The sequence below is a fragment of the Oncorhynchus masou genome, chromosome 23 (assembly GCF_036934945.1).
Source record: "Oncorhynchus masou masou isolate Uvic2021 chromosome 23, UVic_Omas_1.1, whole genome shotgun sequence".
Lineage (NCBI taxonomy): Eukaryota > Metazoa > Chordata > Actinopteri > Salmoniformes > Salmonidae > Oncorhynchus > Oncorhynchus masou.
The window spans coordinates 13377066-13449154 of record NC_088234.1 but is presented as its reverse complement, the minus strand read 5'-3'; the positions used below and the strand labels follow the sequence as shown (position 1 = coordinate 13449154).

Sequence of the window (72089 nt, the reverse complement as noted above, 5' to 3'; positions counted from 1 at the left end):
TAAGGGGTGTTGCAAAGGTTTGGCTGCCTGAGGCGGTTCTCAATCAGAGTCAGGTGATTCTCGTTGTCTCTGATTAGGAACTGTATTTAGGTCGCCTGGGTTTCACTTTGTATTTCGTGGGTGATTGTTCCTGTCTCTGTGTAGTTTCACCAGATAGGCTGTATTTAGGTTTCACGTTCCGTTTTGTTGTTTTTGTATTTGTCTCAGTATTTCCATGTATTCGTCATTTGTTTCATTAAACAACATGAGTAACCAACACGCTGCATTTCGGTCCGACTCTCTTGGAACAAACGAAGAACGCCGTTACAGAATCACCCACCACACACGGACCGAGCAGCGTGTTAACAGGCAGGAGCCACAGGAGAGGCAACAGAAGCAGCTTCAGTGGGAGAGGCTACACCACTTGGAGAATTGGACATGGGAGGAAGAACTGGATGGAAAAGGACCCTGGGCTCAGCCTGGTGAATATCGCATCCCCAAGGAGGAACTAGAGGCGGCTAAAGCAGAGAGGCGCTGGTATGAGGAGGCAGCACGGCGACGTGGATGGAAGCCCGGGAATCAGCCCCAAAAATGTATTGGGGGGGGGGGGGCTTTCAGGGAGTATGGCTACGCCAGGTAGGAGACCTGCGCAATCTCCCTGTGCCTACCGGGGGGCTAGAGAAACCGGGCAGGCACCGTGTTATGCAGTGGTGCGCACGGTGTCCCCAGTGCGGGTGCATAGCCCGGTGCGGTATATTTCAGCTCTACGTATCGGCCGGGCTAGATTGAGCGTCGAGCCAAATGCCATGAAGCCGGCTCTACGCATCTGGTCCCCAGTGCGTCTCCTTGGGCCGGCTTACATGGCACCAGCCTTGCGCTCGGTGTCTCCGGTTCGCCTACATAGCCCAGTGCGGGCTATTTCACCTCGCCGCACTGGCAGGGCGACCGAGAGTATTCAACCGGGTAAGGTTGGGCAGGCTCGGTGCTCAAGAGCTCCAGTGCGCCTGCACGGTCCGGTCTATCCAGTACCACCTCCACACCCCAGCCCTCCGGTAGCAGCTCCCCGCACCAGGCTTCCTGTGCGTGTCTTTGGCCCAACACCACCAGTGCCAGCACCACGCATCAGGCCTACAGTGCGCCTCGCCTCTCCTGCGCTGTCGGAGCCTTTCTTCTCTCCTGCACTGTCGGAGTCTCCCGCCTGTTCAGCGCTATCAAAGCCTTTCTCCTCTCCAGCGCTGCCAGAGCCTCCTGCCTGTTCGGAGCAGCCTGAGCTGTCAGTCTGCATGGAGCAGCCAGAGCTGCCAGTCTGCATGGAGCAGCCAGAGCTGCCAGTCTGCATGGAGCAGCCAGAGCTGCCAGTCTGCATGGAGCAGCTAGAGCTGCCAGTCTGCATGGAGCAGCCAGAGCTGTCAGTCTGCTTGGAGCAGCCAGAGCTGCCAGTCTGCATGGAGCTGCCAGTCTGCAAGGAGCTGCCAGTCTGCAAGGAGTTGCCAGTCTGCAAGGAGCTGCCAGTCTGCAAGGAGCTGCCAGTCGGCAAGGAGCTGCCAAAGCTGTTAGTCTGCATGGAACAGTCAGAGCTGTCAGTCTGCAAGAAGCCGCCAGAGCTGTCAATCTGCATGGAGCAGCCAGAGCCGCCAGTCAGCATGGAGCAGCCAGAGCCGTCAGTCAGCATGAAGCAGCCAGAGCCGTCAGTCTGCTAGGATCTGCCAGTCAGCCAGACTATTCCAGATCTGCCAGTCAGCCAGACTCTTCCTGATCTGCCAGTCAGCCAGACTCTTCCAGATCTGCCAGTCAGCCAGACTCTTCCAGATCTGCCAGTCTGCCAGACTCTTCCAGATCTGCCAATCTGCCAGACTCTTCCAGATCTGCCAGTCAGCCAGACTCTTCCAGATCTGCCAGTCAGCCAGACTCTTCCAGATCTGCCAGTCAGCCAGACTCTTCCAGATCTGCCAGTCAGCCAGACTCTTCCAGATCTGCCAATCTGCCAGACCCTTCCAGATCTGCCAGTCAGCCAGACTCTTCCAGATCTGCCAGTCAGCCAGACTCTTCCAGATCTGCTAGTCAACCAGACTCTTCCAGATCTGCTAGTCAACCAGACTCTTCCAGATCCGCTAGTCAACCAGACTCTTCCAGATCCGCCAGTCAGCCAGGATCTGCCGGATTCAACTGCCTGGCTGGGCTTCATCTCAGTACTGGGCTTCCTCTCAGTACTGGGCTTCCTCTCAGTGTTGGGCTTTCTCTCAGTACTGGGCTGCTCCTCAGTCCCGAGCTGCCCCTCGGTCCCGAGCTGCCCCTCAGTCCCGAGCTTCCCCTCAGTCCCGAGCTGCCTCAGTTCCGAGCTGCCCCTCAGTCACGAGCTTCTCCTCAGTTCAGTGGGGTTCTGGGTGAGGACTATTAGGCCATGGTCGGCAGCGAGGGTGGATCATCCCAGGACGCAAAGGGGAGGAACTATGACATTTATGGAGTGGGGTCCACGTCCCGAGCCGGAACCGCCACCATGGACCGACGCCCACCCGGACCCTCCCTATGGTTTTGAGGTGCGTCCGGGAGTCCGCACCTTAGGGGGGGTTCTGTCACGCCTTGGTCTTAGTATTTTGTGTTTTCGTTAATTAGTTGGTCAGGCCAGGTTGTGACATGGGTTTATGTTGTTGTATTTCGTAGTGGGGTTTTTTAGTTATTGGGATTGCGGCTGAGTAAGGGGTGTTGCATAGGTTTGGCTGCCTGAGGCGGTTCTCAATCAGAGTCAGGTGATTCTCGTTGTCTCTGATTGGGAACCGTATTTAGGTAGCCTGGGTTTCACTTTGTATTTCGTGGGTGATTGTTCCTGTCTCTGTGTAGTTTCACCAGATAGGCTGTATTTAGGTTTCACGTTCCATTTTGTTGTTTTTGTATTTGTCTCAGTATTTTCATGTATTCGTCATTTGTTTCATTAAACAACATGAGTAACCAACACGCTGCATTTCGGTCCGACTCTCTTGCAACAAACGAAGAACGCCATTACACATCATCTATATTTTCCTTGCTCGTTAAATACAATCCTTTATTGAATGAAATATTTCAATATAATGTTTTTATAACTTCACATCCCAATATAATGTCGCGGGACGAGATAGCTGCCGCTTTGTTGTTTGTTTTACGGTCCCCTAACCATTTGTGCTATTGTGTGTTTTTTCGCGTTATTTGTAATTTATTTTGTACTTTGTATTTTGTCATTTTATTTTACTATGTACAGTATATTAGTAAACAACAGCTGGTGCACAAAATAATAAGGAAGTCTCAAGGTTTTGCTCGCCTGAGGTAAAAGATCTCATGATAAGCTGTAGACCACACTTTACAGAGAGAGTTTTCATCTATATTCTTTGTAGCTGTCTATTTACCACCACAAACCAATGATGGCACTAAGACCGCACTCAATCACCTGTATACGGCCATAAGAAAGCACAGCTTGGAATATGTTCCGGGATTCTTCCGATGGCATTGAGGAGTACACAACATCAGTCACTGGCTTCATAAATAACTGCATCGATGACGTTGTCCCCACAGTAGCTGTACATATAGTTGAAGTCGGAAGTTTACATACACTTAGGTTGGAGTCATTAAATCTAGTTTTTCAACCACTCCACAAATTTCTTGTTAACAAACTATAGTTTTGGCAAGTCGGTTAGGGCATCTACTTTGTTGATGACACAGGTCATTTTTCCAACAATTGTTCACAGACAGACTGTTGTATTCTGTGCATGTGACTAATAACATTTGATTTGATAATATAATTACATAAATTTTCCATCTCAGATAATGTCAAAAGATTCATGAGCACTGAGCAGTTAGCTGAACTCATTTGACATTTTTCCATTGGTACATTTTATTGCAGGTTCAAAGTATGGTGCAGTATACAAGGTTATATGGCTATGAAAGCTGCTGAAACGAAACTCTAGCAGTAAAGAGTTCCCTGTAAATGCCACTCCCTTCCTCTTACTATCAAAATCCTACCGAATTACTTTTATCGTCATTATAAAAATTGCTTATTCACATTTGCTCATAGCATTAGATGACTTGTAGCACAACTGTCTTAAGATTTTCTACAACGCATCACCGGTGGCAAACTAACTGCCCTCCAGGACACCTACACCACCCGATGTCACAGGAAGGCCAAAAAGATCATCAAGGACAAGGATAAACTTTTGTTATTGACCAAATACTTATTTTCCACCATAATTTGCAAATAAATTCATTAAAAATCCTACAATGTGATTTTCTGGATTTTTTCTCTCTCATTTTGTCTGTCATAGTTGAAGTGTACCTATGATGAAAATTACAGTCCTCTCTCATCATTTTAAGTGGGAGAACTTACACAATTGGTGGCTGACTAAATACTTTTTTGCCCCACTGTATATTTTTATGTACATATTCTTATTCATTCCTTTATACTAGTGTGTATAAGGTAGTTGTTGTGGAATTGTTAGAATCCTTGTTAGATATTACTGCATGGTCGGAACTAGAAGCACAAGCATTTCGCTACACTCAGATTAACATCTGCTAACCATGTGTGTGTGACAAATAAAATGTGATTTGATGTCCACTGTCCCTCTTCAGAAACAGAGGTTCTTGCCTTATAGGTTGTTCTGACGTGGACAAGGCTTAATTTAATGACTACTATATGTTTGCCTATAGTTTGACTATAAATTGGAATTTCTGTAATTTGACGATTCACATTGCAAGTTTTTTCACAAATACTCAGGTCACATAAAAATTCCCATAATTTGCCAGTTCACTCACTGATACTCTTCACATTTGCGACAAATACCGTGCATATATTTGAGAGTGTTTTCCAGAAGTTCAATACGTTTGCAGTGTTGCAATGTGTTGTAGCTTATATTTTACCTTACAAATGCACTGAAAATGGACGTATTTACACATCTTGTAGTGTCCATGAGTTACATTAAATAAAATACTGTATTAGAACTGTATTAGTATTATTTCAATGTAAAAACATTCTGAAATCTAAATGCCATGTAAAACACAGTCCAGGGCCTGTATTCACAAAGTGTCTCAGAGTACGGGTGCTGATTTAGGATCAGGTCCCCCATATCTTGTTCATTATGATCTGAAAGGCAAACCTGATCCTAGATCAGCACTAAACCAAACCTCAATTCCAGGTGAGATATTTCAAAGACTATTCAAGATTTTCTTTTCAGTTTTAAGAGTCAAATGTGCTACCCATACCAGCAAATTAGCTTTTATAAGTTCATATCATTCATCAATTATCATTACATAAAATGTTTAATAAAAATTATTCTATAACAATACCCTACTCATTTAACAGCTTTAATATTTCTCAAATTATCACCAAGTATAAAGGATAACCCCTTACCATTCCATATACTCCCTGCCTAGCATTTGTCAAAATGCACAAAGTTGGAAAACATTAAAAATGTGTTTTCACAAGATATTGATTACAAACATCAACTGATAAATACATTACTACATAATTACAAAACATCAATGCATCAATTACAAACACATACATATGTAATTGTATCAGAAATACCTATTACAATAATCAGAGGTACAGTATATATATTATCCTGTACATATATATAATAAGTATGGGGTCTGACAGCGATCAATAAGAGAGAACTTAGTTGTATATCCATTGCGTGTGCATTGCTGATGACTAATACTAACTTAAGTTACCAACTGTTAACTGCAGTTTAAAATCACATCTGCCATTCAAAAAATATAATACTAAACATTTGAATTGGGTCTTACCTATAAGAGCCATCAATATTAGAAAACTCTGTAGTATATCCATAGCATGGTCACCCAGGAAACCCATGATTGCTAAGGAGCAAACACTGTTTAAATGATGTTCAACAAGAGCCGAGAAACATATGATACTTTAAATGCAATGATAAAGTGACTACAGGGAGGTTATCCGGGTCAAACAGGCTGTTTCATGTTTCAATGTTCAGCCACTTAACTATCAGCTCTCTATGAGCTCTAGAATATTTATTATAGCCGTTGTGTAAGTTCACGAGGGCACTGGAATGTAGGCAAAGGCATCAAAGTCAGAGATAAGAGATCTGTAGCTGTGATGGAGCTCCCACTGTAAAAAGATGACAAAGGATTGTAAATATCAACGTAAAATAATATTTGTACAATAATAATTTCATGTACACATTTGAAGATAAATTCTGCGATTTAATAAAACATAAAAATGGCCAACACCCTGTCAGGATTTGGCCAGGGTTGTTCCGGGTTTTGGTCAGTAGATGCCCCCATTGTGCTTTTTGTCCCTATGTTTTTCCCTTGATCCCCATTATTATTTGCACCTGTGTCTCGTTTCCCCTGATTGTATTTAAACCCTTTGTTTCCCTCAGTTCTGTGCTCTGTGTTTGTATGTTAGCACCCTGCCCTAGTGTTCTGTGTGCTCTTGTCGATTCCGGGTGACGTTCTTGTGGTATTCTGTTTTTTGTTTTTGTTTATTTTTGGTGAGTTTCTTTTGAGGTCTTTTTGTGTTTTACCTACCACCTTTTGGATTTGCCATTTTTGTATTTTAGGATTTTTTCTTTATTAAATACACCGTCTTAAGTACTGCTGTGTCTGCCTCATCTTCTGGGTTCTGCTGTCTATTCGTGGCTCAGTTGGTTAAGTGACTGTTTCTCACTCCGGAGACCCAGGTTCGAAACCGGGTCCTGACGGAAACACAGAGCCAAAAATGAACCCAGAGGCAGCCAGTTCCCAGGACCTTTTTGCCACGCTGTCCCACCACCAGGAGACTGTCCAACGCCACGAAGCCGCCCTGGTTCAGCAAGAGGCCTTAATGGCTAGACATTCTCATCTTCTGTCGGAGATGCTGACTTCCATTAAGCAAATATCTGATCGACTTACCCCGGCAACAGTTCCCGTCCCAGTACCTCAAGTTCATGTACCCATGGCAGTTAACCCCCTGGCTGAACCTCGTCTTCCACCTCCCCAACGGTTCTCAGGTGATCCAAGTGCTTGTAAAGGGTTTCTCACTCAATGTTCTCTCTCCTTTGAGCTGCAACCCTCGTCGTTTCCCACCGACCGGTCTAAGATCGCATATATCATCACCCTGCTGTCGGAAAAAGCCCTGGCCTGGGCTACTGCTGTGTGGGATGCCCATAGTTCCTGCTGTGCCAGCTACTCTGCCTTTGCTGAGGAATTCAAACGAGTGTTTCAAGGCCCAAGCAGTGGTTCTGACTCAGCCAAACAGCTCCTGACTCTCCATCAAGGTTGGCGCAGCGTGACGGACTATGCCATCCAGTTCCGCACGGTGGCAGCAGCGAGTGGCTGGAACAACGAGGCGCTCACGGTGTGCTTTCTGAAAGGCCTTTCCGACACTATCCAAGATGAACTGGCCACTCGGGAACCACCGGACAATCTCGAGTCCCTGATCAAGTTGGCCTCACGCATTGACCAGCGTCTGAGAGAGAGAGAACTCAACCGTAGACCTCTAGCCCCTATCAGTCCCAGCTCCGAGTCCCCACCTTTATCATCGCTGGCTCCACCGGAACCCATGCAGATTGGACGCATCTCCCAGGCTGAGAGAGACTGCCGGATGAGGGAGCGACGCTGTCTATATTGCGGCAAACCGGGCCATTTCCGTTCCACGTGTCCCGGGCTCCAGGGAAACGCTCTGTCCCGTACAGACCGGGGGAACTGTAACGGGAAACATAACCTCCTCCCATCCGTCCAACTCCCGTCTGCTCATTCCAGTCACCCTCTCCTGGGACAACCACAAGCTTCACCTTCAAGCCTTGGTAGACTCTGGAGCCGCAGGTAACTTCATGGATGGTGTCTGGGCGAAGGAGAATGGCGTTCCTTCTGAACCTCTAAGTGACCCCATGAGGGTTACTACATTGGATGGAAGCCCTTTGGGATCTGGACTTGTCACTCATGTCACTACCTCCTTGAGACTTTCAGTTTCACAACACCAGGAATTGATGAACTTTCATTTGATCTCCTGTTCCGAGTTCCCTCTCGTCCTTGGATACCCCTGGCTTCACAGCCATAACCCTCACATCGACTGGTCTGTGGGCACTATCAAGCAGTGGGGTCCTACGTGCCAAGCTACTTGTATTTTCCAGAATTCCCCGAGTTCTACTCCCGAGTCTTTAGAATCCATCGACCTGACCCGAGTTCCCGAGTGTTACCATGACCTCAAACTGGTGTTTAGCAAACAGAGGGCCACCATGCTACCACCCCATAGACCTTACGATTGCCCCATCGAGCTGTTTCCGGGCACTTGCCCCCCCAGGGGTTGGATCTTTTCCCTATCTCCACCCGAACGAGCAGCTATGGATACCTACATCAAGGACGCTCTGGAAGCAGGCCTCATGCGTCCATCCACCTCCCCGGCGGGAGCAGGGTTTTTCTTTGTGGCCAAGAAAGACGGTGGATTACGTCCTTGCATCGACTACCGGGGACTCAATGACATAACCGTCCGTAACCGTTACCCGCTACCCCTTATGGCCACAGCCTTCGAGCTGCTCCAGGAAGCAGTTGTTTTCACTAAGCTTGACCTGCGGAACGCATACCATCTTGTGCGGATCAGACCTGGTGACGAGTGGAAGACCGCTTTCAACACGCCTACTGGTCACTATGAATACTTGGTGATGCCCTTCAGCCTGACCAACGCCCCAGCGGTGTTCCAAGCGCTCATAAACGATGTGCTTAGGGATATGCTTAACATATTTGTGTTCGTTTACTTGGATGACATCCTCATCTTTTCGAGCTCCCTTCAAGAACACACTAAGCATGTCAGACAAGTACTCAAACGCCTCCTGGACAGCCATCTGTACGTTAAGCCGGAAAAATGTGAATTCCATTCATCCCGAGTACAATTCCTGGGATTTGTAGTGGAACCCGGTCGAGTCCAAATGGACCCTAGGAAGGTAGGGGCGGTAGCGGATTGGCCCACCCCCAAATCCGTTAAGGATGTTCAGCGTTTCCTGGGCTTCACAAACTTTTACCGCAAGTTCATCAAGAACTTCAGTTTGGTGGCAGCTCCTCTCTCAGCTTTAACCAAAGGTGGCAATGCAAGGTTTTTTGGGGAAGAGAAGCTGAGACGGCCTTCCAAGGACTCAAGCAGCGCATCCTCTCTGCTCCCATCCTGATACTACTGACTACGGATGAACCATTTGTGGTGGAGGTAGACGCATCAGAGGTTGGTGTTGGAGCTGTCCTGTCTCAGAGGGGTGAAGACAAGAAGCTTCATCCGTGCGCTTTCTTCTCACACCGGCTTACCCCGACTGAGAGGAACTACGATGTGGGGGATCGTGAACTCCTAGCGGTTAAGATGGCATTGAAGGAATGGAGACACTGGCTCGAGGGGGCTTCTCACCCGTTTCAAGTGCTTACGGACCACAAAAATCTGGAGTATATCCAGCAGGCGAAGCGGTTGAACTCTAGACAAGCTAGATGGTCTCTTTTCTTCAATCGATTCCAGTTTATCCTCACCTATCGGCCCGGGTCGAAGAATCTCAAACCGGATGCCCTGTCCCGAGTCTACGCCCCTGCCATTCGAGATGACACGGACATGCCTGTCCTTCCTGCTGCTAAGATTGTGGCTCCGATCTCGTGGCAAGTTGAGGATACCGTGAGACGTGCTCAAGCTAGCGAACCGGACCCTAAAGGAGGCCCTGCCAATCGGTTGTTTGTCCCCAAGGCAGTGAGGACTCAGGTCCTTCTGTGGGGGCACTCCTCTCGCCTCACCTGTCATCCGGGCGTAGGTCGCACCTTGGAGTTCATCCAGCGTAAGTTCTGGTGGCCTACCATAAGAGAAGACGTTGCCACTTTCGTCAATGCCTGCCCCGTGTGCTGCCAGGGCAAATCTTCTCACCTCCGCCCTCAAGGACTCCTTCACCCTTTACCTGTTCCCCACAGACCCTGGTCCCATATCTCATTGGACTTTATTACTGGACTTCCTCCATCCCATGGCAATACTACTATCCTAGTCATAATCGACAGGTTTTCAAAGGCGGCCAGGTTCGTCCCTCTGACTAAGTTACCTTCTGCCAAGGAAACGGCTGAGTTGGTAATTAATCATGTGTTCCGAGTCTTCGGCATTCCTCAAGATGTGGTTTCTGACAGAGGTCCCCAGTTCGCCTCAAGGTTTTGGAAGGCCTTCTGCCAACTCATGGGGGCTTCTGCCAGTCTATCTTCAGGGTACCATCCGGAGTCCAACGGCCAAACAGAGAGGATGAATCAAGAGCTGGAAACCACCCTCCGATGTATGACTCGTGACAACCCGTCCACATGGTCATCCTTTATTGTTTGGTCCGAATACGTGCACAACACCTTGCGCTCCTCCTCCACTGGTATGTCCCCGCACGAGTGTCAGTTTGGCTATGCTCCTCCATTGTTCCCGGACCAGGAGGCAGAAGTCAGAGTGCCTTCAGCCTTGAGGTTCGTCAGACGCTGTCGGCTTATGTGGAGGAAGACCCGTCTTAATCTGATGCGTTCCTCACAGAGGTATCAACAACAAGCCAACAGACGTCACCGTCCCGGGCCTACCCTGCGCCCCCGCCAGAGAGTCTGGCTCTCCACAAGAGACTTACCTCTACGGGTGGAGTCTCGCAAGCTGTCCCAAAAATACATCGGTCCCTTCAAGGTTGCCAGGAGAGTTAACCCAGTTTCTTATCGCCTACACTTACCCAGATCCCTTAAGATTAATCCCACATTTCATGTGTCTTTGTTAAAACCTGTTGTTTTTTCTCCCCTTGTCCCGGCAGACAGACCTCCCCCTCCGCCTCGTGTCATTGGAGGCCAGCCGGCTTATACCGTCCACCGGATACTGGATTCCCGCCGGGTGCAGCGGTCCTGGCAGTATCTGGTGGACTGGGAAGGCTACGGTCCTGAGGAGCGCTCCTGGGTTCCTGCCAAAGACATCCTGGACCCTGACCTCATTCGTCAGTTCAGGGTCTTCCACCCTGAGAGAGCTGGTAGGAACGTCAGGAGCCGTTCCTAGGGGGGATTCTGTCAGGATTTGGCCAGGGTTGTTCCGGGTTTTGGTCAGTAGATGCCCCCATTGTGCTTTTTGTCCCTATGTTTTCCCTTGATCCCCATTATTATTTGCACCTGTGTCTCGTTTCCCCTGATTGTATTTAAACCCTTTGTTTCCCTCAGTTCTGTGCTCTGTGTTTGTATGTTAGCACCCTGCCCTAGTGTTCTGTGTGCTCTTGTCGATTCCGGGTGACGTTCTTGTGGTATTCTGTTTTTTGTTTTTGTTTATTTTTGGTGAGTTTCTTTTGAGGTCTTTTTGTGTTTTACCTACCACCTTTTGGATTTGCCATTTTTGTATTTTAGGATTTTTTCTTTATTAAATACACCGTCTTAAGTACTGCTGTGTCTGCCTCATCTTCTGGGTTCTGCTGTCTATTCGTGGCTCAGTTGGTTAAGTGACTGTTTCTCACTCCGGAGACCCAGGTTCGAAACCGGGTCCTGACACACCCCTTACAAAAACAAACACGATTCCACATGTGGTAAATCACCATATTTTTACATGTGAAATTCTCACATATTGCACATGTGAAACCATGTGGCTTTAGAACACTTCACATGTGATGATATTTCACATGAAGTTTCATATCTCACAAGGGGATTTTCATGTGATCACAGCCTTTCACATGTGAAATTATGTGGTTTTGGAACAACTTCGCAGGTGCGGATATTTCACATGCGGATTTTCACGTGATCACACAACCTTTCACATGTGTATTCACATTTTCACATGATGCCCTGCAAATATTCTGGATCCGTTCTGAGCATATCACGGCTAAGTTGTGACAATGACTTGTCAGTGGCCCAAGCACTGCTCAGATAATCCCTACCATTGTGTCACAGAGTTGTTGCAGTAGTGCTGCAAATGTACATTGTCCCAGGGGTGTTGGCAGTACGTAACCTAATGTATGTCCCTCTAACTCCCCTGAATGCCTCTGTCAGTCATACAGCTATTGTATTTTATTTGTATTTATTTGACCTTTATTTAACTAGGCAAGTCCGTTAAAACTTCTTAGAGCTGCAATCCTGTTAAGGGGATTGATATGACAACAGCCAGTGAAAGTGCCAAGCGCCAAATTCAAACAACAGAAATCTCATAATTAAAATTCCTAAAACATACATGTATCTTATACCATTTTAAAGGTAATCTTGTTGTTATTCCCACCAAAGTGTTCGGTTTCAAACAGACTTTACACCGCGAAGTCACAGAAAAATTCAGCCATTTTTCCAGCCAAAGAGAGGAGTCACAAAAAGCACATATAGAGATAAAATTAATTACTAACCTTTGATGATCTTCATCAGATGACACTCATAGGATTTCATGTTTCACAATACATATGTTTTGTTCGATAAAGTGCATATTTATATAAAAAAATCTCATTATATATTGGCGCGTTATGTTCACTAGTTCCAAAAACATCTGATATTGCAGAGAGCCACATAATTTTACAGCAATACTCATAACTGTCAATGAAAATACAATTAATAGACATGGAAATATAGAGACACTTCTCCTTAATGTAACCGCTGCACCTATTATCCTGAGTTATACTTAGCACTGAGGCGGTTTGCCCTAGTCGGAAGTCCACTGTGTGCAGCTTACCCTGCTATCGGCTCAAACATATCATGTCATGTCTACCTCTGATAAGCCTCCCAGTAAAGCAATAAAAAAATATAATAATCCCAGAAAAGTGCTAAAAATAGCCCACATTAATATACACTATGTAGCCTAAGAAAGAAGGTTCATGAAATCGATAACTTGCTAGTAACAGACAACACTCATATACTGACTATCTCTGAAACTCACTTAGATAATACCTTTGATGATACAGTGGTAGCAATACATATTTTCAATATCATCAGAAGATACAGGAATGACAATGGTGGAGGTGTTGCCATTGTTGTTCAGTCATATTCCTGTAAAACCTAGCGATTATCTCTTGTCAAATGCTGTTGAAGTAATATTGCTAGAGGTTCACCTGTCTCACCTGAAGCCTGCTATAAACCACCAAGTGCTAACAGAAAGTATCTAGATAATACGTGTGAATTGCTTGATAATCTACACTACATGTATGTGTACACCTTTTGGTTGAACATCTCATTTCAAAATCATGTGCATTAATATGGAGTTGGTCCCCCCTTTGCTGCTATAACAGCCTCCACTCTTCTGGGAAGGCTTTCCACTAGATGTTGGAACATTGCTGCGGGGACTGGCTTCCATTCAGCCACAAGAGCATTTGTGATGTCGGGGCACTGATGTTGGGCCATTAGGCCTGGCTCGCAGTCTGCATTCCAATTCATCCCAAATGTGTTTGATGAGGTTGAGGTCAGGGCTGTGTGCAGGCCAGTCAAGTTATTCCACACTGATCTCGACAAACCATTTCTGTATGGACCTCTCTTTGTGCACAGGGGCATTGTCACGCTGAATCAGGAAAGGGCCTTCTTCAAGCTCTTGCCACAAAGTTGGAAGCACAGTATCATCTAGAACAGGCCTTGGCAATTCCAGTCCTCGTGGCCTGATTGGAGTCACACTTTTCCCCCATTCCTAGCAAACACACCTGATTTAAACTAATGCATTTTTAACTGAAGATCCTGATTAGTTGAACATTGGAGTCAGGTGTGTTAGCTGGGGTTGGGACAAAAGTGTGTCACCAATTAGGCCCCCGAGGACTGGAGTTGCCCAGGCCTGGTCTTGAATGTCATTGTATGCTGCAGCTTTAAGATTTCCCTTCACTGGAATTAAGGGACCTAGGCCGAACCATGAAAAACAACCCCAGACCATTATTCCTCATCCACCAAACTTTACAGTTGGCACTATGCATTGGGGCAGGTAGCGTTTTCCTGGCATCTGCCAAACCCAGATTCATCCATCAGACTGCCAGATTGTGATGCGTGATTTATCCCTCCATAGAACACATTTCTACTGCTCCGGAGTCCAATAGCGGTGAGCTTTACAACACTCCAGCCAACGCTTGGCATTGTGCATGGTGATCGTAGGCTTGTGTGCGGCTGCTCGGCAATGGAAACACGTTTCATGAAGCTCCCGACGAACTAACAGTTCTTGTGCTGACCTTGCTTCCAGAAGCAGTGTCGACCTCAGTAGTGAGTGTTGCAACCAATGACAGACAATGTTTATACGCTTTAGCACTCAAAGGTCTCGTTCTGTGAGCTTGTGTGACCTACCACTTCGCGGCTGAGCCATTGTTGCTCCTAGATGTTTCAGTTGACCTGGGCAGCTCAAGAGGCTGCCTGAATCTTTAATTCAAAGACCCTTGCTTCCTTCGGTCTCAACGTAGACTTTGATCTGAAGCCATTCTTGTGATTTTTCTATTCATTTGTTAATATTTGTAGGCCTACGTAGCCAAATTGTATCTATTATCATATGCTATGCATTCATGTTTTTGGTATGTTATTTTTATATCTGAGAATTAACCGATGATACCAGGCCACACCCAGCCATGATTACAGACACCTGTGTGTGTCCTTTGACACTATATAAACTAGTCACCCCGCAGTGTTTGTCATTATACCCTGATGAAGACAGCTTGTCTGTCGAAACGTTGGTTATTAGGTTATTAAATTATTGCATCTGAACTCCTAGAGTGTGCGGCTCTCCTTTCATTTTTCAAGTGTTCTACTCCGCTAGCCAGCACCTCGCCTAAAAAGGTGTGTTTCTTTCGCCTCTAGATGAGTTACCCAGAAAAACAGCACCCTACCGACAAAAAGCTCTAAAACGATGCTGAATTATAATTATTTTCCTGACACTGGTCAAAGACCCAAAACAGATTTACTTTGAATATAACCAAAGGGAAAGTAATAAGATAATTGTCCCTGAGTCCCTTTTTGACATGCCGGAGGGTAATTCTGACCTCTCGAAAGAACTGTTAAACTTATCAAAGCGCCAGACGAGAATGTGTCTACATATAGTCACTCTTAGTGATTCTGTGCGTCAAGGCATTATTCCACGGGGACTCAAGTGGACAAAATAATCATCATTGTGACAGCGCACAGATGATTTCTGTGAGCGCTGGTGTGCCATCCTGAACAAATGCTTGATTGATTTAATAACATTTAATTGTTGACCAGTTGAAAAAGGATTTGATTTTCAATGGATAACACGATTGACGATAAACAAACAGCTCTGCAAGGAGCTGTTAATGAGGATGGCATAGTCAATGAACTGATGAAACTAACCAAGCGCTCTAGGACAAGTTGTCTACAGAAATAAAGGAACTTAAAATCAAGAAATTCAAACAAGACAAAAAAGACAAGGCCGAGCTCAGTCTACGCCTGGAGAAGCCCTGATAAAAGAGGTCCTGCTACTCCTCTCCATGACAGACGCAGGAGGGAGGCCGCTTACTTCTATCCACCAACGTCTGACCAACGCTCTCCAACCAGCGCCTCATCCGCTTCCAGTGGCAGTTTATCCAACGAGAAACTGAGCCGAACCAACGAGATGCCTTACCCAACGGGGTAAGAAGAAACGACTACTAGAGGCAGAGGGTCCCAGAACTCACTGGACTGTGTGTCTTCAATTTATCAAGCAAGATATTGACCCCTGCCCATGTCTCCTTGCTTAATAAAGGGTTATATGTTGTGCCTACAACTCAGTGCAATGATTTTGATGTTAAGGTAGACATGTTGAAGTTTTTTTTGAAACATTAGTTTAAGGAAATACTTTAGCTTCCCTAATCGTGATATTTCTAGTGAACGTGTAGGTTGCTTACCTGCACATACTCTGACTCCTTTTAGAAGTAAGAGTTATTTTGTACCTCCATCCAATCGCGATCACTCTATCGAGACATATTGCAGACTCGTTGAAAAATGTTGTTCATCTCCTTAAGAACAAACAGGAGTATATATTGTTATGTTTGTTCCTTGTATAATGACCAACCGGGGTGTAGGTTTAACTACTTTTAATGAACATATACTCCAGCTAGAAAACTCCTTGTTTAGCCATGCAAGGCATTCTTCAACCACCTGGACCACCCCTGGACCCCCCCCCCCCCTGCATAGCCTGCTGAGTAACGTAGTTTAAATGTTATTAACACATAACAACACACATACAGTGCCTTGCGAAAGTATTCGGCCCCCTTGAACTTTGCGAACTTTTGCCACATTTCAGGCTTCAAACATAAAGATATAAAACTGTATTTTTTGTGAAGAATCAACAACAAGTGGGACACAATCATGAAGTGGAACGACATTTATTGGATATTTCAAACTTTTTTAACAAATCAAAAACTGAAAAATTGGGCGTGCAAAATTATTCAGCCCCTTTACTTTCAGTGCAGCAAACTCTCTCCAGAAGTTCAGTGAGGATCTCTGAATGATCCAATGTTGACCTAAATGACTAATGATGATAAATACAATCCACCTGTGTGTAATCAAGTCTCTGTATAAATGCACCTGCACTGTGATAGTCTCAGAGGTCCGTTAAAAGCGCAGAGAACATCATGAAGAACAAGGAACACACCAGGCAGGTCCGAGATACTGTTGTGAAGAAGTTTAAAGCCGGATTTGAATACAAAAAGATTTCCCAAGCTTTAAACATCCCAAGGAGCACTGTGCAAGCGATAATATTGAAATGGAAGGAGTATCAGACCACTGCAAATCTACCAAGACCTGGCCGTCCCTCTAAACTTTCAGCTCATACAAGGAGAAGACTGATCAGAGATGCAGCCAAGAGGCCCATGATCACTCTGGATGAACTGCAGATATCTAAAGCTGAGGTGGGAGACTCTTTCCATAGGACAACAATCAGTCGTATATTGCACAAATCTGGCCTTTATGGAAGAGTGGCAAGAAGAAAGCCATTTCTTAAAGATATCCATAAAAAGTGTCATTTAAAGTTTGCCACAAGCCACCTGGGAGACACACCAAACATGTGGAAGAAGGTGCTCTGGTCAGATGAAACCAAAATTGAACTTTTTGGCAACAATGCAAAATGTTATGTTTGGTGTAAAAGCAACACAGCTCATCACCCATACCCACTGTCAAACATGGTGGTGGCAGCATCATGGTTTGGGCCTGCTTTTCTTCAGCAGGGACAGGGAAGATGGTTAAAATTGATGGGAAGATGGATGGAGCCAAATACAGGACCATTCTGGAAGAAAACCTGATGGAGTCTGCAAAAGACCTGTAACGGCGTTCTTCGTTTGTCGAAAGAGAGTCGGACCGAAATGCAGCGTGTTGGTTACTCATGTTTTTAATAGAACAAACGACGATACATGAAATAACAAAAACAACAAACGGAACGTGAAAAACCTATACAGCCTGTCTGGTGAACACTAACACAGAGACAGGAACAATCACCCACGAAATACAAAGTGAAACCCAGGCTACCTAAATACGGTTCCCAATCAGAGACAACGAGAATCACCTGACTCTGATTGAGAACCGCCTCAGGCAGCCAAACCTATGCAACACACACCCCTAATCAGCCACAATCCCAATAACTAAAAAACCCCACTAAGAATTACAACAAACAATAAACCCATGTCACACCCTGGCCTGACCAACTAATTAACTAAAACACAAAATACTAAGACCAAGGCGTGACAAGACCTGAGACTGGGATGGAGATTTGTCTTCCAACAAGACAATGATCCAAAACATAAAGCAAAATCTACAATGGAATGGTTCAAAAATAAACATATCCAGGTGTTAGAATGGCCAAGTCAAAGTCCAGACCTGAATCCAATCGAGAATCTGTGGAAAGTACTGAAAACTGCTGTTCACAAATGCTCTCCATCCAACCTCACTGAGCTCGAGCTGTTTTGCTAGGAGGAATGGGAAAAAATTTCCAGCTCTCGATGTGCAAAACTGATAGAGACATACCCCAAGCGACTTACAGCTGTAATCGCAGCAAAAGGTGGCGCTACAAAGTATTAACTTAAGGGGGTTGAATAATTTTGCACGCCCAATTTTTCAGTTTTTGATTTGTTAAAAAAGTTTGAAATATCCAATAAATGTCGTTCCACTTCATGATTGTGTCCCACTTGTTGTTGATTCTTCACAAAAAATACAGTTTTATATCTTTATGTTTGAAGCCTGAAATGTGGCAAAAGGTCGCAAAGTTCAAGGGGGCCGAATACTTTCGCAAGGCACTCTATCTTTCCATAATTCACCTAAGGATGAAAAACAATCTTTGCTTGATTTACAATCTGATACATCAGTCCTTACCCGCCCTACTGATAAGGGTGTGTCGATTGTACTCATGGACTGGACATCTTATGTAAATTACTGTCATAGACAACTGCTGGACAACACCTTTTACAAGAAACGCAGAAGTGACCCCACTTCCCAATTTCAGGACACTATCTACCACTGTCCTAGATAGGCAAGTTCTGGTCAAATCACCAAAATAAGAACAACCTTTTAGCCATTCAACACCCTAAATTGCCACTTCCTATACTTTGCCAAAATTACACAAGAATGTTACAAAACCTCCAGGGCGCCCTATTATACGGGCTTTGATGCAGTAACGGCTCCCTTATCAACTTTATTTTATTGACCACTCACAGAACAGCTCCCCTCCTTTGTAAAGGACACTAATATTGAATCTCTTGATCCTCTCTATGATAACACTTTGTTAGTTACTTTTTGATATGGAGTCGTTATACACAATATTCCACACTGGGGCAGTATTGAAGCTATGGAACATTATCTTCTGCAACGTGACCCTAATGAACTGCCTTCCAGTGCATGCATTATAACATTGGCTGAAATAGTACTCACACACAACTATTTCATGTTTCTAAAGGATTTCTTTATTCAGATGAAGGGTACTGCTATGGGACCCCATATGGCTCCTAACTATGCTAAGTTGTATGTGGGTTACATGGAGAAACAGTCCATTTTCCATCCTCTCAAATGTTTTCTTGCCTAACATTCATTATTTGGAAACGGTATATTGATGATATTTTTGTTCTATGGAGGGGAGATGCAAAAGAGCTCCAGGCATCCATGCTTTTCTTAACTCTTGTTCTGGGCATCTGAGATTTACTATGCAATCTGACACATGTCAAGGACAGTCTCGCAAAAATAAGCATTCTTGCATTCTTGCATAATTCTTGCATAATGACCTGCTATTCAAAGTGCTCCGAACAAATTAAGGGAATAGTTCACAAATATTGGCACATTCTATGATCCGATGATAGTATCGGTAATGTGTTTTTGGACCCTACCATGATTGTGTTCTCGCGGGGTAGAAATCTCGGAGATCAATTGGTAAACTCTGATTTACCACCCCAAGATATCCCTGCACAAAGTCTATTTGCGCCCCTACTGGATGGAAACTGTAATGGCTTTGCTCAATGTAATGGCACTTATAAATGTAGATCCTTCAAATACCGCAAACAGGGAAATCGATCCCAATCAAAGGTGTTATTACATGCTCCACTAAGGCAGTTATTTATCTTATAACTTGTCCTTTTGGTAAAAATGATGTGGGTGAAACAAAGCTCAAATTAACAGTACGAATCTCAGAGCATCGTAGCACCATTAGGTGCAAAAACTTGACTTACCCAGTTGTGGCCCACTTTTTGGAAGCACACCACTCAATTTTGTCCCTATGTTATATCGGCATCGAACTTGTCACCCTCCCTCGGAGCGGGGGCGACATCGACAATTTATTGTTAAAAAGAGAGGCTGCCTGGATGTTTAATTTAAGACCCTTGCTCCCTTCGGTCGTAACGAAACTTTGATCTGAAGCCATTTTTGTGATTTTTCTATTCATTGTTAGTATTTGTAGGCCTATGTAGCCAAAATGTATCTATTATCGTATGCTATGCATTCATGTTTTTGTATGTTCTTATATCTGAGAATTAACCAATGATATCTGACCACACCTGGCCATGATTACAGACACCTGTGTGTGTCCTTTTACACTATATAAACTAGTCACCCCGCAGTGTTTGTCATTATAACATTGGTTATTAGGTTATTAAATTATTGCATCTGCGCTTCTAGAGTGTGCGGCCCTCCTTTAATTTTTCAAGTGCTCTACTCCGCTAGCCAGCACCTCGCCTAAATAGGTGTGTTTCTTTCGCCTCTAGACTGACCAGGGCAGCTCTAGCAGGGCAGAAATTTATTGAACTGACTTGTTGGGAAGGAGGCATCCTATGACGGTGCCACATTTACAGTCCCTAAGCTCTTCAGTAAGGCCATTCTACTGCCAATTGTGTCTATGGAGATTGCATGGCCGTGTGCTTGATTTTATACACCTGTAAGTAACCGGTGTTGCTGAAATAGCCAAATCCACTAATTTGAAGGGGTGCCAACAAACTTTTGTATATATAGTGTTTGTGATATCAACAGAGAGGTGTATTTTCTGGGTGATATAAATATTGCCTGGCTTTCATCAAGCTGCCACTCAGGAAAAAGTTTCAAACTGTAACCCGTGCCTCAAACCTGGTTCAGTCAAGCTACCAGGGTATTAACAAACAGTAAAGATGTATTGATCACATCTTTACTATCGTTGCAGACATCTGCTCTAAAGCAGTGTCCAAATTCATCAGATGTAGTCATCATAATATAGTAGCCACATCTGGGAAAAACAAAGTTCCAAAGGCTAGGCCTAGTATAGTGTATAAGAGGTCATATAATACGTTTTGTAGTTATTCCTATGTTAAAGATGTAAAGAATATTTGCTGGTCTGGGGTGTGTAATGAGGAGCAAACAGATGCTGCACTTGGCACATTTATGAAATTGCTTATTCCAGTTACTTATAAGCATGCAACCAACAAGAAAATGACTGTAAAACCTGTTAAATCCCCGTGGTTTGATGAATGATTGTATGATTGAGAGCGATGAGGCAAAAATAATGGCTGCACTGCCGATCGGCAAATGTACTGCAAATTGAGCAATCATCTGACTAAACTGAATAAATAGAATAAACTATACTGTGAAACAAAGATACATTTTATAAAGAATGATAGTCAAAAGCTTTGGAGCACCTTCAATTTAATTTTTGCCAAAAAGGCAAACTCGGCTCAATCATTAATTGAATCAGATGGCGTATTCATCACAAAACCAACTGAAATTGTCAACTAATTCAAAAATATATATATATTGGCATGATTAGCAAATTTAGGCATGACATGCCAACAACAAATTCTGAACCTACACATCCATCCATAACTGACCTGTTACAGGCTTTGGTTTTTCCATTTATATTTAGAGGTTGGACGTTAACGGGTCAGCACATCCCGAAGAGGATGACAATAATGCAATAATGTTTACATGTACTGCACGTACACAAATTATTGATTGGCCAAGAGAAATTGTCAATAAAAAAGATAATGGGAGCTGTTTTGTTTGACTTCAGTGCAGCATTTGACATTATCAATAATAATCTGCAGCTGGAAAAACGTGTGTGTTATGGCTTTACATCCCCTGCTATATTGGGAATCGAGAGTTACCTGTCTAACAGAACAAAGAGGGTGTTCTTTAATTGGAAGCCTCTCCAACATAATCAAGGTAGAGTCAGGCATTCACCAGGGCAGCTGTCTAGGCCCCTTACTTTTAAAAATCTTTACTAATGACCTGCCACTGGCTCTGAGTAAAGCCTGTGTGTCTATGTATGCTGATGACTCAACACTATACATGTCAGCTACCACAGCAAGTGAAATCACTGCAATACTTAACAAAAGCTGCAGTTAGTTTCAGAATGGGTGACAAGAAATGCGTTGGTCCTATATATATATATATATATATATATATATATATATATATATATATATATATATATATATATATATATATATATATATAAGCATTTGTATTTCGGACAAATCATTCACTAAACCCCAAACCTGAACTAAATCTTGTAATGAAAAATGTAGATATTAAGCAAGTTGAGGAGACTAAACTGCTTGGTGTAACCCTGGATTGTGAACTGTCATGGTCAAAACATGTTGAGGCAACAGTTGCTAAGATGGGGAGAAGTCTGTCCATAATAAACTCCCGCTCTGCCTTCTTAACAACGCTATCAACAAGGCAGGTCCTACGGGCCTTAATTTTGTCACAACAGGACTACTGTCCAGTCATGTGGCCAGGTGCCACAAATAGGGACTTGGGAAATTACAATTGGCCCAGAACAGGGCAGCCATGGGTGGCCCTTAAATGTAAAAGGAGAACTAACATTAATATGTAAATCTACCTGACTCGATGCAGAGAAGAAATTGACTTGATTGCTACTTGTATTTGTGAGAGGTTGAATGTTGAATGCACCAAGCTGTCTGTTTAAACTACTAGCACACAGCTCAGACACCCATGCATACCCCACAAGACATGCCACCAGAGGTCTCTTCACAATCCTCAAGTCCAGAACAGACTACAGGAGGCACATTTCTACATAGAGCCATGACTACAGTACATGGAAGTCTGCTCCACATCAAGTAACCCATGCAAGCAGTGAAATCTGATTTAAAAGACACACAACGACACACATACTGTACACACACACATGATAAAATACACACTATATACACATATACACTTTTTGTAGATACTGTATGTGGTAGTATAGTAGAGGCTTGAGGGCACACACTTAATATGTTGTGAAATGTAATGTCATATTTTTTATTGTACATAACGGCCTTCATTTTGCTGGACCCCAAGAAGAGTAGCTGCTGCCTTGGCTGGAACTAATGGGAATCCATAATAAATCCCAGGAAGATTTGCTGCTGCTATGGAAGTAACCAATAGAGATCCATAATAAACCCCAGGAAGTGTGTCAGGATTTGGCCAGGGTTGTTCCGGGTTTTGGTCACTAGATGCCCCCATTGTGCTTTTTGACCTTATGTTTTTTCCCTTGTTCCCCATTATTATTTGCACCTGTGCCTCATTTCCCCTGATTGTATTTAAACCCTTAGTTTCCCTCAGTTCTGTGCTCTGTGTTTGTATGTTAGCACCCAGCCCTAGTGTTCTGTGTATTCTTGTTGATTCCGGTGGATGCTCTTGTGGAATTCTGTTTTTGTTTTTGAGTATCTCTTGAGGCTTTTTTGTGCTATTCCTACCACCTTTTGGATTTGCCATTTTTGTATTGAAGGACTTCTCCTTTTTACTTTATTAAATACACCGTCTTAAGTACTGCTGTGTCTGCCTCATCTTCTGGGTTCTGCTGACTATTCGTGGCTCAGTTGGTTAAGTGACTGTTTCTCACTCCGGAGACCCAGGTTCGTAACCGGGTCCTGACAAAGTGTAGCTACTGTCTTGGCTGGAACTAATGGGGATCCATAATAAATCCCAGGAAGATTTGCTGCTGCTATGGAAGTAACCAATAGAGATCCATAATAAACCCCAGGAAGTGTAGCTATTGTCTTGGCTGGAACTAATGGGGATCCATAATAAACCCCAGGAAGTGTAGCTACTGTCTTGGCTGGAACTAATGGGGATCCATAATAAACGCCAGGAAGTGTAGCTACTGTCTTGGCAGGAACTAATGGGGATCCATAATAAACCCCAGGAAGTGTAGCTACTGCCTTGGCAGGAACTTATGGGGATCCATAATAAATGCACATACATTGTACCACTTACCATAATTTAAAAACCCCATACTCTTTCATCACTTCCCTTACAAACAAAACATGTTAAATGTTCAGTTCAACCACAATTTTCACTTGAAAAACAAATCGCAATTTCACATTGAGCTGAAATGTGAAAACCATAGAGACAAACGTGAGGTCAGTTGTTCACATGTGAAACCATATGTTGAGATGTATTCAATGTAGACTTCACATGTTAACACACCTTTTCACATGGGAAAATTTAACTCTCACATTGGAATAACAATTTCTGTGTAATGTAACCCTTCTCAAATTCATACACAACACTCTAGATGCAAGGACTGACAGTCCATGACAACCACATGATAGTTTTAACCATGTTTTGATGCTTTACCTTGTTTGTATACAATGGAATGAATGGATGAATGGACGAACAAATTAAATAATGCATGATTGAATTAATGAACAAATGAGCGAAGAGTTGAATGTTTCTCGTTTTGGATCTGAGGTTTCCAGTTTCTACATAGTACAGGTTATTTGAGGTGATTGCTTCGTGAAAACTCATTACTACATCTATAAATTGTATCCTTAAACTTACAATCTATCGATGTTTGCCCATCCTTGAAGTGCGACATGTGGCTGGCGTCACTAATCTCTTCCCCGGGCTCAATTGATAGAGAGAGCCAGCTGGTGGATGAGATTGCATGAGAACTGAGTCCACTTTCATATGCCCTTTCCCTGACACTTTTCTGTTACACAGCAGATATACCAATTCCAGAATGACTCTTTAAATGCCAGCAAAACAATAGAAGTAATTGGACTTTGGATCCAACTCACTAGTCTTCTTACAGAAGTGTGCATTTTACCTGCTTGTGAAAAAGTATGACTGCTACAGTCGGAAGTTTACATACACCTTAGCCAAATACATTTAAACTCAGTTTTTTACAATTCCTGATATTTAATCCTAGTAAACATTCCCTATCTTAGGTCAGTTAGGATTACCACATTATTTTAAAAATGTGAAATGTCAGAATAATTGTAGAGAGAATGATTTACTTCAACTTTAATTTCTTTCATTACATTCCCAGTGGGTCAGAAGTTTACATGCACTCAATTTGTATTTGGTAGCATTCCCTTTAAATTGTTTAACTTGGATCAAACATTTCGGGTAGCCTTCCACAAGCTTCCCACAATAAGTTGGGTGAATTTTGGCCCATTCCTCCTGACAGAGCTGGTGTAACTGAGTCAGGTTTGTAGGCCTCCTTGCTCATACATGCTTTTTCAGTTCTGCCCACAAATGTTCTATATGATTGAGGTCAGGGCTTTGTGATGGCCTTTCTAAATACCTTTACTTTGTTGTCTTTAAGCCATGTTTACACAACTTTGGAAGTATGCTTGGGGTCCATTTGGAAGAACCATTTGCAACCAAGCTTTAACTTCCTGATTGATGTCTTGAGATGTTGTTTCAATATATTGACATTATTTTCCTGCCTCATGATGCCATCTATTTTGGGAAGTGCACCAGTCCCTCCTGCAGGAGAGCACCCCCACAACATGATGCTGCCACCCCTATGCTTCACGGTTGGGGTGGTGTTCTTCAGCATGCAAGCCTTCCCCTTTTTCCTCCAAACATAACGATGGTCATTATGGCCAAACAGTTATATTTTTGTTTCATCAGACCAGAGGACATTTCTCCAAAAAGTATGATCTTTGTCCCCATGTGCAGTTGCAAACCGTAGTCTGGCTTTTTTATGGTGGTTTTGGAGCAGTGGCTTCTTCCTTGCTGAGCGACCTTTCAGGTTATGTCACTATAGGACTCGTTTTACTGTGGATGTAAATACTTTTGTACCTGTTTCCTCCAGCATCTTCACAAGGTCCTTTGCTGTTGTTCTGGGATTGATTTGCACTTTTCGCACCAAAGTACATTCATCTCTAGGAGATAGAATGCTTCTCCTTCCTGAGCGGTATGACGGCTACGCTGTATGACGGCTACGTGGTTTATACTTGCGTACTATTGTTTATACAGATGAACGTGGTACCTTCAGGCATTAGGGAATTGCTTCCAATGATAAACCAGACTTGTGGAGGTCTACAATTATTTTTCTGAGGTCTTGGCTGATTTCGTTTGATTTTCCCATGATGTCAAGCAAAGACACACTGAGTTTAAAGGTAGACCTTGAAATACATCCACAGGTAAAACTCCAACTGACTCAAATGATGTCAATTAGCATATCAGAAGCTTCGAAAGCCATGACATCATTTTCTGGAATGTTCCAAGCTGTTTAAAGGCACAGTCAACTTAGTGTATGTAAACTGCTGACCCCTTGGAATTGTGTGGGATACAGTGAAATATAAGGGAAATAATCTGTCTGTTAACAGTTGTTGGAAAGATGACTTGTGTCATATACAAATTAGATGTCCTAACCGTCTTGCCAAAACTATAGTTTGTTAACAAGACATTTGTGGAGTGGTTGAAAAACAATGTTTCCAACCTAGGTGCATGTACTCTTCCGACTTCAACTGTACCTATAATCCAGATTTTCTATTAAAAATATATATGAAATTGTATTTCAGGTTGTAACACATAAACTGGGGTCCAAAATGATTGAAACCCTTTATAAAAAGGTGCAATAATGACTGAATAGAATAAACATTTCAAATACTGAGCTACATTGTATGCTCAAAAAATTTGGATTTTTTTAAAATCAAAAGGTATGGGTCAAAATGATTGACACCTTTAAAATCTCTTGTAAATAAAGTAGCTAAAAGTTTAGCATTTGGTCCCATATTCCTACCACGCAATGACGACATCAAACTTGTGACTCTACAAACTTGTTGGTTGCAATTGCAATTCATTTAGATGTGTTTCAGATTATTTTGTGCCCAATAAAAATGTATGGTAAATAACGTATTGTGTCAGTTTGGAGTTACTTTCATTATAAATAAGAATATATGTTTCTAAATACGTTCATGTGGATGTTACCATCCTGAACATTAGAATATCACAGAGGGTCAAAGATTATACCCCAAAGACATGCTAACTTCTCACCGTTACCAATAACAGGGGAGGTTAGCATGTCTTGGGGGTATGATCTTTGACACTGTAACTTTCTTTCTCATCATTATTCATTCAGGATTATCTGTTAGAAACATACTATATTCTTATTTTGAATAAAAGGGACTCCAAAATGACACAAAACATTAAATACCATTCATTCTATTGGGAACAAAATAATCTGAAACGCAACCAAAAGTAACGGCAAATGCATCCAACAAGTGTGTCGACTCACAAGCTTGATTTAGTCTCTGCATGCTGGGAATATGGGACCAAATACTAAACTTTTGGCTACATTATTTATATGAATCCTTAGGGGTGTCAACCATTTTGACCTCTACCTCTTTTGAGGAATAAATGTATTACTTGTTAAACAAAATAGTGGATTAGACTATTTCAGCCTTACCTGTTGCTGTGTATAAAATCCAACACACAGCCATGCAATCTCCATAGACAAACATTGGCAGTAAATTGTCCTTATTGAAGAGCTCAGTGACTTTCAACATGGCACCGCCCTAGGATGCCACCTTTCCAACAAGTCTGTTTGTCTTATTTCTGCCTTGCTAGAACTTCCCCATCAACTGTAAGTGCTATTATTGTGAAGTGGAAACATCTAGGAGAAACAACGGCTCAGAAGTGAAGTGGTAGCGCGTAAAACCGTGTGTCCTTGGTTGCAACACTCGCTACTGAGTTCCAAACTGCCTCTGGAAGCAACGCAAGCACAATAACTGTTTGTCGGTAGCTTCATGAAATGGGTTTCCATGGCCGAACAGCCACACACAAGCCTAAGATCATCATGTGCAATGCCAAGCGTCGACCTGAGAGGTGTAAAGCTTGCGGCCATTGGAAACACGTTATCGAGAATGAGAAATCACCCTTCACCATCTGGCAGTCCGACGGACAAATCTTGGTTTGGCGGATGCCAGGAGAACGCTACCTACCCGAATGCATCGTGCCAACTGTAACGTTTGGTGGAGGAGGAATAATGGTCTGAGATTGTTTTCATGGTTCGGGATAGGCCCCTTACTTCCAGTGTAGGGCAATCTTAATGCTTCAGCATGCAGTGACATTTTAGACGATTCTGTGCTTCCAACTTTGAAGCAACAGTTTGGGGAAGGCCCTTACCTGTTTCAGCATGAATGCCCTTGTGCACAAAGTGAGGTCCATGCAGAAATGGTTTGTCGAGATCGGTGTGGAAAAACTTGACTGGCCTGCACAGAGCTCTGACCTCAACCCCATCGAACACCTTGGGGATGAATTGGAATGCCTACTGCAAGCCAGGCCTAATCGCCTGACCTCACTAATGCTCTTTTAGCATAATGGAAGCAAGTCCCCGCAACGTTCCCACATCTAGTGGAAATGCCTTCCCAGAAGAGTGGAAGCTGTTATAGCAGCAAAGGACGGACAAACTCTATATTAATGCCTATGATTTAGGAATGAGATGTTTGACGAGCAGGGGTCCAATTACTTTTGTTCATGCAGTGTAGTTCAGTACTTGAATTATTTATTTTATACAGTCATTATTGCTCATCTTTATCAAGGGTGTCAATAATTTCGGACCCCACTGTGTACCGTACTGTATCAGATTTCAAAAATAACTTTGAACTTTTACAACTGACATTGGAACATTTTCAGAAACTATTTTATTTCTTGATAACAGAAATCATAGTTATCAATTTCTGATTACAATTGATATATTTACATAACAGTATTAACAGTGATACAAATTGTTTGGCAGACCGCATACAGTGTAATACAGAGCTAATATACAATAACAAGTAAACAAAGACAAATAAATAAATAAAAGCTATATTCCTTATAACCCTCCATAACTATTGCTAGACATTGAATTCATCAATGTGCATTTGATCGTTCTATCTTAAAGTGCAATAAAATTATATTTGATCCACTGTCAAAATGAATAAATATTATATTATGAGTATAAATACCATAGCTGTTTTAATCCTATATGTTTCAGGCATCCTGAGCTGGCCACCAGTGGTCTCATACTGTGGGTATCCGCTCATGGGCGAAGCCCTCCAGGCAGAACATATGCTATACATACTTGGACAACATAGGCAGAGACACCGTCTCAGAGCAGAGTATCCAGCAGCTTTACTGAAAAACAGAGAGCTCTGGCTCATTCTGCCGCCATAAACAAGCAATCCTATATGTATTTTACCACATTTACATTCAGTTTGTTCATACAGATGTAGGATCTTAATTTGATCACCCTGTCATTGCAGAACAAAATACTTAGCCGCTTTAAATCTCTAGAGTCCCCAAATTATTTGATGAAACATTGAATTTGGCATTACTGCTATTAGGTCAAAGAAATGCATTGAATAATAGATTCACACACGGAAAAACAGAGAGCCCCCCAATTTGTTTTGAGTTGTACTGATTTTCAGGAGGTCTTCTGATCTGACAAACACAACTGTAGTTCTGCCACCTTTCACAGCAGATCCTGAAGGCCGATATCCGTGGATGCAATGGATTGAGACGCAGCCCATCTGGAGGCCGATATCCGTGGATGCAATGGATTGAGACGCAGCCCATCTGGGAGGCCGATATCGACGGATGCAATGGATTGAGACGCAGCCCATCTGGGAGGCCGATATCGACGGATGCAATGGATTGAGACGCAGCCCATGCATAGAAACAGATATCTCAAGCTTAAACAAAACAGATTTTTATGAGGATTTTGTATTATGCTAATTAGATTCACGAAATCGACTGGAGGATTAATGAACAACAGAGAGCTGTGGCTTATTCGGGCCGCCATAGACAAGCAAGCAATCCTATGTGTATTCATCACACAGTGGTGGAAAAAGTACCCAATTGTCATCAAAATACTACTTGAGAAAAAGTCTAAAAGTATTTCGCTTTAAATATCAAAAGTAAATATTATTACTAAAAGTAAAAGTGTAAATCACTTAAAAATCCTTTATATTAAGCAAAACAGACCATTTTATTTTAAAAAAAATGTAAGGATAGCCAAGGGCATGCTCCAACACTCAGAGATTATTTACAAAAGATGCATTTGTGCTTACTGAGTCCGCCAGGCCAGAGGCAGTAGGGATGGCCATGTGTTCTCCTGAAAAGTGCTTGATTTGGACTATTTTCCTGTTCTGCTAAGCATTCAAAACTTAATGAGTACTTTGTGTTGTCAGGGAAAATGTATGGAGTAAAAAGTGCAATATTTTCTTTGGGAATGTACTGACTCAAATTAGCATCTGTAGGCACTTTTTCTTGTGAGTAAGAGGATGCTACAAGTCATAAGATGTTCTGATCTGCGGTCTGTTGATCCTTACCTGCGGTAAAAAGAGAAAGAAATTGAGATTGTGTGTGTGCGTGTGCGTCAATATTGAGAGATATCGTGAGGCTTCCCTCGCGTATCTGAAATGACATGATCAATTGATGTTTACTGATCATGAAAAGCATGCCGTTACTTGCGGTGATGACAGAGCTAAATGTGGAATAATCAGAAATGTGTAGTTCTGACTGTGCTCTTCAAGAGGTGATGACATTATATAACCAAATAGTTAACTTTTATTTAACAATCCCTTTGAAAACGGCAAGCAGTTGTCAATGGTTTTGGCAGAGCTGGGAGTCTCCTTGTCCCCAACAGCTAAATAGAACGATCTGCACCTTAATGTGACGCTTTATTAATGACAACCTATACTCACAGGCTGGTTGCCGGTATACAATAGTAATATAGTGTACTCACAGGCTGGTTGCTTGGGAAGCTGTGCATTTGGTTGTGGGGCTCTGAGGGGTAGTATGGTGGAGGGTATCTTTCGCTCGACTGTGGGTTGGGGTTGTAGGTGGGAAGAGGACCGCTTGAGTGTTGGTAGATATTTGACACCCCGTTGGTGTATGCTGGGTTATCGTACGTCCCTAGACAAAGAAATACAGACCAAATGTAAAAATAAAATGTAGATATCCTTACATATAATATAAAGATCTTATTATGAGATTAATTTATTGTCAGCTGTCAATACTACCATTAGTACAGTCACCACAGCCACTAATACTGCAGTAATAAGTACCTCTACTACTTCCACTAAATATCATAGAAATACTTTAGACAGCAGGAGCAAGCACACACATTTTCTTCAGGAACCACCCCCCCACACACACAAAAAATATATGTACAAAATAAGAGAAAAACTAAGATGAGGTACCTGGGTGAGGTGTTGTGGTGGACCTGGTGTTGGGTGTGGGCCATTCAAAGTCATCCTCAAGCCACTGGTTTACCATCTCCTGCTTAGTGTCTTTATTCCTGTTAGAGGAGAGGAGGGTAGAGGAGCCGGAGGGCAGGGTTGAGGAGCCGGAGGGCAGGTTAGAGGAGAGGAGGGTAGAGGAGACAGAGGGCAGGGTAGAGGAGATGGAGAGTGGAGGACAGGAGATGCAAAATATAGAGTGTTTTTACTACACAGCAAAATAAAATAATCAATCTTTCTCTAGTCTCTGTCATTCTACTCCTCATTCAACTCATCCCCACTTACCTCTTTTCCTTTTTCTTGTTCACCACCAGGAACACTATCAGGACACCAAATATCACCAGGACAACCCCGGCAGTTACACTGATTCCGGCATATAACCCAGCCTTGTGGATCGGGTGGTTACAGTCAGCCAGGTACCAGATTGAGTTTGTGTTTTTACAGCTGAAATAGACAGAACATATAGCATTATTCTACTGTGAGGAAGTGGTGAACCAATCAAACTGTAGCAAAGAATGGAACTCTCCCCAATAGTAAAGAATATATATAGTATTACATATAAATAATATTATAGGAGAGAATGTGTACATTTGATGTCGGAAGTTTACATACACTTAGGTTAGAGTCATTAAACTCGTTTTTCAACCACTCCACAAATTTCTTGTTAAACTATAGTTTTGGAAAGTCGGTTAGGACATCTACTTTTTTTTTAAAGATTTGTTTACAGACAGATTATTTCCCTTATAATTCACTGTATCACAGTTCCAGTGGGTCAAAAGTTAACATACACTAAGTTGACTGTGCCTTTAAACAGCTTGGAACATTCCAGAAAATTATGTCATGGCATTAGAAGCTTCTGATAGGCTAATTGACATAATTTGAGTCAATTGTCTCCTGAGCCCTCCTGTCTCAGCCTCCAGTATTTATGCTGCAGTAGTTTATGTGTCAGGGGGCTAGGGTCAGTTTGTTATATCTGGAGTACTTCTCCTGTCCTATTCGGTGTCCTGTGTGAATCTAAGTGTGCTCTCTCTAATTCTCTCTTTCTCTCTTTCTTTCTCTCTCTTGGAGGACCTGAGCCCTAGGACCATGCCCCAGGACTACCTGACATGATGACTCCCTGCTGTCCCCAGTCCACCTGGCCGTGCTGCTGCTCCAGTTTCAACTGTTCTGCCTTATTATTATTCGACCATGCTGGTCATTTATGAACATTTGAACATCTTGGCCATGTTCTGTTATAATCTCCCCCGGCACAGCCAGAAGAGGACTGGCCACCCCACATAGCCTGGTTCCTCTCTAGGTTTCTTCCTAGGTTTTGGCCTTTCTAGGGAGTTTTTCCTAGCCACTGTGCTTCTACACCTGCATTGCTTGCTGTTTGGGGTTTTAGGCTGGGTTTCTGTACAGCACTTTGAGATATCAGCTGATGTACGAAGGGCTATATAAATACATTTGATTTGATTTGAATTGGAGTTTTACCTGTGGATATATTTCAAGGCCTACCTTCAAACTCTGTGCCTCTTTGCTTGACATCATGGGAAAATCAAAATAAATCAGCCAAGACCTCAGATAAAAATGGTAGACCTCCACAAGTCTGGTTCGTACTTGGGTGCAATTTCCAAATGCCTGAAGGTACCACGTTCATCTGTACAAACAATAGTACGCAAGTATAAACACCATGGGACCACGTAGCTGTCACTCAGGAAGGAGACACATTCTGTCTCCTAGAGATGAATGTACTTTGGTGTGAAAATTGCAAATCAATCCCAGAACAACAGCAAATTACCTTGTGAAGATGCTAGAGGAAACAGGTACAAAAGTATCTATATCCACAGTAAAACGAGTCATATATCGACATAACCTGAAAGGCCGTTTAGCAAGGAAAAAGCTACTGCTCCAAAACCGCCACAAAAAAAAAGTATGATCTGCACATGGGGACAAAGATCATACTTTTTTGCGAAATGTCCTCTGGTCTGATGAAACAAAATTAGAACTGTTTGGCCATAATGACGATTGTTATGTTTGGAGGAAAAGGGGGAGGCTTGCAAGCTGAAGAACACCATCCCAACCGTGAAGCACGGGGGTGGCATCATCATGTTATGGGGTGCTTTGCTGCAGGATGGACTGGTGCACTTCACAAAATAGATGGAATCATGAGGCAGGAAAATTATATGGACATATTGAAGCAACATCTCAAGACATCAGTCAGGAAGTTAAAGCTTGGTTGCAAATGGGTCTTCCAAATGGACTTCCAAAGTTGTGGCAAAATGGCTTAAGGACAACAAAGTCAAGGTATTGGAGTGGCCATCACAAAACCCTGACCTCAATCCTATAGAAGATTTGTGGGCAGAACTGAAAAAGTGTGTGAGAGCAAGGAGGCCTACAAACTGGACTCTGTTACACCAGCTTTGTCAGGAGGAATGGGCCAAAATTCACCCAACTTATTGTGGGAAGCTTGTGGAAAGCTACCCGACACATTCGACCCAAGTTAAACAATTTAAAGGCAATGCTACCAAATAGTAATTGAGTGTATGTAAAGTGTATGTAAACTTCTGACCCAGAAATCAAAGCTGAAATAAAAACTGAGTTTAAATGTATTTGGCTAAGGTGTATGTAAACTTACAACTTCAACTGTATCTCCTCTCCTTTAATATTACATTATATTTAACATACATACACTACCGGTCAAACGTTTTAGAACACCTACACATGCCAAGACTGTGCAAAGCTGTCATCAAGGCAAAGGTGGGGGCCATTTGAATAATCTCAAATAAAATATATATTTTGATTTAATACTTCTTTAGTTACTACATTATTCCATATGTGTTGTTTCATAGTTTTGATGTCTTCACTATTATTCTATAATGTAGAAAATAGTAATAAAAAAATAAAGAAAAATCCTTGAAAGAGTAGGTGTTCTAAAACTGGTAGTGTACTGTATATAATTATCTAGTATACTAAATATAACATTTAGAACTTACTTGCATGACAGTCCGGCTCTGGTCACTTCACAGATACCGCTGTTGCAGTTTTTAGTGTTATTATGTCTGGGGTCACATGCCGTCAAACAGAGCAACTTCCCGTCTTTACTGTAAGGCTCAAAGTATTTAGCAAAATCAAGGTTGATTGTTTTCTGACATACAGCTGGGAGAGAGAGAAAGAGAGAGAGAGAGGGATTTTTCTTTACATGTTTCATTTCCTTCTTTATCTGGTCTAAACTCTTATTTTGTTAATGAGGGAATCTTTTCCCCTATCGGCTGCACCATCGTTCCCTTCCTCCACTTGTTCCTGCTTCCTGTCTTCCGTCTGAATGTTCTCACCTTTCTCATCAAGTGGCATTTCTTGTGGTTTTTCCACTGACTTAACAGTAAACGTAGGACATGCTGGGCGAAGAGCTGAAAAAATATGATAATGATATTACCAAATATTTTTGTCCATGTCTTAACAATGATAGTTTGATTTGAATTGTTGTGTGTATTTTGAAGGTATGTTTTTAGATGTGACTTTATGTATTGCTGTTACCTGAACACAATGCTAGATTTTCCAAAGCTAAAGTAACGTTGTCTACGAAGTTCTTGTACTGTTGCTCAGCTCCTGGTTCATTCAGAACCGTCAGAATGATATTGTGTGTGACGTTCAAACTTAAGAAAGGAGGTTGAGTAAACGTCTTTGAGGTTATTTTGCACTTAATTTCTTCCCACAGTGAGGCCTAACATTTGTTTTACCAGGGTTGGGGTCAATTCCGTTTCAGTTACAGTCAAGTCAGAAAGTAAACACAATTCCACATTTTACTCATTGAAAAGCATTGAAGAATTTCAGTGTACATATATCTGAATAGACTGAAAATGAAATGGAATTAACCCCAACCTTGGTGTTAACCAACCATCACCAAAACCAAAATCGAAAGGTTTATGTATCATAGTTAATGAATCACTTATTTAAATTACCTATATGATCCTGCCTTGGGGTTGTACAAGGAGTTTTCCATCTGAAAGCATCACAGAGCAAAATATCATCACTACACCATCTGCAACTTTCAGCTTCTCTGTGAAAAATGATTATAAAGTATGAATAAGAATGTAAGAGGTCCTCTTTGTCCTTTGCATTTACCCTTTTCTCCTCTATACCGCGTCCCAAGCGTATGGTTATAACTGACCCCTTACTGAGAGAACAAAAACAATGAAGACCAATGAGAATAATCTCTGCATAATCTTTGTTTACATTTTCATATAACCTCATGACAATGTGGACAGGTGTTTGTACTGTCAATAGATCAGCTTTATATAAGATAAGGGGTAGGACAGGATACAGGGTGAAATTGTCGTTTTGTAAATATGTACCATGGTGTTTTTGGTATGCTAGTCTAGTACCTCAGAGTTACGTTTTCCACTGTGAAATTCCGTATCCCTTTACTGCTGTAGTATTCCTCCATCTGAAATGTAAACAGTGGTCACTGCATATTCACAAAGACTTGAGATAAAATGAATTAACCCCATGGCCTCTGTGGCAATTAAATAGAAAATGAACAGCAGTTGTTATTTTTTTAATTTATCCACATTACTTTACAAATGTTTTATTTTACTTAAATGTATTTAACACTTAACTTGACAGTAATGTTTTGTCTTACCTCTGTTGTGAACTCCTTGACCTTGTCTGTGTATTCAGTTGAAGTTTTGTCGTTATATTTTTCTATGTACGGGGAATTAGTTTCCATATTTTTAACCACCGCGGTCCTATTGAGCGTACCTACAAGAAGACCAAGTGGCAACATTTGTGAATGCATCATAACCTATTGACAAATAAAATAGGTGAAGTAATATTTCTAATATATTATGCTTTCTGAGTTATCAAAGTGAAAAGAATCTAAGTCTTGTATTCATCACTTTTCTATTTCATTTGCTGTGATTATTAAGGGTAAGTAGGATCTCAGGGCTGTTTCGGTTTTGCAAATTGTATTTGTTTTACAAAATGTCTCACACACCTGGCACTATGTCAGTTTTAAAATCTCTGCAGGTCTCCCCGTGGAAGTCAGGAGGACAGTTGCAAGACTGTCCTTCAGGTGTACCTCCGTTCTCACACTGAATTGGTGGCGTAGCGGTGGTGGCAATAGTAGAAGTTGTACTTGGCAAAGATGGTTCGGCTGTAGTTCCAGCATCAGTAGTATCTGGTCTTGCTGTAGTTCCAGCATCGGTAATTCCTGGTTTGGCTGTAGTTCCAGCATCGGTAATTCCTGGTTTGGCTGTAGTTCCAGCATCAGTAATTCCTGGTTTGGCTGTAGTTCCAGCATCGGTAATTCCTGGTTTGGTTGTAGTTCCAGCATCGGTAATTCCTGGTTTGGCTGTAGTTCCAGCATCAGTAATTCCTGGTTTGGCTGTAGTTCCAGCATCGGTAGTATCTGGTTTGGCTGTAGTTCCAGCATCAGTAGTATCTGGTTTGGCTGTAGTTCTTGCATCCGTAATACCTGATTCGGCTGTAGTTCCAGCATCAGTGGTACCTGTTTCGGTGATGGGTCCGGCTTCAGTGGTACCTGTTTCAGTGATGGGTCGGGCTTCAGTGGTACCTGTTTCGGTGATGGGTCCGGCTTCAGTGGTACCTGTTTCGGTGATGGGTCCGGCTTCAGTGGTACCTGTTTCGGTGATGGGTCCGGCATCAGTGGTACCTGTTTCGGTGATGGGTCCGGCTTCAGTGGTACCTGTTTCGGTGATGGGTCCGGCTTCAGTGGTACCTGTTTCGGTGATGGGTCCGGCGTCAGTGGTACCTGTTTCGGTGATGGCTCCGGCTTCAGTGGTACCTGTTTTGGTGTTGGGTCCGGCTTCAGTGGTACCTGTTTCGGTGATGGGTGTGGCGTCAGTGGTACCTGTTTCGGTGATGGGTCCGGTTTCAGTGGTGCCTGTTTCGGTGATGGGTCCGGCTTCAGTGGTACCTGTTTCGGTGATGGGTCCGGCTTCAGTGGTACCTGTTTCGGTGATGGGTCTGGCGTCAGTGGTACCTGTTTCGGTGATGGGTCCGATTTCAGTGGTGCCTGTTTCGGTGATGGGTCCGGCTTCAGTGGTACCTGTTTCGGTGATGGGTCCGGCTTCAGTGGTACCTGTTTCGGTGATGGGTCCGGCATCAGTGGTGCCTGTTTCGGTGATGGGTCCGGAATCAGTGGTACCTGTTTCGGTGATGGGTCCGGCGTCCGTGGTACCTGTTTCGGTGATGGGTCCGGCTTCAGTGGTACCTGTTTCGGTGATGGGTCCGGCGTCAGTGGTACCTGTTTCGGTGATGGGTCCGGCTTCAGTGGTACCTGTTTCGGTGATGGGTCCGGCTTCAGTGGTACCTGTTTCGGTGATGGGTCCGGCTTCAGTGGTACCTGTTTCGGTGATGGATCCGGCTTCAGTGGTACCTGTTTCGGTGATGGGTCCGGCTTCAGTGGTACCTGTTTCGGTGATGGGTCCGGCTTCAGTGGTACCTGTTTCGGTGATGGGTCCGGCTTCAGTGGTACCTGTTTCGGTGATGGGTCCGGCTTCAGTGGTACCTGTTTCGGTGATGGGTCTGGCTTCAGTGGTACCTGTTTCGGTGATGGATCCGGCTTCAGTGGTACCTGTTTCGGTGATGGGTCTGGAATCAGTGGTACCTGTTTCGGTGATGGGTCCGGCATCAGTGGTACCTGTTTCGGTGATGGGTCCGGCTTCAGTGGTACCTGTTTCGGTGATGGGTCCGGCTTCAGTGGTACCTGTTTCTGTGATGGGTCCGGAATCAGTGGTACCTGTTTCGGTGATGGGCCCGGCTTCAGTGGTACCTGTTTCGGTGATGGGTCCGGCTTCAGTGGTACCTGTTTCGGTGATGGGTCCGGCTTCAGTGGTACCTGTTTCGGTGATGGGTCCGGCTTCAGTGGTACCTGTTTCGGTGATGGGTCCGGCTTCAGTGGTACCTGTTTCGGTGATGGGTCCGGCGTCCGTGGTACCTGTTTCGGTGATGGGTCCGGTATCAGTGGTACCTGTTTCGGTGATGGGTCCGGCTTCAGTGGTACCTGTTTCGGTGATGGGTCCGGAATCAGTGGTACCTGTTTCGGTGATGGGTCCGGCTTCAGTGGTACCTGTTTCGGTGATGGGTCCGGCTTCAGTGGTACCTGTTTCGGTGATGGGTCCGGCTTCAGTGGTACCTGTTTCGGTGATGGGTCCGGCGTCCGTGGTAACTGTTTCGGTGATGGGTCCGGCGTCAGTGGTACCTGTTTCGGTGATGGGTCCGGCTTCAGTGGTACCTGTTTCGGTGATGGGTCCGGAATCAGTGGTACCTGTTTCGGTGATGGGCCCGGCTTCAGTGGTACCTGTTTCGGTGATGGGTCCGGCTTCAGTGGTACCTGTTTCGGTGATGGGTCCGGCTTCAGTGGTACCTGTTTCGGTGATGGGTCCGGCTTCAGTGGTACCTGTTTCGGTGATGGGTCCGGCGTCCGTGGTACCTGTTTCGGTGATGGGTCCGGTATCAGTGGTACCTGTTTCGGTGATGGGTCCGGCTTCAGTGGTACCTGTTTCGGTGATGGGTCCGGAATCAGTGGTACCTGTTTCGGTGATGGGTCCGGCTTCAGTGGTACCTGTTTCGGTGATGGGTCCGGCTTCAGTGGTACCTGTTTCGGTGATGGGTCCGGCTTCAGTGGTACCTGTTTCGGTGATGGGTCCAGCGTCTGTGGTAACTGTTTCGGTGATGGGTCCGGCGTCAGTGGTACCTGTTTCGGTGATGGGTCCGGCTTCAGTGGTACCTGTTTCGGTGATGGGTCCGGAATCAGTGGTACCTGTTTCGGTGATGGGCCCGGCTTCAGTGGTACCTGTTTCGGTGATGGGTCCGGCTTCAGTGGTACCTGTTTCGGTGATGGGTCCGGCTTCAGTGGTACCTGTTTCGGTGATGGGTCCGGCTTCAGTGGAACCTGTTTCGGTGATGGGTCCGGCTTCAGTGGTACCTGTTTCGGTGATGGGTCCGGCGTCCGTGGTACCTGTTTCGGTGATGGGTCCGGTATCAGTGGTACCTGTTTCGGTGATGGGTCCGGCTTCAGTGGTACCTGTTTCGGTGATGGGTCCGGAATCAGTGGTACCTGTTTCGGTGATGGGCCCGGCTCCAGTGGTACCTGTTTCGGTGGTGGGTCCGGTTTCAGTGGTGCCTGTTTCGGTGATGGGTCCGGCGTCAGTGGTGCCTGTTTCGGTGATGGGTCCGGCGTTGGTGATACCTGTTTCGGTGATGGGCCCGGCTTCAGTGGTACCTGTTTTGGTGATGGGTTCGGCTTCAGTGGTACCTGTTTCGGTGATGGGTCCGGCTTCAGTGGTACCTGTTTCGGTGATGGGTCCAGCATCAGTGGTACCTGTTTCGGTGATTGGTCCGGAATCAGTGGTACCTGTTTCGGTGATGGCTCCGGCGTCGGTGGTACCTGTTTCGGTGATGTGTCCGGCATCAGTGGTACCTGTTTCGGTGATGGGTCCGGAATCAGTGGTACCTGTTTCGGTGATGGGTCCGGCTTCAGTGGTACCTGTTTCGGTGATGGGTCCGGCTTCAGTGGTACCTGTTTCGGTGATGGGTCCGGCTTCAGTGGTACCTGCTTCGGTGATGGGTCCGGCATCAGTGGTACCTGTTTCGGTGATGGGTCCGGCTTCAGTGGTATTTGTTTCGGTGATGGGTCCGGCTTCAGTGGTACCTGTTTCGGTGATGGGTCCGGCATCAGTGGTACCTGTTTCGGTGATGGGTCCGGAATCAGTGGTACCTGTTTCGGTGATGGGTCCGGCTTCAGTGGTACCTGTTTCGGTGATGGGTCCGGCTTCAGTGGTACCTGTTTCGGTGATGGGTCCGGCTTCAGTGGTACCTGTTTCGGTGATGGGTCCGGCATCAGTGGTACCTGTTTCGGTGATGGGTCCGGAATCAGTGGTACCCGTTTCGGCTGTACTTCCAGCATCAGTAGTACTTGGATTTTCTGTAGCAGTTGCAGGGATTTCTGTAGTTGAAAGTCGTTCTGTAGTTTCAGAGGTTTCTGTAGATGCCATTGGGGCACTGCTAGCAGAAACTGCAGTAACAACAGAAGTCACAGTTAGCTTTATTTACAGTGAAGGCTATTGTTACGTAATGTTATATTATGTATTTATTTAGTGTCATCAAGTTAAATATACTTTTTAAGTAATAATATCTTAATCACGTTCTCTCTCTCTCTCTAAGCATGGACACAAACTATCTCAGTTTTACTTGATTGGCTCTAATGCGTTAAGAAGGAAAGACATTCTACAAATTAACTTTTAACAAGGCACACCTGTTAATTTAAATTCATTCCAGGTGACTACCTCATGAGTTTGGTTGAGAGAATGCCAAGAGTGTGCAAGCTGTCATCATGCCCGAATACAAACTGTGTAGCTATTCCCTCCGCATGGCAATCAAACAAGCTAAGCGTCAGTAAAGAGGCAAAGTAGAGTCGCAATTCAACGGCTCAGACACAAGAGGTATGTGGCAGGGTCTACAGTCAATCACGGATTACAAAAAGGAAACCAGCCCCGTCGCGGACCAGGATGTCTTGCTCCCAGACAGACTAAATAACTTCTTTGCTCGCTTTGAGGACAATACAGTGCCACTGACACTGCCCGCTACCAAAACCTGCAGACTCTCCTTCACTGCAGCTGACGTGAGTAAAACATTTAAATGTGTTAACCCTCGCAAGGCTACAGGCCCAGACGGCATCCCCAGCCACGACCTCAGAGCATGCGCAGACCAGCTGGCTGGTGTGTTTACGGACATATTCAATCAATCCTTATCCCCACATGCTTCAAGAGGGCCACCATGGTTCCTGTTCCCAAGAAAGCTAAGGTAACTGTGCTAAACGACTACTAACGACTAACGGCCCCGTAGCACTCACTTCCGTCATCATGAAGTGCTTTGAGAGACTAGTCAAGGAACATATCACCTCCAGCCTACCTGACAACCCTAGACCCACTCCAATTTGCTTACCGTCCCAATAGGTCCACAGACGACGCAATCGCAACCAAACTGCACACTGCCCTAACCCATCTGGACAAGAAGAAGACCTATGTGAGAATGCTGTTCATCGACTACAGCTCAGCATTTAACACCATAGTACCCTCCAAACTCGTCATCAAGCACGAGACCCTGGGTCTCGACCCCGCTCTGTGCAACTGGGTACTGGAGTTCCTGACGGGCCGCCCCCAGGTGGTGAGGGTAGGTAACAACATCTTCACATCGCTGATCCTCAACACTGGGGCCCCACAAGTGTGCGTTCTGAGCTCTCTCCTGTACTCCCTGTTCACTCACGACTGCGTGGCCATGCACGCCTCCAACTCAATCATCAAGTTTGCGGACAACACTACAGTGGTAGGCTTGATTATCAACAAAAACGAGATGGCCTACAGGGAGGAGGTGAGGGCCCTCGGAGTGTGGTATCAGGAAAATAACCTCACACTCAACGTCAACAAAACAAAGGAGATGATCGTGGACTTCAGGAAACAGCAGAGGGAGCAGCCCCCTATCCACACCGACGGGACAGTAGTGTAGAGGGTAGAAAGTTCCTCGGCGTACACATCACAGACAAACTGAATTGGTCCACCAACACAGACAGCGTGGTAAAGAAGGCGCGGCATAGGGTAGTGAGGTCTGCACAACGCATAACCGGGGGCAAACTACCTGCCCTCCAGGACACCTACACCACCCGATGTCACAGGAAGGCCATAAAGATCATCAAGGACAACAACCACCCAAGCCACTGCCTGTTCACCCCACTATCATCCAGAAGGTGAGGTCAGTACAGGTACATCAAAGCAGGGATTGAGAGACTGAAAAACAGCTTCTATCTCATGGCCATCAGACTGTTATTGTCACTCCCTTACCTGAGTATTCTTTGTTTTCTTTCTATATTTTGGTTTGGTCAGGGTGTGACGAGGGTGGTATGTGTGTTTTTGTCTCATCTAGGGTGTTTGTACTGTCTAGGGGTTTTGTAGATTTATGGGGTTGTTTCCATCTAGATGTTTATGTAGGTCTATGGTTGCCTAGATTGGTTCTCAATTCGAGGCAGGTGTTTATCGTTGTCTCTGATTGGGAACCATATTTAGGCAGCCATCTTCTTTGGGTATTTTGTGGGTATTGTCTATGTTATGTTGCACGTTAGCACATGGTTTCATTAGCAGTCACGGTCGTCTTATCGGTTTCTTGTTTTGTTTATGTGTTCTTCGTGTTCTTCATGCAATAAAGAAGAATGTATTCTAACCACGCTGCGCTTTGGTCTACTCCATACGATGATCATGACAGTTAATTAAACAGCCACCACTAACATTGAGTGGCTGCTGCCAACATACTGACTCAACTCCAGTCACTTTACTAATGGAAAATTGATGTAAAAAATGTATCACTAGCAACTTTAAACAATGCCACTTAATTTAATGTTTACATAGCCTACATTACTCATCTCATATGTATATACTGTACTCTATACCATCTACTGCATCTTGCCATCTTTATGTAATACATGTATCACTAGCCACTTTAAACAATACCAATTTTATGTTTACCTACCCTACATTACTCATCTCATACGTATATACTGTACTCTATACCATCTACTGCATCTTGCCTATGCTGTTCTGTACCATCACTCATTCATATATGTACATATTCTTTATCCCTTTACACTTGTGTGTATAAGGTAGTTGTTGTGGAATTATTAGGTTAGATTACTCGTTGGTTATTACTGCATTGTCGGAACTAGAAGCACAAGCATTTCGCTACACTCGCATTAACATCTGCTAACCATGTGTATGTGACAAATAAAATTTGATTTGATTTGGGTACTTTGAAGAATCTAAAATATATTTTGATTTGTTTAACTATTTGTTGTTTACTATATGATTCCATATGTGTTATTTCATATTTTGATTTCTTCAATATTATTCTATAACTTAGAAGATAGTGAAGAAAATAAAGGAAAACCCTTGAATAAGTAGGTGTGTCCAAACTTTTGACTGGTACTGTATATATTTTTATTTATTTAAGAACTGTCAGTCTTTCAATTTTATTGCAGTTGAGAGTTGTAATAGTAGAATGCACAAGGTTCAATTGAGAAAATGCGGTAGTACAGTTCTCCTCTTGTTATGTCATTCACTGACAGATCTTAGATATCTATTTATAATTTCCAGCTGATCAACTAGCCCATGCCAGATACCAGCTGTCTAGGTCTTGTAGTTATTACGATGCCCATTGGGGCCTCAACCCCCAGGGGGCCCACATTGATTTTGTTGACTCACTTAGGTATCATAAGACATGGCAAAATGTGTTGAATTGCAGGAAATTATCTTGAAACTGTGAAATGTTCTCTCTGCCAATGGCAAAATGTGTTGAATTGCAGGAAATGACCATTATTTCTGACAATAAGAGGGGTCTTTTACTCCTCTTGTGTCAGTTATTATTTGTCTTTATGTTAATCATTTTTTCCTCTGCATAGTTGAAGGGTTCATAAGAATTTCACGGTAAAGTCTACACCCGTTGTATTCGGCGCATGTGATAAATTACATTTGATTTGAACAGTTTGGGGTCACATGGGTTGCAAGTTTGGGGTTTGTGACTACGCCAATAATGACAATATCCATCCGGACCTTTGCTACTTGGTAAAGTTGTGTGACGGGTAGTTTAGTACCTCTGTTATAGACTTTCATAAACTAATATTGAACAGGTTATAAACGTTCAGTAACTAATATTGAACAGGTTATAAACTAATATTGAACAGGTTATAAACTTTCAGAAACTAATATTGAACAGGTTATAAACTTTCATAAACTAATATTGTTCAAGTTAAATACATAATATAAACTGTAATACTGAACAGGTTATACACTAATATCTAAATCCTTATACAAAAAGTATAATATATAAATGTGAATATTGAACATGCTATAAAATCCCATAGACCCCTGTGTTATTGATCAGCAGAGTGAATCCACAGGCAGATAGCTGGCAAAGAGATCCAGAAGGATTGTTATCAGTTTTCAGTTTTCAACATTTTGAAAGGGTTTCCTGTTGTAATTATTGATCGGATTATAGACTTGTATAAACTGTCAAATTGAACAGGTTATAAACTGTATTTTAGAAACAGCATTAGACTTTCTTAAATTGTATTATCAAACCGGTTAAAGAGTGTAATATTTAACACATTATAAACGTTAATATTGAGTAACCTGTGATAAATTGTTATATCGAACAGATAATATATGTTGAAACCGTTATAAACACTTCTAAACTGCAATAATTGGTTTCCTATTGTAAAGTGCCGATCAGCAGAGTAAGCATTCTCACCAGCAGTGATCAACAGGCAGATGATTAGCCCAGAGATCCAGGAGCGGCTAATGCTGGTTATGGTCATGATGATGATCGTCTAGGTCCAGGTATCTCTCTCTCTACGATCCTTAGTCCTGATCCACTCACTGGTGGATGTACCTCTCTGTCAGAATGGTGTACTGAACACTACACACACCTGTACTCTAAACACACCTGTCCTCTACACACACCTCTGACACCCCCTGGTTTGAATGGCAGGGTTTAGCCTTGGGGTGTCGTGTTCAGTATGAGTCTGTCTAACCCTTGGACCCATTAATATGTGTGTGTGTGTGTGTGTGTGTGTGTGTGTGTGTGTGTGTGTGTGTGTGTGTGTGTGTGTGTGTGTGTGTGTGTGTGTGTGTGTGTGTGTGTGTGTGTGTGTGTGTGTGTGTGTGTGTGTGTCCAAATGTGTTTGGACCTACCTGGGTCCACGTATTGTTGTAAGGGGTGTCAGTGTCATAATGTTGCCTAATACTTACTGGATTGGATGCAAAATAGTTGGGACAAGATACTCAGCGTTATGAACCATAAATGCACTAACACTCCTGCCCCTATCAGGGGAACAGCAGGTGCTCTTTTGACGAGGTTATGATAGTCAGACAGGTTAGTTGAATATTTTTTACATTTTCCTCATTTAGCAGACACTCTTATCCAGAACAACTAGGGTTAAGTGCCTTGCTCAAGGTCACATCGACAGATTTTTCACCTAGTCAGCTCAGGGATTCAAACCAGCAACCTTTTGGCTACTGGCCCAGCTCTCTAACTGCTAGGCTACCTGCCACCCCTGATACCTGCACTACCAGATCCATGTATTATTTTGTTGTATGAATCTACATATCAGAATGTTACATTAACGAGATTGTTATTTTTAATAAACATTTTAGTCTTTTAGCAGACAATCTTATCAAGAGCAACTTACAGGAGCAATTAGGGTTACGTGCCTTGCTCAAGGGACAGATTTTTCACCTAGTCGGCTCAGGGATTCGAACCAGCGCCCTTTTGGTTACTGGTCCAACGCTCTTAACCACTAGGCTGTCCTTTTATTCAAATGTTGTTTTTTTAATGTGATTATTGGGTTTTATGCTCTGACAACGGAGGAGTCAGTGACAGTCAGGCAATGTAACTTGGTTGTGTCATGTCAATGATAGCATTGACGCAGGTTATCTGGGCTATTGTATCATCTAATATGGTACTTATGAATACACAAATATGAATCATTGAATCAGGAAGGGTGGGAAAGTGGTCTATTTTGGTGACATCACCTTTGGATTCTGTGGCAATCGCCACGCACACGCACACACACACACACACACACACACACACACACACACACACACACACACACACACACACACACACACACACACACACACACACACACACACACACACACACACATACACCTATTGTGTCTCTTTGTAGACCCTGGTAGGTTTGTGTTTCCAGTAATCATTAAACTAATCCAGTAATCATTGACAGTTAAACTGGGTGTAGAGTTACTGTATCACCTAACACAGACAACAGGAAATAAAGGCAAGTCATGTTTCTGCCAGTGAATTGTGAAATACTGCTTATCATATGAGACAAAGGCATGGCCAAAAGGACCTCATTGGTAGCCTGTGGTAACAGTGAGTTCATAGCGTCATAAGTTTCTTTGTTAATGGTGTAATAGGACTGAGTGTAGTTTTTCGCTACAAGTTTTACATGTCCCACTATGTTCCAAACAGATTCCTTTGAGTTAGGTTTCCTTTACAGTGTACCTGTGTAAAGGTATTGTGCAACTTTCACACAGATAACAGGAGAGAGACAGTAAGTTCCCCACATGCCCTAAAAAGGTCATAACCCTTGCCTTTCAGAGTTCTGATAAGATTGATAAGGGGTATCAGAAACACTCAAGATTAGCGGCGTGGAAGGCATTTACAGTATGTGATCAAACCCTTATAATTAAGCTGTATCGATTTAATATGGTATTGCACCCTATTCCCTATATAGCCTTATGGGTAGTGCAGTGGAAAAAGGGAGCCATTTGGGACACAGTCTTAATGAGAATGTATGACCCAACAAACATCTAACTGTGTTATTTGTTGGAACGTTGAACTTTGATGTTTATCCATTGTGAGACTGGCTCCTTTGGGTTCAGAGAGTTGGCCATCTTGATACACAACAGCATTATAAACATCATAAAGGTAAGCGGGAAGGCTAGGGTGACCCTAGAATAGAAATTAGGAATAGACTAAATATGTTAGCCCTGTTTTTTCTGTCTATTGATTACCTGGGAAGCTTAGCTGAAGTAGACATCCTCATGTTATTTATGTTAGTGCAGGGTGAGCTACACATGTGGACTTCCTACTAGGGCACATTACATCAGTGCTAACAGTATAGTTAATAGGGACATGACTACTGCATACAATAGCTGTAAGATCAGCAGCGGCATTAAGGGCAGTTAGAGCTAAAAACAGCCCACGTTAACATACATAGTGTCACGCCCTGGTCTATATTTATTATGTTTATCTTCATTTATTGGGTCAGGCCAGGGTGTGACATGGGTTTATTTGTGGTGTGTTTCGTCTTGGGGTTGTGTGGGGTGTATAGCATAGTCATTGGCTGCCTGAGGCGGTTCTCAATCAGAGTCAGGTGATTATCGTTGTCTCTGATTGGGAACCATATTTAGGTAGCCATATTCTTTGTGTGTTTTGTGGGGGATTGTCCTTAGTGTCCTTGTTTCTGTCTCTATGTTAGTTTACACTAGTATAGGCTGTTTCGGTTTTCGTTACGTTCTTTTTGTTTTGTAGTATTTGTATTGATTCGTGTTTTACGTTTTCATTAAACATGGATCGCAATCTACACGCTGCATTTTGGTCCGACTCTCCTTCACCTACAGAAAACCGTAACACATAGCTTAAGAAACAAGGTTCATGAAGTCAATAACATGCTAGTAACAGATGACATTCATATTCTCTGAAACTCACTTAGATAATATATGACAATACAGTGGTAGCAATACATGGCTATAACATCTACCGAAAATACAGAAATGCCAATGGTGGAGGTGTTGCCTTGTATATTCAGAACCACATTCCTGTAAAGCATAGAGAGGACCTCATGTTAAGTACTGTTGAAGTAATATAGTTCTACAGGTTCATTTACCTCACCGAAAGCCCATTCTTGTGGGAAGCTGCTGTAGATCACCAAGTGCTAACAGTCAGTATCTGGATAATATGTGTGAAATGCTTGATAATGGAAGTTATATCAATAGAGACGTATATTTTCTGGGTGATTTTAAATATTAACTGGCTTTCATTAAATTGCCCACTCAAGGAAAGGCTTCAAACTGTAACCAGTGACTGCAACCTGGTTCAGGTTATCAGTCAACCTACCAGGGTAATTACAAACATGCCCTGACCTTAGTTAACTTTGTTTTCTTTATTATTTTGGTTAGGTTAGGGTGTGACAAGGGTGGTTTGTTTAGTTGTTGTATTGTCTAGGATTTTTTGTATGTCTAGGGGGTTTTGTATGTCTCGGAGTTTTGGTATGTCTTGGGGTTTATATGTCTATGGTTGCCTAGATTGTTTCTCATTCAGGGACCGCTGTTTATCGTTGTCTCTGATTGGGGACCATGTTTAGGTAGCCATATTCCTTGGGTATTTTGTGGGTTGTTATACTATGTTTAGCTGCCTGTTCTGCACTAGCCATATAGCTTCACGGTTCGTTTTGTTGTTTTGTACAGTTTTGTGTCACGACTTCTGCCGAAGTCGTTGCCTCTCCTTGTTCGGGCGGTGCTCGGCGTTCGACGTCACCGGTCTTCTAGCCATCATTGATCCATTTTTCATTTTCCATTGGTTTTGTCTTCTCTTCCCACACACCTGTTTTCAATCCCATTCATTACCTGTTGTGTATTTAACCCTCTGTTTCCCCTCATGTCTTTGTCAGAGATTGTTTATTGTCAGTGTAGTGTTTTTGTTGTATAGGTGCGCGACGGGTCTTCGTACCCATATTTGTTTATGTTCCTTTTTTCTGTTTAGTGTTATGGAGCATGTTACTAGGACATTATTAAAAGACTCCATTTTACACTCCGTTTGACTCTCCTGCGCCTAACTTCCCTGCCACCTATACACATATGCCTGACAGAATCTCTGACCAAAACCATGAAGTCAGCAGGAGAGGACACTATGCTCATGGAGCTGGAGGAACGCGTTCGGGAACAAGAGGAGGAGATTGACTGTATAAGCTCCGTCATGGATCGCATTGTCCAGAATATGGATCGCTGGGAGAGACAGGGAGTTTCTCCAGCGCCACCACCACCACAACCGGCATCTCCCTTGAACGTTTTTTCCTCTCCGGAACCGAAGATCCATTTATCCCTACCCACGGGATACAAAGGAGATACTGCCGGCTGCCAGGGATTACTCCTTAAACTGAACTTGTATCTAGCCACGGCCTCCCCAGTACCATCTGACCATGACAAGAGTTACGCCCTCGTCTCATGCCTCACCGGGAAAGCCCTGGAATGGGCCAGCGCTGTGTGTAGAAGGGAGGATGCGGCGTTGGACCATTTTGAGGAGTTCACCCGCCAATTCCAGATAGTATTCGATCATCCACCTGAAGGCAAAGCAGCGGGGGAGCTCCTCTATCATCTGAGGCAGGAGACGAGGAGTGCACAGGAGTTTGCTTTGGAGTTTAGGACCTTGGCTGCCGGCGCTGGATGGAGCGACAGGGCCCTGATCGACCATTACCGTTGTAGTCTACGCGAGGACGTATGTCAGGAGCTGGCCTGTAGAGACACCACCCTCACCTTCGACCAGCTGGTGGACATGTTCATCAAGCTGGACAACATGCTGGCTACTCGTGGACGTCTAGATCGGGGTCTGGTTGTTCCATCCTCCCGCACCCTCTCTCCCGAACCTATGGAATTGGGAGGGATGGTGCGCAGGGAGACCGGAGGGGGTTCCCGCTCGAGCACCATTCATGGTCGCAGAGGGCACACTGCTGGTCGGTGCCGGGTTGGTTCCTCTGGGAATAGAGAAGGCAGGCAGGTTATTCTGGCATCACCCCAGGTGAGTAGGCACCATTCTCATCCAGAGCCCTCTGTTGCACTAATGTTTGTTTCGGTCTCTTTTTCTGATTTTTCCCTGCATTCCCAGTATAAGGCGCTAGTAGATTCAGATGCGGCTGGGAATTTCATTAATGTAAGTTTAGCTCATAGTTTAGGAATCCCTATTGTTCCTGTGGATATGCCTTTCCCTATTCATGCCTTAGATAGTCGACCATTAGGGTCAGGGTTTATCAGGGAGGTAACCGCACCTTTGTGTATGATAACGCAGGAGGGTCACAAGGAGAAGTCTTTTCCTTATTGATTCTCCTGCATATTCTGTGGTGTTCGGCCTACCCTGGTTAGCTTGCCATAACCCCACTGTTTCTTGGCCACAGAGGGCTCTCACGGGGTGGTCGCGAGAACGCTCAGGTAGGTGTTTAGGGGTTTCCGTTGGTGGTACTACGGTGGAAAGTTCAGACCAGGTCTCCACCCTGCGCATTCCCCCCGACTATGCCGATTTGGCTCGCGCCTTCTGTAAGAAAGAAGGCGACTCAATTACCAGCCCATCGACAGGGGGATTGTGCGATAGATCTCCTGGTAGACGCTGCATATCCCAAGAGTCACGTGTATCCCCTGTCGCAAGCGGAGACGGAGGCTATGGAGACATATGTCTCTGAATCCCTGCATCAGGGGTTCATTCAGCCATCCATTTCACCCGTCTCTACGAGTTTCTTTTTTGTGAAAAAAAGGATGGCGGTTTACGCCCGTGCATTGATTATCAAGGTCTTAATAAATCACAGTGAAATATAGTTACCCGCTACCTCTGATCAATACGGTTATTGAGTTAATGCACGGGGCATGTTTTTTCACAAAATTGGATCTCAGGAGTGCGTACAATCTGGTGCGTATTCGGAAGGGTGACGAGTGGAATACGGCATTTAGCTCCACCTCAGGTCATTATGAGTACCTTGTCATGCCATATGGGTTGGTGAATGCTCCATCAGTTTTCCAATCATTTGTAGATGAGATCTTCAGGGACCTGCACGGGCAGGGTGTAGTGGTGTATATCGATGATATTCTGATATACTCTGCTACATGCGCCGAGCATGTGTCCCTGGTGCGCAGGGTGCTTGGTCGCCTGATGAAGCATGATCTATATGTCAAGGCTGAGAAATGCTTGTTCTTCCAACAATCCATCTCCTTCCTAGGGCATCGGATTTCCACTTCAGGAGTGGAGATGGAGAGCGACCGCATTACAGCCGTACGTAATTAGCCAACTCCAACCACGGTAAAGGAGTTGCAGCGTTTATTGGGGTTTGCCAATTACTACCGGAGGTTTATCCGGGGTTTTGGTCAGGTGGCAGCTCCCATTACCTCCCTGCTAAAGGGGGGCCCAGTGCGCTTGCAGTGGTCGGCTGAGGCGAACAGGGCTTTTGAGCACCTGAAGACTCTGTTTACCTCGGTGCCTGTGCTGGCTCATCCGGATCCCTCTTTGCCATTCATAGTGGAGGTGGACACATCCGAAGCTGGGATAGGAGCAGTGCTCTCTCAGCGTTCGGGAAACGCCACTGAAACTTCGCCCCTGTGCTTTCTTTTCGAAGAAGCTCAGCCCGGCGGAGCGAAACTATGATGTGGGGAACCGAGAGCTGTTAGCTGTCATAGAAGCCTTGACGGTGTGGAGGCATTGGCTTGAGGGGGCTAAACACCCTTTTCTCATCTGGACTGACCACCGCAATCTGGAGTACATCCAGCAGGCGAAGAGATTGAAACCTCGCCAGGCAAGGTGGGCCATGTTTTTCACTCGTTTTGTGTTTACTCTTTCTTACAGACCAGGCTCCCAGAATGTTAAGGCAGACGCATTGTCTCGGCTGTATGACACAGAGGAGCGATCCATGGATCCCACTCCCATACTCCCAGCTTCGTGTCTGGTGACGCCTGTAGTGTGGGAGCTGGACGCGGACATTGAGCGGGCATCACGTGCAGAGCCTTCTCCCCCTGAGTGTCCAGCTGGTCGTCTGTACGTTTCGTCTGCTGTCCGCAACCGATTGATCTATTGGGCTCACACGTCACCCTCCACTGGTCATCCTGGGATAGGTCGGACGATGCGCTGTCTTGAAGGGAGGTACTGGTGGCCCACTTTAGCTAAAGACATGAGGATTTATGTTTCTTCCTGCTCGGTGTGCGCCCAGTGCAAGGCTCCTAGACACCTTTCCAGAGGTAAGCTACAACCTTTACCCGTTCCTCAATGACTGTGGTCGCACCTGTCGGTGGATTTTTTGACTGATCTTCCACCTTCACAGGGTTACACCACGATCCTGGTCGTTGTGGATCGGTTTTCAAAGTCCTGTCGGCTCCTCCCTTTGCCCGGTCTCCCTACGGCCTTACAAACTGCAGAGGCCCTATTTACACACGTTTTCCGGCACTATGGGGTGCCTGAGGATATAGTGTCTGATCGGGGTCCCCAGTTCACATCAAGGGTCTGGAAGGCGTTCATGGAGCGTCTGGGCATCTCGGTTAGTCTTACCTCAGGTTTTCACCCCGAGAGTAATGGCCATGTGGAGAGAGTTAACCAGGATGTGGGTAGGTTTCTGCGGTCTGGGCCCTGGGCAGAGATGGCTCAGAACTTGCTACGTCACTCCTCCACTAACCTTACTCCTTTTCAATGTGTATTAGGCTATCAGCCGGTTCTGGCTCCTTGGCATCAGAGCCAGACCTAGGCCCCTGTGGTGGACAATTGGTTTCGGCGCACTGAGGAGACCTGGGAGGCAGCCCACGTCCACCTTCAGCGTGCCATAAGGCGCCAGAAAATTGGCGCAGACCGTCGCCGCAGTGAGGCCCCAGTGTTCGCACCAGGGGACAGGGTCTGGCTCTCGACCCGAAACCTGCCCCTCCGCCTGCTCTGCCGGAAGCTGGGTCCGCGGTTTGTGGGGTCGTTTAAAGTCCTGAGGAGAGTGAACTCAGCTTTGTCTCAGGATGGTAAGTTGGTGGTTGAAGATATCCCTCCAGTGGTGTGGGGGCTGTGCTTTGGCAAAGTGGGTGGGGTTATATCCTTCCTGTTTGGCCCTGTCCGGGGGTGTCCTCGGGTGGGGCCACAGTGTCTCCTGACCCCTCCTGTCTCAGCCTCCAGTATTTATGCTGCAGTAGTTTATGTGTCGGGGGCTGGGGTCAGTTTGTTATATCTGGAGTACTTCTCCTGTCCAATTCGGTGTCCTGTGTGAATCTAAGTGTGCGTTCTCTAATTCTCTCCTTCTCTCTCTCGGAGGACCTGAGCCCTAGGACCATGCCCCAGGACTACCTGACATGATGACTTCTTGCTGTCCCCAGTCCACCTGGCCGTGCTGCTGCTGCTCCAGTTTCAACTGACCTGAGCCCTAGGACCATGCCCCAGGACTACTTGACATGATGACTCCTTGCTGTCCCCAGTCCACCTGGCCGTGCTGCTGCTCCAGTTTCAACTGTTCTGCCTTATTATTATTCGACCATGCTGGTCATTTATGAACATTTGAACATCTTGGCCATGTTCTGTTATAATCTCTACCCGGCACAGCCAGAAGAGGACTGGCCACCCCACATAGCCTGGTTCCTCTCTAGGTTTCTTCCTAGGTTTTGGCTTTTCTAGGGAGTTTTTCCTAGCCACCGTGCTTCTACACCTGCATTGCTTGCTGTTTGGGGTTTTAGGCTGGGTTTCTGTACAGCACTTTGAGATATCAGCTGATGTACGAAGGGCTATATAAATAAATTTGATTTGATTTGATTATAGGTTACAACTGCCCACTAATTACCGTATTAACCCCTCGTTCCATGTGTCTCTCCTCAGGCCGGTGGTGGCTGGCCCGCTCCAGGAGGCTGAAGTGTGTGATGTTCCTCCGCCTCCTCTAGACATCGAGGGGGTTCCGGCGTACTCTGTTCGATCCATTTTGGATTCGAGACGTCGGGCGAGGGGCCTTCAGTACCTCGTGGACTGGGAGGGTTACGGGCCGGAGGAGAGATGCTGGGTTCCGGTGGAGGACATGTTAGATCCTTCCATGTTATCAGAATTCCACCGTCTCCATCCGGATCGCCCTGCACCTCGCCCTCCGGGTCGTCCCCGAGCCGCGCGTCAGGGGGAGTACTGTCACGACTTCTGCCGAAGTCGTTGCCTCTCCTTGTTTGGGCGGTGCTCGGCGTTCGACGTCACTGGTCTTCTAGCCATCATTGATCCATTTTTCATTTTCCAATGGTTTTGTCTTGTCTTCCCACAAACCTTATTTCAATCCCATTCATTACCTGTTGTGTATTTAACTCTATGTTCCCCTCATGTCTTTGTCAGAGATTGTTTATTTTCAGTGTAGTGTTTTTGTTGTATAGGTGCGCTACGGTTCTTCGTACCCATATTTGTTTATGTTCCTTTTTTCTGTTTAGTGTTATGGAGCATGTTACTAGGACATTATTAAAAGACTCCATTTTACACTCCGTTTGACTCTCCTGCGCCTGACTTCCCTGCCACCTATACACATATGCCTGACATTTTGTTCAGTGTTCTCTCTTTCATTAAAGAGTTATGTACACTTACAACGCTGCACCTTGGTCTCCTCATTATGACGACAGTGACACAAATTTCCTAATGCTGCAGAAATTCCTTTAAAACAGTATCCAAATCCATCGGATGTAGTGATCACAATATAGTAGCCATATCTAGGAAAACCAACATTCCAAAGGCTGGGCCTAACAACATTGACAAATACGCTGATTCGGTGAGCGAGTTCATTAGAAAGTGCATTGGCGATGTTATACCCACAGCAATGATTAAAACATTCCCAAACCAGAAAGAGTGGATTGATGGCAGCATTCGCGCGAAACTGAAAGCGTGAACCACTGCTTTTAACCAGGGCAAGGTGACCGGAAACATGACCGAATAAAAACAGTGTAGCTATTCCCTCCAAGGCAATCAAACAAGCTAAGCATCAGTACAGAGACAGAGTAGAGTCGCAATTCAACAGCTCAGACACAAGAGGTATGTGGCAGGGTCTACAGTCAATCACGGATTACAAAAAGAAAACCAGCCCCGTCGCGGACCAGGATGTCTTGCTCCCAGACAGACTAAATAACTTTTTTGCTCGCATTGAGGACAATACTGTGCCACTGACACAGCCCGCTACAAAAACCTGCGGACTCTCCTTCATTGCAGCTGACGTGAGTAAAACATACAATACGTTTTGTAGTGATTCCTATGTTGTTGATGTGAATGATTTGTAATGAGGAGCAACCATACACTGCACTTGACACATTTATGAAATCCATTATTCCAGTTACTAATAAGCATGCACTCATTAAGAACATTACTGTAAAAACTGTTAAATCCTCTTGGATTGACGAGGAGTAAAACATTTGGGGATGAGGCGAAAGGTTTGCCAAATAAGTCTGGCAGCACCACCGATTGTCAAACGTACTGCAAATTTAGAAATCATCTGACTTAACTGAAAGAAATAAGAAAATATACTATGAAACAAAGATAAATTATATAAAAAATGAAACTAAAAAGCTTTGGAGCACCTTAAATTACATTTTAGGCAAAAAGGCAAAGTCAGCTCGATCATTCATTGAATCAGGTGACTCATTCCTCACAAAACCCAGTGATATTGCCAGATGCTTTAATGATATTTTCATTGGCAAGATTAGCAAATTTAGCAACAAATGCTGACCAAATTATGAAAGACAAGCTTTGTAAATTTCAATTTCATAAAGTCAGTGTGGAAGAGGTGAAAAAAATATTGTTGTCTATCAACAATGACAAGCCACCGGGGTTTGACAACTTGGATGGAAAATTACTGAGGATAATAGCGGACGATATTGTCACTCCTATTTGCCGTATCTTCAATTTAAGTGTGTGGCCTCAGGCCTGGAGGGAAGCAAAAGTCATTCTGTGAACATTCAACATGCACAGCACATACACAAATGACTGATGATTGGATGAGAGAAATAGATAAAAAAGATTGTGGGGGCTGTTTTGTCAGACTTTAGTACTTTAGTATTGCTATATTGTGAATAAAGAGTTTCCTGTCTAACAGAACACAGAGAGTGTTCTTTAATGGAAGCCTCTCCAACATAATCCAGGTAGAATCTGGAATCCCCCAGGGCAGCTGCCTTGGCCCTTTACTCTTTTCAATCTTTGCTAACAACATGCCACTGGCATTGAGTAAGGCCAGTGTGTCTATGTATGCTCATGACTCAACACTATACACATCAGCTACTACAGTGACTGAAATGACTGCAACACTTAACAAAGAGCTGCAGTTCATTTCAGAATTGTTGGCAAGGAATAAGTTAGTCCTAAATATTTCAAAAACTTAAAGCATTGTATTTGGGACAAATAAACCTCAACTAAATATTGCATTAAATAATGTGGAAATTGAGCAAGTTGAGGTGACTAAACTGCTTGGAGTAACCCTGGATTGTGAACTGTCATGGTCAAAACATATTCATACAACAGTAGCTAGGGTGTGCTTCTACACCTGCATTGCTTGCTGTTTGGGGTTTTAGGCTGGGTTTCTGTACAGCACTTTGAAATATCAGCTGATGTAAGAAGGGCTTTATAAATACATTTGATTTGATTTGAGGAAGGGAAGAAGTATGTCCCTAATAAAGCACTGCTCTACCTTCTTGACCACACTATCAACAAGGTAGGTCCTACAGGCTTTAGTTTTGTCACACCTGAACTCTGTTCAGTCATGTGGTCAGGTTTCACAAAGAGGGACTTAGGAAACTTACAACTGGCTCAGAACAGGGCAGCACGGCTGGCCCTTAATTTTACACGGGGAGCTAATATTAATGATATGCATGTCAATCTCTCATGGCTCAAAGTGGAGGGGAGATTGACTTCATCACTACTTGTTTTTGTAAGAAGTGGTGACAAGCTGAATGCGCCGAGCTGTCTGTTTAAACTACTAGCACACAGCTCAGTCACCCATGCATACCCCACAAGACATGCCACCAGAGGTCTCTTCCCAATCCCCAAGTCCAGAACAGACTATGGGAGGCTCACAGTACTACATAGAGCCATGAGTGCATGGAACTCTATTCCACATCAGGTAACGGATGCAAGCAGTAGAATCAGATTTTTTTTAAACACAAATGAGGGACTGTGAAGTGACGCACACACAGGTACAGACACATGCACACACACACGCTAGCAAACGCACTCTACACACACACATACATTGTTGTTTGGTGGTATTATCCATTTTGTATTGTAGATATGCAGTGAGGTATTAATGTTATATGATGCACTGTTATATCATTTGTTTTATGTGTGATATAAGCGCCTTAATGTGTTTGGACCCGAGGAATAGTAGCTGCTGCCTTGACCGAAACCTAACCTTAATACTTAGCAGCTAATGGGGATCCCTAATAAATACAAATATTTATTTAGATATTAGATATAATAATGGATGGGATATGCAGTACAGTGTGTATTCCACCAAGTTATTCAAGGTGATTTAAGAGGTGCGCCTGATAGATCCAACTCCTCCACTATCAAAGCACCAGAGTGCGATTGATTAAATGGACATGAATGGCATCTCCATACCCCTAACTCCCTAACCCTTAACACCCTTAACACTCTAAATCCAACATGGTTTTGCTGACCAGTTGTGTCTCTAGATTTTCCCTTCACTTTGGCGATGTCACGAGCGGCAGCCATTTTGTGCCAGAAAGCACATCACGCTTCACTTCACTTTACTGCCGTTATCTAACATTTATCACACCGGTATGTCAAGGCTTCATTCAGATCGTTCAAGGCAGTTAAATAGGTTTATACTTTTACTATCTGTCTCTCTGACACTTAAACTGAAGAAGATATTTTTGGTTTAGACCTGGGAACTCATTTATAAAATGTTTTTAGTTTTTATACTACATTTCAAACACAATATGAGAACATTTGGTTCATACATTGTCTACACTCATTAATAAAGTTGTGTTGGACACAAATAAACATACCATGGTTCTACTCTCATTTTCTCAGACATTTTTGGTGTGGCCCTGGTGAACAGTGTTCTTGAAGAGTGTAGTATGGTGTACCATCTCAACCAGGGCTCCACGTAGGCTTTTAACACTTCTCCATCATATCGTGTTTCTCAGGTGTCTATGTTCATGTAAAAATGTACAATTTAAAAGTTTGTCTGACCATTGGACCCATTGAGGTATATTTGTGTGTGTGCGTTTCTCAAGTGTCTATGCGCCCATGTAAAAATGTACATTTAAAAGTTTAAATTTTTACCTCTGTGACGTACAGGAAGGAATGAGATGACGAGTTAACGAATGGGAAAGGGAGGGTGAGTCAGAGAGGGTGAGTCTCAGTTGTAGCTGAGAGGGACGGAGGCAGGGAGGGTCTCTGTGCTCTCTGTCATTACTAGAAAGGGCGATGGTGTTGGACCTTATATTATCTAATGTTTGGCCAATCTGTCATCCCAACAAACAGTTACAATGGACATGACCACATTTAAACATATATCTTGCCAAATCCCAACCTATGACTTTATGACTGCAGTAAAAACAATCATCCATAACCATGAAATTATATGAGTGCTGAAGAAAGACATATTCCAAAGGACATAGATTTATCTCTCTCTAAGTGGCCATAACATTGTTTATGACAGTGTACAGTGCCCATCCCCAATGGCACCCTATTCCCTATAGAGTGTCCTACTTTTGACCCTGGGGCCCATAGGGATCTAGTCAAAAGTAGGGCACTATTTAGGGAATAGGGTGCCATTTGGGATGCACAGATGGGCTATGTGACCACATAGCATTGTTTATGATTGTCACCCCATCCCTAGTGATTTTTTTGTACCTATATAATGCTTTTCAGAGAATATTAAAGCGCAAAAAAAGTTAAACTACAAAATGTAAATGATGGTGATTGAAAGTCTCAGTCAGCTTAACATTCATGTTTATGTGTTCATATTTTATCTTGTCATATCTGTTGATTTGTAATCCTATATTCTCACTGATGAAGACTGAATCTGATCTTCATGGCTCAGCAAAACAACAGTTCAGAAGGAGAAGGAGAGAGGGGGCAGAGAGAGAGGAGAGAGAGATTGTTTTAAAGATTGCTTTGAAAAACAGACTCTAAACCCAAAATAACTACATTTTCTTTGAAAGCTGTTAGTCCATGTTCCGACTGATTCCTTCCACATTTGTGCAAAAAGTGGGTCACATTTTGTGTTAGGACAGACATCAGATAAACTGTTCAGAATTTCATTTTGCTGTGTTTTATTACAGCTATTCTCTTCCGCAATTCTCTTCTGTCACTTGATGGACACCCACCCTCCCTCCCTCCCTCTCGCTCTATCTCTCTCTCTACCCCCACCCTCCCTCCCTCCCTCCCTCTCGCTCTATCTCTCTCTCTACCCCCTCTCTACCTCTCACCCGCTTTTTACATACCCACCCGTCCATCTCTCTATTCAATTGGAAGTGGCTTTATTGGGCATGGGAAACAGATGTTTACATTGCCAAAGCAAGTGAAATAAACAAGAAACAAAAGTGAGAAGTAACAAAACAACATCATCAAAAACTATTGGAAATTAACAGTTAACATTGTACTCACAAAGGTTTCAAACAAAAAAATATAACACTTGAAAAATCTTTATTAGCTATGTGCAGAGTTTTTAACAATGTGCAAACAGATGTAGTACCCTATCGAGAACCGTAAAGGTTTATTCAGCTGTCCCCATAGGAGAACCCTATGAAGAACCCTTTTTTGTTCCAGGTAAGAACCCTTTTGGGTTCCACGTAGAACCTTTTCCACAGACGGTTCTACATGGAACCAAAAAGGGTTCTCCTATGGGGACAGCCAAAGTCACCTTTGGAGCCCGTTTCTTTCTAAGAGTGTATGAGTAATGGTGAAAGATAAATAAACAGATAAATATTGGTGGTATTTACAATGTTCTTTGTGTTCCTCTGGTTGCCCCTTTCTCATGGCAACGGGACACATATTTTGCTGCTGTGAATGCACATTTTGTGGTATTTTGAATGACAGATATGGATGTTTATCACTGTTTGAATTGTTATTGAATTCTTTGTGGGTCTTTGGGAAATATGTGTCTCTAATATTGTCATACATAACTGCATTGTTGGTTAAGGGCTTGTAAGTAATACAACACTGTTGTATTTCGCGCATGTAACAAATACCATTTGATTTGATTTGACATTTGGCAGGAGGTTAAGAAATGCAGCTCAGTTTCCACCGCATTTTGTGGGCAGTGTGCACATAGCCTGTCCTCTCTCAAGAGCCAGGTAGGCCTGCGGCGGCCTCTCTCAATAGCAAGGCAATGCTCACTTAGTCTGTACATACTCAAGGAATTTCTTAATTTTGGGTCAGTCACCGTGGTCAGGTATTCTGTCACTGTGAACTCTCTGTTTAGGGCCAAATAGCATTCCAAAACTCTTACTTTTCTTGTTGATTCTTTCCAGTGTGTCAAATAGTTATCTTTTTGCTTTCTCATAATTTGGTTGTGTCAAACTGTGTTGCTGTCCTGGGGCTCTGTGGGTTCTGTTTGTGTTTGTGAACAGAGCCCCAGAACCAGCTGGCCGAGGCTCTCTAATTATGGGATGGAAGCAAATGAACAAGGGAGCAATGCTGCCCCCTATGGAGTAGTTTGTTATTGGATGTGTGAGTGCGTGTGTACTTCTCTTATCAACATGAACTCTGTTTTACGGTTTCTCTCTCTCCCAATCTTTGATACGAGTCACATTGTGACACTCGACTTGTGTATTTGTGATTGGTCCATAGCGAGCTCAATGCCAAATGTTTCCGAAACAAGTTTTTATTACCATGGTCACTCCAATCTGATCATCTCTGACGCCACCTTCCTCTCGTTAATATTTTAGCTTTCCACCATGCAGCTTCTGTATCACCTGTCACTCCACTCCACGCCCTATATTCAGCCACAGATGTTCCCTGCACACATGGCTAGAGCTTGGAGTGACAGACAACAGGCGGAAACAGGCACTGAATAGATGCTAAAAATATCTGCTCAATTGAAAGACAGTAATGTGATTTGAAATCTATGTATGTACAGTATCTATTTATGTGATCCTATCATATAAAGTACCAGTCAAAGGTTTGGACACATCTACTCATTTAAGGGTTTTTCTTAATTTTTTTACTATTTTACACATTGTAGAATAACTGTGAAGACATCAACACTATGAAATAACACATATGGAATGATGTAGTAACCAAAAAAGTTTTAACAAATTAAATGTAAAATACCATTTACAATTGAGATTCTTCAAAGTAGCCACCCATTGCCTTGATGACAGCTTTGCACACTCTACACATTCACTCTACCAGCTTCATGAGGAATGCTTTTCCAATAGTCTTGAAGGACTTCCCACATATGCTGAGCACTTGTTGGCTGGTTTTCCTTCACTCTGCGGTCCAACTCATCCCAAACCATCTCAATTGGATTGAGCTCGGGTGATTGTGGAGGCCATGTCCTCTGATGCAGCACTCCATTACTCTCCTTCTTGGTCAAATAGCCCTTACACAGCCTGGAGGTGTGTTGGCCATTGTCCTGTGGAAAAATAAATCATAGTCTCACTAAGCGCAAAGCAGATGGGATGGCGTATCATTGCAGAATGCTGATAGTGTCATCAGCAAAGCGCCCCTACACCATTACACCTCCTCCTCCATGCTTGACAGTGGCAACCACACGTGTGGAGATCATCCATTCACCTACTCTGCATCTCACAAAGACACGGCGGTCAGAACCAAAAAGTTGATGTTGAGATGTGTTTGTTACTTGAACTCTGTGAAGTATTTATTTGGGCTGCAATCTGGGTACAGTTAACTCTAATGAACTTTCCTCTGCAGCAGAGGTAACTCTGGGTCTTCCTTTCCTGTGGCGGTCCTCATGGGAGCTGGTTTCATTATAACGCTTGATGGTTTTTGCGACTGTACTTGAAGAAACTTTCAAAGTTCTTGAAATGTTCTGCATTGATTGATCTTCATGTCTTAAAGTAATGAATGACTGTCATTTCTCTTTGCTTATTTCAGCTGTTCTTGCCATAATATGGACTTGGTCTTTTACCAAATAGGGCTATTTTCTGTAAAACATCCCTTCCTTGTCACAACACAACTGATTAGCTCAAACGCATTAGAAAGGGAAGAAATTCCACAAATTAACTTTAAACAAGGCACACCTGTTAATTGAAATGTATTCCAGATGACTACCTCATGAAGCTGGTTGAGAGAATACCAAGAGTGTGCAAGGCTGTCATCAAGGCAAAGGGTGGCTACTTTGAAGAATCTCAAATATAAAATATATTTTGATTTGTTTAACACTTTTTTGGTTACTACATTATTCCGTATGTGTTATTTCATAGTTTAGATGTCTTCACTGTTATTCTACAATTGTCACGACTTCCACCGAAGTTGGCTCTCCTGCCCATTCGGGCGGTGCTCGGTGGTCGTCGTCACTGTCCTATTAGCCACTACCGATTCCTTTTTCGTGTATCTGTTGGTTTTGTCTAATTGGTTTCACCTGTGTGTTGTTTAGTTAATTAGTGTCTGTATTTAATGTAGGTTGTCCCGCCCTTGTTTTGTGCGGGATTGTTTATTTTGTCATTTCGTTTTGTCTGTCGGTGTTTGCTGTTTGTTATTCTCCGGTTAGTCTTTATCCTGTGTTGGATATATTCACCCTGTCTGTATTTGGGTTGACCGTTGTTTGTTTTTGTTCACCGGAGAATAAACTTTGTATCGCTATCTGCTCTCTGCGCCTGATTCCACCCACCTTGATTAGACGTGACAACAATGTAGAAAATAGTACAAATAAAGTCAAACACTTGAGTAGGTGTGTCCAAACTTTTCACTGATACTACAGTATATATATATCTACCAACAGTGCATTCGTAAAGTATTCAGACCCCTTGACTTTTTCCACATCATAGCCTTATTCTAAAATTTATTAAATTGTTTTTTACACACAATACCCCATAGTGACAAACCCAAAAGAGGATTTTACATAAGTATTCAGACCTTTTTAGTCAGTACTTTGTTGAAGCACCTTTGGCAGCGATTACAGTATTCTTGGGTATGACGCTACAAGCTTGGCACACCTGTATTTGGAAAGTTTCTCCCATTCTTCTCTGCAGATCCTCTCAAGCTCTGTCAGGTTGGATGGGGAGCGTCACTGCACAGCTATTTTCAGGTCTCCCCAGAGATGTTTGATCGGGTTCAAGTCCGAGCTCTGGCTGGCAACTCAAGGACATTCAGAGACTTGTCCCGAAGCAACTTCTGAGTTGTCTTATCTGTGTCCTTCCTGATGGAAGGTGAACCTTCACCCCAGTCTGAGGTCCTGAGCGTTCAGAGCAGGTTTGTCAAGGATCTCACTGTACTTTACTCCATTCATCTTTCCCTCGATCCTGACTAGTCTCCAAGTCCCTGCTGCTGAAAAAACATCACTTGACGTTTGGCATTCAGACTAAAGAGTTCAATCGTGATTTCATCAGACCAGAGAATCTTGCTTCTCATGGTCTGAGTTTTTTAGGTCCATTTTGGCAAACTCCAAGCGGGCTGTCATGTGCCTTTTGCTGATTGGTGGAGTGCTGCAGGGATGGTTGTCCTTCTTGAAGTTTCTCCCACCACAGAGGAAATCTGGAGCTCTTCTTCCATTTAAGAATGATAGAGGTCACTGTGTTCTTTGGGACTTTCATTGCTGCAGAAATCTGTGCCTTGACACAATACTGTCTCGGATCGCTTTTGACAATTGTTTCGCCCTCATGGCTTGGTTTTTGCTCTGACAATCACTGTCAACTGTGGGACCTTATATAGACAGGCATGTGCCTTTCCAAATCATGTCCAATCAATTGAATTTACCACAGGTGGAATCCATTGAAGTTGTAGAAATATCTCAAGGTGTCACGCCTTGGTCTTAGTATTTTGTGTTTTAGTTAATTAGTTGGTCAGGCCAGGGTGTGACATGGGTTTATGTTTGTTGTATTTCTTAGTGGGGGTTTTTAGTTATTGGGATTGTGGCTGATTAGGGGTGTGTGTTGCATAGGTTTGGCTGCCTGAGGCGGTTCTCAATCAGAGTCAGGTGATTCTCGTTGTCTCTGATTGGGAACCGTATTTAGGTAGCCTGGGTTTCACTTTGTATTTCGTGGGTGATTGTTCCTGTCTCTGTGTTAGTGTTCACCAGATAGGCTGTAATAGGTTTCACGTTCCGTTTTGTTGTTTTGTATTTATTAGTTATTTCATGTATAGTTCCGTTATTTGTTTCATTAAAAACAATGAGTAACCAACACGCTGCATTTCGGTCCGAACAAACTAGTCTCAAATAAGATGGAAGTATTAAGAGTCAGCGTTGAAAAAAAAAAATCTCCCAACTCCTTACTGTGAAAAGACAGTGAAAGTCTGTCTTTTTGAGTCCAATGGAAAACCACTTTTAAATGTTGATGTGTTTTGGTCCAGTTCTTTCAGCTATCTCTCTGTATCTTGTTTGGACTGCTGTTGACCTTGCTACAGGGATGGACTGGTCACTCTCTCTCTTTATTTTCTTCCCTCTCTTTCTCTCTCTGTCTCACCCTTTCTCCTATCTGTCTGTCTATCTATCTATCTATCTGTCTGTCTGTCTGTCTGTCTGTCTGTCTGTCTGTCTGTCTGTCTGTCTGTCTGTCTGTCTGTCTGTCTGTCTGTATGTCTGTCTGTCTGTCTCTCATATTTTTCTGAATGTCTGTCTGTCTGTCTGTTTCTCATACTTGTCTGTCTGTCTGTCTATTTCTCATATTTTTCTGAGTCTGTCTGTCTATTTCTCATATTTGTATGTCTGTCTGTCTATTTCTCATATTTGTATGTCTGTCTGTCTATTTCTCATATTTATATGTCTGTCTGTCTATTTCTCATATTTGTCTGTCTGTCTGTCTGTCTATTTCTCATGTCTGTCTGTCTCTGTCTGTCTGTCTGTCTGTCTATTTCTCATATTTGCATGTCTATTTCTCATGTCTGTCTGTCTGTCTATTTCTCATACTTGTCTGTCTGTCTATTTCTCATGTCTGTCTGTCTGTCTGTCTGTCTGTCTGTCTGTCTGTCTGTCTATTTCTCATATTTGCCTGTCTATTTCTCATGTCTGCCTGTCTCTCATATTTGTCTGTCTGTCTATTTCCCATGTCTGTCTGTCTGTCTGTCTTTCTCATATTTGTCTGTCTATTTCTCATGTCTGTCTGTTTGTCTATTTCTCATGTTTGTCTGTCTGTCTGTTTCTCATCTTTGTCTGTCTGTCTGTCTGTTTCTCATATTTGTCTGTCTGTCTGTCTCTCATATTTGTCTGTCTGGCTATTCGGCCATCACTCATTCATATATTTGTATGTATTTTTCTGTCTGTCTGTCTGTCTGTCTGTCTGTCTGTCTGTCTGTCTGTCTGTCTGTCTGTCTGTCTGTCTGTCTGTCTGTCTGTCTGTCTGTCTGTCTGTCTGTCTATTTCTCATATTTGTCTGCCTATTTCTCATATTTGTCTGCCTATTTCTCATGTCTGTCTGTCTGTCTGTCTGTCTGTCTGTCTGTCTGTCTGTCTGTCTGTCTGTCTGTCTGTCTGTCTGTTGTCTGTTTCTCATATCTGTCTGTCTGTCTGTTTCTCATATTTGTCTGTCTGTCTGTCTCTCATATTTGTCTGTCTGGCTATTCGGCCATCACTCATTCATATATTTTTATGTATTTTTATGTTATAAAGTAGTTATTGTGAAATTGTTAGGTTAGATTGTTAGGTTAGATTACTTGTTAGATATTACTGCATGGCTTGAACTAGAAGCACAAGCATTTTGCTACACTCATCTGCTAACCATGTGTATGTGACAAATAACATTTGATTTATCTTTTTAGCTACCTATATTCATCCTCTGTATCACCACATGGAAATTGTAATGATTCTATGTCATAAGATTCCCAGGACTACCGTAACAAGACATTGTCATCCTTCATTTGCAGTAGGTTAGTCAAGGATGAACAGAGAGGACAGAGGCAGGAGGGAGGACTAGTGTTGCTGGAGCAAGAAGAGGGGGAGGAAGAGAGAGCTGGATGGTGCAACAGCGAGGGGAGCAAAGAGAGAGTGCAAGAGGTGGCAAATGAGAAAGGGAGGAGAGCAAGAGATAAGGTGAGAGAGAGAGAGAGAGAGAGAGAGAGAGAGAGACACACAGAGACACACAGAGACAGCCAGAGACAGCCAGAGACACAGAGACACTCAGAAACAGCCAGGCAGCCGAGATCGGTGTAGAAGCAGCAATTGGATAATGGCTCTGAATCAGCACACATGCCTTTAACCATCCCTGCCTCCCTCTAACCTTGAGAAAGTTATTTCTCTCTCTCCCCTCCTTCTCTCCCCACCTCCCTCTTACCCTAAGGAAGCTATTTTTCTCCGTCCCTCCTCTCCCTCCCTCTCTTTCTCACTGTCTCTGACAGGGCTCCCTCCCCACCTCCCTTTTTCTACCTCCATTCCTCCCTCTCCCCAGACCACCACTCTTAGAGCAAGGGCTGTAGATATATGGATCCCATGGTGCTGATGGGGCCGCTGCTGATTAAAACAGAACCACTAAAGGCACAGCCAGGGTAGAAATTTGGCCTCCATACCCTCCCTACCTCCCTCCTTCTCTCTTGCGTTCTCTCACTTTCCCACCTGGACAAAAGGAACACATATATGAGAATGCTGTTCATCGACTACAGCTCAGCGTTCAACACCATAGTGCTCACAAATCTCATCACTAAGCTAAGGACCCTGGGACTAAACACCTCCTTCTGCACCTGGATCCTGGACTTCCTGACGGGCCTCCCCCAGGTGGTAAGGGTAGGCAATAAAACGTCTGCCACGCTGATCCTCAACACTGGAGCCCCTCAGGGGTGCGTGCTTAGTCCCTTCCTGTACTCCCAGTTCACCCACCATGCGTAGTCCCCTCCTGTACTCCCTGTTCAGGACTGCGTGGCCAAGCACGACTCCAACACCATCATTAAGTTTGCTGAAGACACAACAGGTAGGCCTGATCACCGACAACAATGAGACAGCCTATATGGAGGAGATCAGAGACCTGGCAGTGTGGTGCCAGGATAACAACCTCTCCCTCAATGTAAACAAGACAAAGGAGCTGATCGTGGACTACAGGAAAGGAGGGCCTAACAGGACCCCATTAACATCCACGGAGCTGTAGTGGAGCGGGTCGGGAGTTTAAAATTCCTTGGTGTCCACATCAGCAACAAACTATCATGGTCCAAACACACCAAGACAGTCATGAAGAGGGCACGACAACACCGTTTCCCCCTCAGGAAACGGAAAAGATTTGGCATGGGTCCCAGATCCTCAAAAAGTTAAACAGCTGCACCATCGAGAGCATCCTGAACGATTACATCACCGCCTGGTATGGCAACTGCTTGGCAACCGACCGTAAAGCACTACAGACGGTAGTGCGTATGGCCCAGGACATCACTGGGGCCAAGCTTCCTGACATCCAGGACTTATATACTAGGCGGTGTCAGAGGATGGCCCAAAAAATTGTCAAGGACTCCATTAATCCAAGTCATAGACTGTTCTCTGCTACCACACGGCAAGCGGTACCGGAGCGCAAAGTCTAGGTCCAAAAGGCTTCTTAACAACTTCTACCTCCAAGCCATAAGACTACTGAACAATTAATCAAATAGCCACTTGGACAATTTACATTGACACCCCTTTTTGTTTTTACACTGCTGCTACTCACTGTTTATTATCTATGTATCGTCACTTTACCCCTACCTACATGTACAAATTACCTCAACTACAACACACACACACACCTACCTCTTTCCTCTTTCCCTCTCTCTGCCCTCATCTTCTCCATCTATGTTTCCTACTCCTCTCCAATCTCTCCCTCCCTCTTTTCACTCTCTTCTTTTCCCATTTCTCTCTCCCTCACTCAGCCCTCCCTGTCATTATCCCTGCCCTCTCCATCTCTGTTGCATTACATACAGTATACTTGTCACCAACCTGAATCTCTCTCCTCTCGACTCCTCCGTTACCTTCGACCTCTTTCTCCTTCTGTTGCTCCCTCTCCCCCTTCATTTCTTCTCCCTCTGTCTTCTTCTCTGTTCTTCCCTTCTCCTTCTTTCTCCTCCTTTCTCTCTTTCTCTCTTTCCCTCAGTGGGTGTGTCTCTGTGTGTTTGTGTATTGGTTAATAGTTGTTAATGAGTTAGGCTGAATTAATTGTTGACCTGAGGGAGAGGCTGCATAGTTCAGTCTCCAAGGAGGCACATAATTTTACATTTACATTTAAGTCATTTAGCAGACGCTCTTATCCAGAGCGACTATCAATCACAACTGAATTAGGAAAACCCAGGGAGCATTCACGGTCATCCACTTTGCACTGCCTTCCTTCTGCACAATCTTTACATGTCTCTATTAAGGCCAGCAGCCAAAACAGACCTACAATTTCCCAACAGAACCTTTGAGACTCCAAAGGTTCTAGAATTCAGATTTTGAAGGGGTTTTGAATGATAGAAAGAGTAGAATGATTCTGGTTCTATGGATGGAACTGAAGATAAGAGCCTTCACACTTAGACCAATGCTAATTTATATGTTTTCATGTGACATGTTTTATCCTGGTCAGGTGACAACATTGTCAGGTAAAACACCTGGTCCTAATAGCAGCAGCATATCTGCAGTATGCGCCGAGATTCAGGGTTTCATTTTAATTTCCGGTCTGCTCCATTACAAATCCAGACAGTCAGTAATGTTTTATTGCAGAATTGATCAGACTCGGAATAAATCATCTAAGATATGTACAGTGCATTTGGAAAGTATTCAGACCCCTTCACTTTTTCCAAACATTTTAATTAACAGCCTTATTCTAAAATGGATTAACTAAATGTTTTTTCTCATCAATCTACACACGATACCCCATAATGACAAAGCAAAAACATGGTTTTAGACATTGAGCAAATTTATTACAAATAAAAAACAGAAATACCTTATTTACATAAGTATTCAGACCCTTTTCTATGAGACTTGAAATTGAGCTCAGGTGCATCCTGTTTCCATTCATCACCCTGAATATGTTTCTACAACTTGATTGGAGTCCACCTGTGGTAAATTCAATTGATTGGACATGACTTGGAAAGGCACACACCTGCCTATTTAAGGTCCTACAGTTGACAGTGCATGTCAGAGCAAAAACCAAGCCGAGGTCGAAGGAATTGTCCGTAGAGCTCCAAGACAGGATTGTGTCAAGGCACAGATCTGGGAAAGGGTACCAAAACATTTTTGTAGCATTGGAGGTCCCCAAGAACACAGTGGCCTCCGTAATTCTTAAATGGAAGAAATTTGGATCCACCAAGACTCTTCCTAGAGCTGGCCGCCCGGCCAAACTAAGCAATTGGAGGAGAAGTGCCTTGGTCAGGAAGGTGACCGAAAACCTGATGGTCACTCTGACAGAGCTCCAGAGTTCTTCTGTGGAGATGGGAAAACTTTCCAGAAGGACAACAATCTCTGCAGCACTCCACCAACCAGGGCATTATGGTAGAGTGGCCAGATGGAAGCCACTCCTCAGTAAAAGGCACATGACAGCCCTCTCGGAGACTCTCACACTATGAGAAAAGAGATTATCTGGTCTGATGAAACCAAGATTGAACTCTTTGACCTGAATGCCAAGAGCCACGTCCGGAGAAAACGTGGCACCATCCCTTCGGTGATGTATGGTGGTGGCAGCATCATGCTGTGGGGATGTTTTTCAGCTGTAGGGACTGGGAGACTAGTCAGGATCGAGGGAAAGATGAATGGAGCAGAGTACAGAGAGTTTCTTGATGAAAACCTGCTCCAGAGCGCTCCGGAGCTCCGACTGGGGCGAAGGTTCACCTTCCAACATGACAACGACCCTAAGCATACAGCCAAGACAACAGAGGAATGGCTTCAGGACAAGTCTCTAAATGTCCTTGAGTGGCCCAGCCAGAGCCGGTCTTGATCCCGATCGAACATCTCTGAAGAGACCTGAAAATAGCTGTGTGGTGACGCTCCCCATCCAACCTGACAGAACTTGAAAGGATCTGCAGAGAAGAATGGGAGAAACTCCCCAAATACGAAAACTGTGTTTGCTTTGTAATTATGGGGTACTGTGTGTAGATTGATGAGGGGAAAAAAAAGATTTAATGTATTTTAGTATAAGGCTGTAACGTAAAAAAAAATAGGAAAAAGTGAAGGGGTCTGAATACTTTCCGAATGCACTGTAAGTCAAGTACTAAGACAAGAAAACAATCAGAAGTTCTGTAAATACATCTGAGCATTTGATTGGTGCTGTTGTGCTATAGATACGTTTCAACACAGATCCCAAAATTGCTAGTACGGGTTTGAGAAGTAGTACTCGTGATTGTAGCTAAAAGGAAATGCAAATGAAATAAGCGAGGAAAGGTTGTATGTGTGTATGTGTGGCGCGCAAGGGTGTGTACGTGCCTGAGCATGTGTGTGTGTGTGTGTGTGTGTGTGTGTGTGTGTGTGTGTGTGTGTGTGAGCATGGATGTGTGTTTTTGAAGGACAAGAATGTTAGTGTTTTAGCGATGTGTTTCGCAGCGTGCCGTCAGCAGAAAGGAGAGGGCAGGCGTGCTGGCAGGGTAAGTCTAGGCACTCTCCTTAATTAGAAAATATATCTCCCTCCCTCTAACTCAGCAGTATCAGTCAACTTTGCACAGGAACACGCACACACACCACGCACACTGGAACTACAGCCTCAGCACTACCTGGTCCGGCTGTAGTTCCAGGATCAGCAGTACCTGGTCTGGCTGTAGTTCCAGCCTCAGCACTACCTGGTCCGGCTGTAGTTCCAGGATCAGCACTACCTGGTCCGACTGTAGTTCCAGGATCAGCAGTACCTGGTCCGGCTGTAGTTCCAGCATCAGCAGTACCTGGTCCGGCTGTAGCCCAGCTTCAGCAGTACCTGGTCCGGCTGTAGTTCCAGCATCAGAAGTACCTGCCCCGGCTGTAGTTCCAGGATCAGAAGTACCTGGTCCGGCTGTAGTTCCAGCATCAGCAGTACCTGCCCCGGCTGTAGTTCCAGCATCAGCAGTATCTGGCCCGGCTTTAGTTCCAGGATCAGCAGTTACTAGATCGGAGTGGCTGTAGTTACAACATCAGGAGTGCCTGGATTGGCTGTAGATACAACATCAGTAGTGCCTGGATTGGCTGTAGTTACTACATCAGGATTGCCTGGATTGGCTGTAGTTACAACATCAGGTGTGACTTTAGTTACAACATCAGGTGTGACTGTAGTTACAACATCGGGAGTGCTTGAATTGACTGATGTTACAACATCGGGTGTGACTGGATTGGCTGTAGTTGCAACATCGGGTGTGCCTTGATAGGCTGTAGTTACAAGAATGGAAGTGACTTGATTTGCAGTAGTTACAACATCAGTAGTGCCTGGATTGGCTGTAGTTACTACATCAGGATTGCCTGAATTCACTGTAGTTACAACATCGGGAGTGCCTGGATTTGCAGTAGTTACAACATCAGTTGTAGCTGAATTTACTGTAGTTACAACATCAGGAGTGCTTGGATTGGCTGTTGAGACAATGTCAGCCGTGCCTGAATTGACTGTAGTTACAATATCAGGTGTGCCTGGATTGGCTGCAGTTACAACATCGGGTGTAACTGGATTGGCCGAATTTACAACATTGGGAGTGCCTGGATTTGCAGTAGTTACAACATCAGTTGTACCTGAATAGACTGTAGTTACAACATCAGTTATACCTGAATTGACTTTAGTTGCAACATCAGGTGTGACTGTAGTTACAACATCGGGAGTGCCTGAATTGACTGATGTTACAACATCGGGGTGATTGGATTGGCTGTAGTTACAAAATCGGAAGTGCCTTGATTTGCAGTAGTTACAACATCAGGAGTGCCTGGAGTGGTTGTAGTTACAACATCGGGTGTGCCTGGATTGACTGTAGTTACTACATCAGGATTGCCTGAATTCACTGTAGTTACAACATCAGGTGTGTCTGGAGTGGCTGTAGATAACACATCAGGTGTGCCTGGATTAGATGTAGCTACGACATCAGGAGTGCCTGGAGTGGTTGTAGTTACAGCATCAGTAGTGCCTGGATTGGCTGTAGTTACAACATCGGGAGTGCTTGAATTGACTGATGTTACAACATCGGGTGTGACTGGATTGGCTGTAGTTACAACATCGGGTGTGCCTTGATAGGCTGTAGTTACAAAACGGAAGTGCCTTGATTTGCAGTAGTTACAACATCAGGTGTGTCTGGAGTGGCTGTAGATAACACTTCAGGTGTGCCTGGATTAGATGTAGCTACGACATCAGGATTGCCTGGATTAGCTGTAGTTACAACATCAGGAGTGCCTGGATTGGTCGAATTTACAACATCAGGAGTGCCTGGATTTGCAGTAGTTACAACATCAGTTGTATATGAATTGACTGTAGTTACAACATCAGGAGTGCCTGGATTGGCTGTAGTTACAACATCAGTAGTGCCTGGATTGACTGTAGTTACAACATCAGGATTGACTGAATTCACTGTAGCTACAACATCAGTAGTGCCTGGATTGACTGTAGTTACTACATCAGGATTGCCTGAATTCACTGTAGCTACAACATCAGGAGTGCCTGGATTAGCTGTAGTTACAGCATCGGGAGTGCCTGGATTTGCAGTAATTACAACATCGTGTGTGCCTCGACAGGCTGTAGTTACAACATCGTGTGTGCCTCGACAGGCTGTAGTTACAGCATCGTGTGTGCCTCGATAGCCTGTAGTTACAACATCGTGTGTGCCTCGACAGGCTGTAGTTACAAAATCGGTAGTGCCTTGATTGGCTGTAGTTACAACATCAGCTGTTTCTGATTTGAATGTAGTTACAACATCAGGTATGTCTGGATTGGCTGTAGTTAAAATATCAGGAGTGCTTGATTTGGCTGTAGTTACATCAGGAGTGCTTGATTTG

The 72089-nt window shown here is 43.9% G+C and overlaps 1 protein-coding gene across 2 annotated transcripts; it reads right to left on the bottom strand.

Moving 5' to 3' along the window:
- Nucleotides 1-28197: 28197 nt before the first annotated feature.
- LOC135510338 (mucin-19-like) lies at nt 28198-44361 on the bottom strand. 2 transcript variants are annotated; one of them, XM_064931186.1, is made up of 14 exons: nt 44094-44361; nt 39487-39816; nt 35773-39288; nt 35419-35537; nt 35162-35223; nt 34902-34953; nt 34739-34779; nt 34314-34432; nt 34112-34186; nt 33773-33935; nt 31083-31241; nt 30759-30856; nt 30302-30471; nt 28198-29885 (listed from the first exon to the last, which is right to left on the bottom strand). In XM_064931186.1, the coding sequence occupies exons 1-14, from the start codon at nt 44158-44160 to the stop codon at nt 29841-29843; spliced, it is 5016 nt and encodes a 1671-aa protein (XP_064787258.1). In that variant the 5' UTR covers nt 44161-44361; the 3' UTR covers nt 28198-29840. The 2 variants fall into 2 exon arrangements, with proteins under 2 accessions (XP_064787258.1, XP_064787257.1); XM_064931185.1 differs by having other exon boundaries at nt 35773-39816.
- Between the last annotated feature and the right edge of the window lie 27728 nt (nt 44362-72089).

Excerpts from the sequence above, each read along its gene's own strand:
- LOC135510338 (XM_064931185.1), bottom strand. The coding sequence starts at position 44,160 with ATGACCATAACCAGCATTAGCCGCTCCTGGATCTCTGGGCTAATCATC. Across the intron at positions 35,224-35,418 it reads TCAAGGAGTTCACAACAGAG|ATGGAGGAATACTACAGCAG; the intron begins GTAAGACAAAAC and ends TTTACATTTCAG. Across the intron at positions 31,242-33,772 it reads AGAGCCGGACTGTCATGCAA|CTGTAAAAACACAAACTCAA; the intron begins GTAAGTTCTAAA and ends TGTCTATTTCAG.